The sequence below is a fragment of the Ciconia boyciana genome, chromosome 2 (assembly GCF_034638445.1).
Source record: "Ciconia boyciana chromosome 2, ASM3463844v1, whole genome shotgun sequence".
Taxonomy (NCBI): domain Eukaryota; kingdom Metazoa; phylum Chordata; class Aves; order Ciconiiformes; family Ciconiidae; genus Ciconia; species Ciconia boyciana.
In genome coordinates, this window is record NC_132935.1 from 51,139,929 (window position 1) to 51,212,017 (window position 72,089).

The 72,089-nt window shown below is 42.3% G+C and overlaps 1 long non-coding RNA gene across 1 annotated transcript; it reads left to right on the forward strand.

Moving 5' to 3' along the window:
- Positions 1-22,984: 22,984 nt before the first annotated feature.
- Positions 22,985-35,743, forward strand: LOC140646932 (uncharacterized). Its single transcript, XR_012040597.1, has 6 exons — positions 22,985-23,049; positions 23,949-24,058; positions 29,847-29,930; positions 32,009-32,093; positions 35,379-35,515; positions 35,700-35,743. It is a non-coding gene; the product is annotated as an uncharacterized lncRNA (long non-coding RNA).
- The last annotated feature ends 36,346 nt before the right edge of the window (positions 35,744-72,089 follow it).

Here is a 72,089-nt window from a genome sequence, read left to right on the forward strand (position 1 = left end):
TATGCAGAGTTCAGAAAACAGTTGTATAAAGAAAGACACAAATAAATGACTCAGATTGTAGCTGACCGCCTTTCTGATTTCTCAAGAGGTCTCCAGTGAATCAGGCTGAATGAGCTTTTTGTTGCCTTTACTGTTTACAGGAGTAGCTGAAGTCAGAGAGAGTTCTCCTGTCTTACTGCTGACAGCTACAGTATGGCAGGGCTGTGGTGCCTTAGCATATAATGATCAATCTCATTTCAGTTCATTTTGCTAGAATTTAATTTTCACATGGCCCAGTGTGACCACATCCCACTAATTTCCCACTTGGATATTTTCTTAAAACAGAGAGACCAGTTGAAGATTCTGCAACTCCTGTTGGTGAAATAATAATAATAATTTACATTTATTAAGTGCTGTTCTTCCCAAAGGACTGCCCAAATGCTTTCCAAAATTTGTGTATGCAGGAATCCCTTCACCAAGGAAAAAAAAATGCAGCTGCTTCATTGGCACACAGCAGCACTAGCACAACAGCTTAGGATAGGGAATGAATCAAATGTTTAATGTTATTATGTCTTTGTGGTTCTGTTACAGTAATGCCCAGAAGTCCCAAGAGGGACCAAGGCCCCTCTTGGGCTGGGTGAAATAAGTAGTAAGGTTATTGAAAGAGAACCAGGGAACAGAAAATGGTAAAAAGCACGCTAAAGGAAGAGTAGGAAGAAAAAGAGAGTGGTAGATAAATGCATACATGATTGCATAGATTTGAAAGACATGATAAAGTCATAGGATTGGAAGGGACCTGTGATGTTATCCCATACACTCTTCTGTCCTAAGGCAGGTTCATTTCTAACTATTTAATCACTAACAGACATTTCTGTAACTTGTTCCTAATGATTTCCACTGATGGAGATTTTAAGCCTTCTGAGGCAGCTTCTTCTTAGCCTGTACTCTTCCCTTACCATTAACATGAATGTGAATGTTTCTTGCTATAACATAAACCTCTTACTTCTCGTCTTATGCACAACAAAATCTTTGCAGGCTGTCATTTCTTTTTGAAAAAAAGGATGCACGTCCGTTAGTCAGTAGACTTCCTCCAGAGGTGTTAAGGTGAGGTGGTTTAACACCGGTGTTGTAACAGACATGTGTCATAAGATGGGATCTAGAGGAGGACATGGCATGGGGCTTTCTACCTCCATGGTGGACTGTGTGGAAAAGGTTCTTGTAGAATGAATGGGCAGAGGGATGAAGGCTGCCAGATTGGGATTTGAAGTCCTGTGGGAAAAGTGAGATGTGTGGAAGAGATGATGGGCCTTGGTGTTAAGACCAGAAATGTTCATCTCCACATTTGTAGATCATTCAGGAAATGTATTTTAATAGTCCATAAGGAAACCAAAGCCAGCAGGTAAAGTGACTGAAGCACGGAGCTGGAGCGGACAGTTGTGGCAGCAGCACTGGGGAGGACTGACAGGAGAGTGGCTGCAGCAGTGGAGGACAGAGGGGGAGAGGTTGTGATGGTCAACAGCATGGGCTTAGCTAAGCGGGGTACCTAGGAAATGCCATGCAGGCGCAAGCAACAGTTTCTGGAGGAGAAAATAAAAATGGCCACTACAACATGGGTCTAAACAACTGAAAGGTTAATGACATTATCATCAGGCAGAGGAAGAAGCAGAGGGGTCTGGGAAAGGAAAATTAGTAGCTCTGTGCTAATGAGCTGGTGCCAGCAGGACCTCTGTGAGGAGAGTTTGCTGATGCAGGTGGAGAAACAGGGCTGGAAGGAATAAAGGTATCCTGCAGATACCAATTTGTGAGCATTCAGAAAGAATATGTGTATTGATCTGGAGCTCCAGTTCACAAATGTGAACAGACACAGAAAGCTAAAAATCATTTCTTCTCTCTTATTTTCTCCTGCAAGAAAAGCAGTTTTAGGTGTTAATGTCCTCTCTACCGAGTCTCCTGCACCCCCATCTTCTTTGACTTGATTTGGAATACTGCTTGTTTGCCAGGCAGGAGGAGTCTTTCTAGTTCTTCATCCACAAAACACTCTAACCTTACAGTGTGCAACTAGTAGTGTACAACAGAATGGGATCTTTGGAGTATTTGTCCTGAAATGAGATTTGTTAGAGGGACTAAGTAGATGCCACTGGAAAATTTCACAAGTTTTAAAATTTCCCTTCCCTTCCCTTCCCTTCCCTTCCCTTCCCTTCCCTTCCCTTCCCTCCCCTTCCCTTCCTTTCCCTTTCCAGGGAATGGAGGATGCTTTGCACTTCACAGGCAGTGCTCAGGGGACCCCAGCTGAAGGGCAAAGTGCATCCCAACACCCAGACCTCCTCCTCCTCAGAGACTACCCAGGTACATATTAAAACTGAGCTTTGAACTGACCCATGTCCCATCAATGTCTTTTGCACTTCTTTAATGACAGAACTTAGCAAGGCAGATTTGAGCTTCACCTCCACAGACCCAGATCCACTTGTTTAAGTAGAATATTTTTTTGTTTATGCTGCAGGCTAAACAACTAGGTTTACCTAGGGTCTCTTGTTAAAATGAGCCATCTGTGGCAGCTGTGGTAATTATACCCAGACTACTGTACCTTTCATGCAGAGCTCTTAGATTTGTGTTGAGACTTTGAAAACAAGAGGAACAATGGCACAAGGGGAAAGAAAATATCTCCTAACTACCACGAGGTCCTCCCTTCTTTCATTTTCAAGTCTTCCCTGAATTAACCACAATCCTCAAGTTGCTTGACAGTTGTTCCCTGTGACAAAGGACTACAAAACTATCTGAGGGCAAAGACCATATGCCAGTTCGAGGCAGGTTTTGCACGTCCTCCTCATCAGTAAATGCTTGCCCACACTTTGCTTTGGTGAGCCGAGTAAATCCAGTATTTGTGCTGCTCTGAACTCTGGGCTACATAAGCACAGTGCCGCAAGCCTACCATAGGGGTTAGTCTCTTGCCCAGTTTTGATTCCCTTCGCCCACTCTGAACGCCTCTCCGCTAGCACAACTTCTGCAGTAGCTGCAGGGGGATTTGCTCCCCCGGTCCCCAAAGCCATCAGTGCTGCTGTGAATATGAAGCAGCAGGAATTACTCCAGAGCAATGCCAGGTATTTCCTCCTCTCCAGAGGGGGCTGAGCACACTGCCCTGGGGAGGGTCAGACCTTTGAAATCAGTTGACTTTCCAGTGCTGCCAGAGAGACGGTAAGGCTTAGCAGCAGACAAACTTCTGCATGACATATGCTAATTCTCCCTACTTTCCTCTCTTTAAAAGTTCTCCAATTAAACCACACATTGTTTTCCTGCAGTAGTTACTGAATAGTGAAGTATTTGAAAACCCATGATACTGGATGATGCTTTGAAGGAAATACAGAGACCTTTAAACTTCCAAGTTGTTGTAAATGCTACCAAACATGATTTTTATCTCTAATCTTCTCCTTGCTAAAACATGCATTTGAAAATACAAATGAAACATACAAATGAAAATAAGAAACAAAAGACTGTGGGGCTAAGCATTGATGTTATCAACTGGAACTGACAACAGCAAAAGCAGCCATTGGTTCTTTGAGCTTTCACGTAGTATAGAGTATTTTCACATACTATATTTCTCTTATTTTATATTTTTCACTGTGGGTTTTCATACGCTGTAGGAACAGTTCAGTCATAAGAGTAAGTCAAGTTAGCATGGCCAGGAAAGAACAATAGGTTTGATTCACGTCTGCTGTTTGTGGCACTACCGCGGCAGAAAGTCTGCCTGAGCCCGGGGGAGGTCAGAGCGGTGCAAGGTTCACAGCCCTTGCTGACTCCCTAAATGAGTACAGCTGATCTGGAAAAATGCTGTCACCAGAGCAGAGAAGGGTGTTCTCATTCTCCTTAGCCCCTGAGCAGTTTCCAAATCACTAACAAGGCGTTTGCAGTACCAGGATGTGATTTAAAGCTCCCATCCACAGGGCCAGTCATCTAATGAGCGTCTGCCCCATTTGGTTCAAGAGCGAATCAAGTCCATCACATCTGTTGTCTAAAAAGTCATGGATAAATAGTCCAATAACAAACAGTATGAAGTAATTTCCTGCACAAACTTCCTGCACCCTGGTCCTTACCACAAGCTCAAATTTCTTGTGTGGGCTCAGATTTTAGCAAAGAATTACGGTATATTGCTTTCCATGAGAAGAATTTCCCACTTAACAGATCTCAGGACTCTATTAGACCCTTGGCTAATGGAAAACCATAAACCATCCCAGAGCTTTCTAGAAGTCCATGGAGAGCTGAAAGTGCAGATATTTAGCCTCTTCAAGGCCAGGGACTGACAAAGGACTCCTTAAAGGAATGCCAAGCTAATAGAAGTTCCAAACAATTTTGTTTCAAACAATTTCCAAAGGAAGAGATGACTATATTAACATGAATGTGATTTAATGGCAGCATTAACTCTTCTTCAGTGGTGTTCCCTCCTGTTTCTCTGCTTGATCCTATCTGCCACCAAACTCAGGCTTGTGGGCTGGGTTTTTTTTCCTGGGCATGGGGTTTTTTATGCTCCCTCTTTATGGCGAGGTCTGTTTGGCTGCTGTCATCAACCAGGGCAGTTGCAAAGCTGTGCACCTTGTTGCACATGGTCCCAAAGGTGTGCAAAGCAGCTGGACTCAGATGTGCTCTGGCCACCCCCGTTCTTGTCCCGCTCTCTACACTATAAACAGTCAAGAGTTGGCTCAGACCTATCAGACCGTTTCTCTGCCACTTGGGAACTCTCCAGTCGCTGGCTCCACACACTTCTGCAGTGGTGCTGTGTCAGGGCAAACTCGTATCATCTGTTAACATATCTGCACCTTGTCCGCAAGTCAAAGTATAGTGGAGAAATGGGTCCTACTACCACTACAACGTCTCAGCAGGCATATCCCATGTATTTCAATTCACTGTAGGCACTGCAAACTTATGCATCATTTTTCACTTTAGCATATATATGCCACTTAATGTTGGAGGGGCCCTGTCTATTGGTAGCTGGTGCTTTTTTGAATGGCTGCTCGTGAGTCTTTTTTATTTTAATATTTCTTAACTCATCCCCTCCTAAAACAAACTCAGATTCATTCATTAAAATTAAGGCACTAAGATTCCATAGAGACAAACCCCGGAGAGGGCTGATAAATTACACAAATAAGCTGTATTTATAATACCTCTGATGCCTCCAAATAAGCATTTTATAGAAGAGAAGCTCCAGCAAACTGATAAATCTATTCTCTGATACTGCAGCTAAGCTGCATTTCAATACCTGAAACCATCTGTTTGATACAAGCATACACTTAGCATAATATGAATACCTGAGCACACAGGTACCTTAGCATAGCACATCCCTTCATTTTCTCATAACCAGCAATTATAGCCCAGGCAGAGAGGAGCGTGTGGTGGGCTGAGAAGGAGGGAGGAGGAGACACATATAAAGAAGATGGATTTTTTTTCCTTAATCTGTGTGAGTCTGACAGAGCATATGAAGATCTGTAAGCCACAGAGTGCCAGTGAGACAGAGACAGAGAGACAGACAAAATTATTTCCTTTGCTGGGTCTTGCAGTTTGGAGTAGTGGCTGCCTTATTCGCAGGACTTTTTTTCCCCAGAGGCCCACCCAAGAACCATTCAGCTACATTTATTATTCTGTCAAATACAATGTGCAATAAAGAGCCAGTCTCCCCAATGATGGGTACCTGTGTTCATAGCTCCACAGTGAAACACATAAATCACACGTGAAGGGCAATGCACATGTGCTTTTTGTTTCTTGTATCACCTTTTATTATCTTAGGACTGAAAAGTTAATAACCCAGTGGGTAATCACGCCATTATCAGTTTACATTGTAGTAAAGCCCATTCAAATGATGATTACATATGTTAATGAGTGTCGTTATAATGCACTACACAGTACATTACCTTCAATAAATATAATTGTTTATGCACTTTAATGAGGGGATATAATGCCCCCAAAACTAATGGCATGGACTGAATTGTGATTTATTGCTGGAAAACTTTGCTATTAAGAAAGGAAATCTCACAAACCCTTTCATGTTTATCTAACTTTTTTCCTTCTTTAAAAGCTGCCATTCATCTCTCCCTCCTTCTGCTTGCAAGGGGAAAATAGCTGTAAGACACTTCAGCAGTTTTCCTTGTCAATGCCTTCCTCCACCTGAAGAAGCAGGAGGTGGGTTCATTTAGAAGGTTTAATGAAGATCATTATGTTTACCCCTTAGTACGGCTTAATGCGTTATCTGGCAACAAAATTGATAACACGTCAGACTTTTGGCTGCAAATCAAGCAACGGGAAGTAAAAATGTTCATTGTTAAACTACAGACTAGGAATAGAAAATAAGGTTAAAGATGACATTTTGGCCAATGGTCCTTCATCTAGCTATAGAATAGTCAGAGAATAGTTGGCTGCGTGGAGCATTCAAAGCTCTCCAGCTGGGAATGAAGAAAACTAGAGGTGAAATGCCACCTGATCTCTTCAATCTCTAGGTGCTTTATTTTCCAGAGGACTGAGATAAAACCTTTCTTTGTGGACTCAATAAGAAATGACAAAGAGGCAGAGAATGCTAAACCAGGCAGCACTGTGTAACCGGCTGAGGGTGCAGTAGGCTGAGCGAGATGAGCTATCAGCAACTAAACTGCACAAGACTGGAGTTTCCTCTTTAATTTCCCTCCACTTGGTTTCCTTCCTGAATGGCACCGCTGTGACATTTCCATTACCGGTGAAAAGTAGTGTGCTTTGTACAGTAGTCTCTTCCCCAATTGAAGTCTGTGGCAAGCACTCCCATTGATTTCAACAGCAGAAGCAGTGATCTAGCTGCGGGGGCACGGTTGCTTCTGCAGAGAATTTGCATGCAGTATGTCCTAATTTTGCTCTCTCATCAGTGTCGGAAATTTTTAAAAAAAAGTTTCCTCAAGTCTTAAAGAATAAATAAAATGCCAAAATTTAGAACAAATAATAACAGGAATTCCTCTAAATGCTATTAAAATTCAGGTGTAACGGCAGGGAACATGAGAAAGCTATATGTGAAGGACCGGTAGGAACTAAAGTAGTTTCTTAAGGTATATTCCCAGATATGTGTACACACGGTAATTACTTAAGAAACTTTCCAAGGATCACAGTCATGTTCCAACTAGTTTGAAAGTCAGTAGTGTAAAAAAACTTTGACATTGAGATGCAATTTGTGGTAAGATCTAATTAATTTTTTTGCTCCTAAGAATAATTTATTATTTACACTTCTTATTATATATGTATTTTAGCTTCATTAGTCTGCAATGCTGGAAAAAATTATACCTTCAAGTCCTATTTATCAAATTAATGGTGCAATTTCATAGTGACACATTCCACATTCATTAAACCAAGTACAGTAAAAATGCATTTAAATTAGATTAGTGTGATGTAATAACGATTCCAGTGTACGAGGTGATATTCTAGCAGTAAAGAAACACCCGGATTGAGTTGAAAGCAACTTTGAGATAATTTTTCAAAATTGATTTTGGCACTGGTTTAAGTGAAAGAATAAGGACTAACGTCTCTCCCACCATAGCTCGCTCCATGTGGGAGTGCAGGGCCCTGGGTGGAATCACAGGAAATGAGTGGAAGCCACGCGTGCTCTGCAGAAGGCAGCTTTGTCAGCCCCATGGAACGCTGCCGAGGGACACCCACCTGAATTCGCCTTTTACCAGAGCTGACCTCACACGCTGCTGCAGAAGTTGCTGCCAGCCTCTCGAAACCCTGACTCTCCCGGCTGTTTTATTTCCCACAGAGGCGGACAAAGGCTCACACATCTTTACATGCATCCAAGATGCACATACAGGCGCGGGACCATGCACATATGGATGCGGGACCTCTCGGAGGTGCCACCCGTGCCCTTTTGCCTCCCGGATTACTGCTCTCTGGCAGCGTGTGAGCACACTCCGGGACAGAGGGGCTGGGTGAATATCGGTCCATTTCCATCAACTTCATCCCAGGGATCCCGACTGCAGAGCAAAACAGAAACTCTAGGTGGGTGCCAAATTCACTGCCCACGAGGGGCCTATAAAATCTTAAGCCCTTCTGCGCACCCGTACCACATACACCGCCTGCTTCAACAACCCTGCTGTGAAATGGCCAGAAATTTCTGTCACCTCGCCATCATGTCCTTTAACACCAAGTTTTAGTTTAGTGCATTCCCTGAAGCTTAACTTTCCTGGCTCGGGCTGATGAGTGAGAGTCCCTGGTAAGCAGCAGGCTGATGGAGGTTGTTGGTCAAGGAGTAAATCACCAGGAATCCACATCCTGAAACTCTGATCGAGTCGACTGGGGCTGCACATCCCCTCTCTCCATGCTGATACTCCTCTTGCAAGTCTTTGCAGGCCAGCAGAGGAGTGTTTTCAGCTGGCTGACACTCAACCCCACACTGCTCCAATATCACATTAAAGAAGCAAATTAAATCAGAATAGCTCCTTAATAAAAAAAAATCTTTCTTCCAAGTATCCATAGGGAGTTGTGTACTGTGTATATCTGTCTTTCAGACTGTAAGCCTTCAGGGCAGTGACTATCTTTATTTCTGAAACACAAAGAGTATTAAAACACCATTGGCACTTAATAAATCAGCAAAACTACAATCGTTACACAGGCCTCTCGGTGAGCCATCAGCTACCTTAACACATTAACAAAAGCGTGTCCTTTGCATTTTGGTGTGTGGCTTGTGTGGGGTGTGTGGTGTGATGGCAGACTGAGCACCCTGGATTTTGGAGGATGCTATTTGCTCACCAAGGAAGCCCTGGACCATTGCAGGCATCACTGTGGAGACCTCCTCAGACACTTCTGTCCTGACCCAGAGGTACGGTCCCACTGTGGGGTATAAATTCATTCTCCATCTGGTATCTCTTGAGCTGAAGTGCAAAGAAAGGTGGGAAAGATTGATGTAAGACTACTAGGACTGCTAGTTTAGGGGATTTCATGTTAGCAGGAGTTATCAAATACTTGTACTGTGGTGGCACAGGGTTGTGCCAGCCAGGGCTGGTACAATCCTGACATAAAGGGCAGTGCCCCGTGGTCCCTTCTGAGAGGACTGAACTTGTAGGGGCTATAGAAAAGAGCTGGAGCTGAGCTACACTGGTTTTAAATCAATGAACAGGGGAAGAGCAATAGGGTAGGAAATTAAGACTCTCCTGGGTTGAGCTGGATGTGCATTAATAGCAAGGTAACTGCTGCATTTTCGAAGGACTACATCAGCCCTTTATAAACCCAAATGTCATTTACAGACTTAGGGCTACAGATACCCTTGCCAAAAAAAAAAAAAAAAAGTTTAAAAAAATTTCCTTTAAAGATCTGCTAAAAAAGTGAGTTGAATCACTGTGCACAAATTCATCCATTAATATAAACAATTAAGCTTGATTAAAAAGAAATCAGTTTTGCCGCTGGCCTGACTGACCTCAAATTTCTAAGGGCTGCTTTTCCAGTCCTAAGGGCCTGCGCTATGTGTCCTTTTGACTTCAGCTTCTCAGCCTGTCATCCCCAGGCATATCCTCTCTTCCACGCTTCCCCATCCCCTTCTTCCAGTGGATATAGGCTTATTTAAACAATTAAAGCTGTATGCCCCTACAGCCTTCTCCAGAAAGCAAGGGGCAAGATACAACCAAGTCAGCCTGAGCACTCAGAGACAAGGAGACCAAATCAAATAAAATGATTGCTAAAAAAATAATTAAAAAACCAAGTCAAACCTAAGCTGGAATTTGCATTTGCTCATCTATCTCAATTGAAGGTTTCTGCTACCATGCACCATATGGTGCTGTGTGAGGCTATAAATACGCTGCTCTCCCAGACCCGTTTCTAATGGCATTTCCCATCAGTAAACAGGTGCTCCTGGCTTCTCCTGTGCGTCTGAGCTCAGAAAACTTGAGCAGGTACCTTTGTGCACCTACAGGAAGCAAATGCAACTTGTCAATGAGCGTATTTCCCTTGCATCAGAGAGAGGCTATATATCCATGATGTGTGCAGGACGGTGGAGCACACCCACATTACAATGAGCATCTGTGGCAGCTTTCGTCCTCCATACTTTTCCCTAACATCTTCGTGCCCATCAGCAGGGCTGTTCCAGTACCCAGAGGCTCCTTCTCTGTGGATCCTTTGCTGTGGCTTTGCAGTGTTGAGTGCTGTGGGACCTCCCTGGCAGTACTGAGTAGGTGCTCGCTCCTGCCTGCTCTTCTGCTATTCTCTGTAAGGCTAAGGAAAGGGGAGCAGCCAATGCATCCCCGCAGGGCAAGGGTTTTGCCTTGGGGAAAAGCTGAGAAATCAGTCAAGAAGCATGAATGCCACCTGGAAAACCTCGAAAGGTCTTGCAAAGGTCTTGCTTAACAAGGTCTCTGGGCTTTACCCATTTCAGTGGCAATTTCTGTGTCGTTCTCCTGTAGGAACCTGAGGATGGTGATGGAACGCTACACCAGACTGCAGTCTGGTGCAGCCTGGGGCCTTCATGCCCTCTCTGCATTTACTTAATGGGCTGGAGTTTGGTTAATGTTCCCCGCACACTGAGAAGGAGAAAAGGGAAGCGCTGTCAGTAGTACCAGGGTGTACGTTATGAGGCTAATCTGAATATTGCCTCACAATGGTACCATCAGCCCATTGCCTTAGACTGGGGACGAGAGCTCAGGCTATTCACATCAGGTGACCACATTTTCAAATCCATTGCAATGGTACAAAAATATCCAAAAGGTCAATATATTGTTTATACCACATCAGTGATGCTAGGGGGAATAACAACCTTCAGTAAATCCTATTATTTTCACAACTATACTAATAACATGAGAAACTATAGATATAATAAAAGTTTATATCTATAGTTGCTCTGCAGACACCTCCTCTGGTATGGTATAAATATAATATATGAGACTTGGCGGTGTAATACAGTTTTTATTTCAATTTTTTAGGGATGGCCATGCACATCCATAACTCATGAAAATAAAAAGTGTATTACACTGCCAACTGTTACATATTCCCTAGTAAAGCAAAAATGGCAAGATAAATTTTATTTTTCTCTTCTCCCCACCAACAAATTGTCTAGCTGATATGGTGATGATGAAGTGTTAGGATAAATATTATTTATCCAAACACTTTCTATGCCATAACCATGTCTGTCCTGTCTATTTGTCAGTCCTGTCTATCTGTCAAATGCTGGATACTTTCTCTTTTACCTGCATGTTGGCTTTGGTTTTAATTTTATGCTGCTGTACTTGCTGCTATTCTCCTTAGGAGTGAAGGGAAGAGAGATTGCTTCTTCCCGTGTCCTGCTCTTGAATTTTCTCAGGCACATTCTCTTTGGGTCTTAAGAGCTCTAACATCTGTGTGGGACGTGTGTTGGCTTGGTAGCATAGGCAGCATTTCTTAAAGATGTGCAAAATAGTGTAAATGAAGAAGTATCCCAGCTGCGTGTTGTGCGTAAGTGGAGCAAGAGGTGAAAAACCCTATGATTCATAGGTAGGGATGGGGAAAGAATTAGAAACTTGAGTGCAGCAGGCTAAGACTCCTATACCTAAGAGAAATGGAACAAATATGTCACTCCCATACTATAAAAAGGGAAAAAGCGATAAAATCCTGTTTTATAAAGATGGTATTATATTACAGTCAGCTCTTGAGTATTCACATAGCAATGAATTAGGTGGCAGATTAACTGTGCTGGGCTTGTAGGGACACCCAGTGTGGTGCGGTGTGGAGTAAGAGCAGACCTGGGACCATTGGGGACTGGGTTTGGGAGACCTCCGCATGCGGCAGCAGGGACAGGCAGGGTCCAGCCAAGTCGAGAGCTGTCTGCGTGCCGTGCTGCTGCCATGAAAGTCAAGCTGTCTCCTGCAAGGTTTGCTCGGGTGGCTCTGCCCTCTCCGCTCCGGGAACTTCAGTTTGGGGTGAAGGAGGCTTATTCAGTTTTTGACAAGCCAGCCCTGCATTAGAGAGCATGTAATGTCTGACCAGCTGCTCCTCTGTCCACGGGGCAGTCACGAACCTCTCCTCAAGGCTAGAACAAGAGCAAGAAACCTTAGTCCCTGGGAAAGTCCCCTCTGTGACACTGGTGCCAACCACTATTTTCTCTCAGCATGTCTAATTGATTAACATAATTAAATTAAACTCAGACAAATGTTCTCAACATGTATTTAGTTTCAAGTTTGCTGCTTCTGTGTTGGATGCGAAGTAACCTGTCACTTGTAGGCTTTTCCTAAGCGTGTCAGTTGGTATTAAAAAATTATTACTTCCTCTTAAAAATGTCACATCTTTGATTCCCTCTTCTTCCATTTTTCTTTTTCTTTTTCTTTTTCCTTTTCTCTTTTCTTTTCCTTTCTTTTCTTTTCTTTTCTTTTCTTTTCTTTTCTTTTCTTTTCTTTTCTTTTCTTTTCTTTTCTTTTCTTTTCTTTTCTTTTCTTTTCTTTTCTTTTCTTTTCTTTTCTTTTCTTTTCTCTTTTCTATTTCTTTCTTTCTTTTCTTTTCTCTTTCCTTTCCTCTTCCTTCCTTCTTTCTTTCTTTCTTTCTTTCCTTCCTCTCTCAGCCCCCCCCCGCCCCCCCAATCTCTCTGTCTCTATCCCTTCCCCTACCTCTCCACCCCCCCTGCCCCCAATCCATGTCTGTGTAAAGGGATATCGGGAGACCTTGGGTCAAAGATCAAGGGATGCTGTGTCAACTGCCACATGAAAGAAACAGAAATTTGAGCTTCCCTTCTCTGCGAACAGCCCAAGTTCTCAGCCTGTATGGAAATCTGCCTGGAGCGTCAGTGTCTTGTGTCTCTCTCCTGCACAACACGCATCCACTACCTCCTCACCTGGAATCCTAACCTAGAGTTGGGATGGAAAAAAGGAGTTCATACTGCACAAATGCAGAAAAAAGAACTTCCTAGCTCTGTAGAGATACTACACACAGACAATGATCAATAGCCACCATCTGATTCCCTTCAAAACACATGTATAAGCTACAAATGCACAGACCAATGCTCAGGCAAGGAGAAAAGCATGCACAAGACGAGGAAAATGTAGGGTTTGACACAGCCCAGCTGATGATACGGTTTTCATTACAGCCCCAGCATACTAATACCAGACCACTGCACAGGTGGGAGGGAGGTGCTTGAGGGCCAGTGAACACAGAATTTTATCAATGTGTCACAATTACAGAAACACCTGGGCTTAATAACTTTGAGCGTTGATCCACTGTGAAAAGTCAGTGCTCAGTAGCCCTCAAAATTTCTCATTTCTTACCTGCAGTGGGGTGGTCTTGTAGTTGAGCAGTGGCTATACAGAACTTCCTAAATGTTTTTCTTTCTTCTCCTTTAGGATGCCTGTCACACAGATGCACAGTCCCTAAATTACCACCTTCCTGTCTCTGCATTTTTCTTTTCATTTCTCTTCTTCTTGTGCAATGAACGACATTAGGGATGGAGTGATAAAAACACATGATAAAACAGCATCACTGGGGAGATCTGCGCCTTGGAAATACAGGGACAGTCTGCACTCAAGCAAACTTTCCATTGATGATGGTGGGTTACGCCTCATGACAAAAAGCAAAGGAGTCCTTAAAACTGTACTTGCCTAATTAAGATCCTGGTTCAGCTAGAGTGCCTAATTTAAAACAGATGACTCAGTGTTGATGGTGCTGCACTTTAAGTTGGGTACCTGCCTAAGTACTTGGCTGAACAGAGGACCAAGCAACGTATTTTTAAATGAAAAAGCAGTGGAATACAACGGCCATTCTAACCACTATATATAATTGACCAAAAAATCAAATCACTGAAAAAGGTGCTGCACTTACAGTGAAAAATAATAAATAAATGACTTACAGATTACCAACATGACAGTCTGCAGCAGAGCAGGACTCAGAGAATTCAGCTCCCATTTGAATTCATGGGAAAGCAGGGACTTTTGAAACTGCTAAGTTAACCAAAAATATATATTGTTAAAGCCAACAAATTTATTTTTCTGTTTGAAAGTCCCTGTTTTGCTATACAGAGGAATAGGATCTGAATTCTCTGACTCTTCAGCATCATAAAATCTGGAGTGCCTGCTTGGGGAGGTGTCAGGAAAATATTGGTTCCCATTCTAGGCTTACATTATGTTTACACTGTGGCTCACTGAAATACTAAAGCAGTAAGAGATATTATAATTAACCTCTTCGATTTTCCTCTTAAGAAGTATCTGGTTCAATGAACTGTCAATCAGCTCTCCCACTTCCTATTAGCGCGGGGTCTAGTAATGAGTCCAGTGAAAGAGGAGAGGCAACACAGGACTATGAATAGCATAGGATGGTAAATATTAAGTATGTTTTATGTTATGACAAATTTTCAAATGCTCTGTGTCTGCTTTTCAGCTACATCAGTCCTCCCTTTCTGTGTCCCTATTTCTAAGGGCACACCCAATTATTGGTACAATTGTATGCCCACTCCTGCTTCGTGGGAGCAGTTTAGGTCACTGGAATTGATTTGCAGACATGTAAACCTGACACTCAAAGGTATGCAGGCATGTAACTGTCCTTGCTGTCATTGGGTGTTAGGCTCTAAAAAACAAAAATGGGTGACCAAATATCTTTACTAAGTGAAAAAATACTCTGAATTGTGCAATAATACAAAGTGTCACAGCTCAGCATTTGAAACATTATCCTTTTATCTTAGAGTTACAACTTTTATAAATGTAGGTCTATCCACAGTCCCCAGTGTGCAACTGACTGCATTATTTATTATTTATCATTATTAATTATCACAATGTATTATTTATGCTATGCAATAGGTATGCACAGTATTTTGCCAAGAAACATCCCTCACACTCACATTTATTAATTTCCAGAATATTGTTATGCTGTTTGATTTGGAAGTGAATCAAAACATACCTAGATATTAAAATAAGTGACTGTGAAAGGCTTCAAAAAGTCTCCTGTTTTCTGTTGTGAGAATCAGGCAGCAGTCTGCGGTCCTCTTCAAGGTCGCTCCTCTCCTTTCCAAACCTTGACACTCGTCCACCAGAAGGAGATGTTTAGCCTTTGGGCTCGGTCTCGTGCCCTAAGAGCACTTCCCTGATTCCTCTGAAGCCACAGCATAAAAACCAGTGTCTGGACTGCAGCTAAGGGCCACAAGTGGAACCAAATTATCTGATTGTGGGCATCCACTTACTGGTATCATGATTTCCCGTAGGTCTGTTGTTTGCTAAGTTGTGCCCAGTATTTCTCAACAAGAAGACGGCCCACTACTGTGTTGGTCTCTGTACACACATAGTAAGAATAATGTGCCCAGAAGGGTGTACAATGTTTGTAAAGATTAGTGTTGAAGGAAGTATAAACAAACAAAACAAACAAAAGCATCCAATAAGGCAGGATTTTCAAAACTGCCCTGGTTCTGAGATATGCCTACATTTCTAAAGCAACTTTGGTAGTCTTATATTACAACTCAAATAGCTGCTATCTATAAATTAATTTATGAGTAACAAGGCTTTGTCTTAGAGTTATGGCAATGGGTGAGGTCTCACACAATTTAACATCATGAGCTGAACACAGATTGAGAGGAAAGCCCTGGAGGTCGAAGGCCTCCAAAGCCTGCCCTTATTATTTGTTACTATATCACAGCTGCGCTACTTAATGACTCCTTTTTAAAATAAGTGAAGCACAGTTGAAAATACAAAGAGAGCTCCTGTTCCAGGAAGCTCACCACGCACAAAGATGTAGCAGGCTGGTGAAAGAAGTGAGAGGAGCAGGTTAAGCACACCTACAAAACTGCATTGCACTTTTTATACATGCACAAAAGCTATAATCAGCTATATCTTTATCACATCAGAAATCAACATCACTATCAGAAATAAACATACTGAAAAAGGGGGGAAGGTTTTTTAAATTTGCTTATATGTATATTCAATAAACAGAATTCAAATGGGCAGGATTTTTTTCTCCTATTAATGTTTAATAAAGGTTCATTGGCATAACCTTCCAGCAAAATCACCTTTTAATTATAATAATGACCATTTGTGAGCCAATGGGAGAGCCTCCAGGCGTTTGTGAACTCGTTCATCCAAACTCTTCTCCCAGACATGAGGCTAAGGATGAATTTTGAAATGACACACTTCAGGACTGCAGCTTCTGCAACCCACCAGCAGCACTGTACACCGAGCGAGAAGGCTGCACCACTCGTTGGGGCTCTGAAGGTCAGGAGACGGCAGTGTGAGCTGCTGCCTTAGTGCTGAGCAGCACATGTTGCCTCCTTTGCTAGGTGCCTGTATGGTCCAGCCCTGCACCTAGTCAGGAGCAAGGTAATTCCTCCTGGAGTGAGTGGAGAGGTACAAACTAGTGAGGACAGACAGAAGCATTTGATGTTTATAGCTGATGCCACAGGAAGGTTGTTGCCTCCTGTGCTACGACGGCTTTGTGCCACTGCCTTCTGAAAAATTAAAATCAGCACTGAAAGGTATGATTTGGTTTCAATTTCCATAAAAGCAGGGTGACAAAGGCCCCCTTCCTTTATCCTGGTGGAAATCAGGGGCGGTTGTGCTGAAATCAGCAGTGTTACAAAGATGTAGAACTGGTCAAAGTAAGGGCCCATCTCAGCGACAACGCAATCTCTCAGTGAGCTCAGCAGTTCATTCACTAGCTCCAATAATGTAAACACGGAGAGGTGCTAAAGCAGCAGGGGTCCTTAAACTTCTTTATCATCTCGGATCACATCTTAATAGAAGGACTGACTGATGAACACCTCCCTTCCCATTCTGCCATCTAAAAAGATCACCTCCTCTTCAACTTCCTATCATATATCCTCCCTGTGGCAAAGCAATAGCAATTACAGGAATATTAGGGAAGTAATTAATGTATTTTAACCTTATTTTAATGAAATTCAGCAGCTGAAAAAAAGGGAGAAGAGCCTATGAAGTGTAACCTGTTATCTCTACTGCATGCCACAGGTTGGAAACTTCTGTATCGGAAGGTAGAAAAATGTTTGCACCCATTTAACACTATTAGGTTAGCCTGTCCTGTGTATTGCCAGATGGGTAATACCACATAAAAGGTTCACATTTGTAAAATGAAGCTGGTTTTTGATTAAGAGATCTAATAAGAGAGATGGAGCAATTTCTGTTAACATTACAGTCCCATGGGCATATGTTGATTTTCTGGAGCCTCCTTCAAATTCTTCTCTCTTGCAGCTTCTTCTGTGTGGGTCCTATTGGAAGTGCTCTAAATTGGAAGTCTATTTACCTGCCTGCAGAGGTCTTGCCTTATAAGACCCTGCCAAAAAAGTGAACAAGACATGGTCAGATAGGTGAATGGCTAACCTCACTCTCCTCCCTCAAGAGTCTGCCAGAGCAGGCTTGGTACTGCACCGATGGTAACACTTTCACCTTTGATAACTCAGACATTATTCTCAGCAGATGGTAATGGAGAGGGACTTCATTCCAACGATTTCTTTCAGTTTGTCTCTAAGTGTCTGCATCGTCCCAGGGCTGCTGATCTGTGCTCTACTAATCTTAGTGTCTGTACAGAAGCATCTTTGTGGTGTTGCTGCTTCCTTCTGCAGAAGCTCAACCAGAGTCAATGGGATCCTGTGTTTTCATGTTTTCCAAGGGCTTCACTTGGTGATCTAAATTCATGTTGCCCTCAAGCTGCCAACGTCTGAGAAATATGTCCCTATCAGCTGCTAGAATGCTGGCTTGGGCCATGCCTCCTCTCTAAAGTGCATTTTGGTGTTGTGCTGTGATTAAACCTATGCACTGCTCTACCAGTGATCCAGCAGTAGGTGACCTCCTTCCCCTTTCCCCCAGCATATCGTCTAAAAAAGTCAAGTGATAAAGGCTCATGTTTATTGGTTTCTCTTCGGCAACATACATTTCCCACTGGTGTCAAAATGGTTTAGACTGTATGTTGCCAGCACTTGGTCATACTTCTTCTGCCTAATATCATGACTTATCAGTGTTGTTGGAAATATCTTGCAGCTGTTATACAATCCAGCTGGGATCTAATTGGTCATCAGTCTAATAGCATAGCTGCAAATGGCTAGTTTCTTTCTTCTGCTATGCATGGTAATTGAATCTCCAAATCTGTCAACAGCCTGTTGGTAGACAGTCTTCTCTCCACTGGGCAGCTCCATGCCCTTAGACTCTGCAAGCATTGCTATTGTTTTCCCCTTCTGGGAGTTGACACATTCAGACATTACATGATTATTTATCCCTTTCCTGCTGTTCATAGGCTGAGGTTTTTGCCTGGTGTGAGCACTGCCTGTCACAATGTTTATGTTGGACCATGAAGGCAATATTTGGTTGGTATCTGTCCTGTCTTCCAGGAGCTAGGAACATCAGGAGCTAGGAACATCTAAGGAATCACCAGTATCGTTCTGTCCAGCCTTTTCCAAGAGCAGGTACCCACCCCTGCAATTGACAGCTCACCCAGAAGGATCAACAGAACATCTGCTTCACTCAGGCTGAAAGAGTTTTTCACCTTGCAGCATATTATAGATACAATAGCAGAAGACCAACAACTATAACATGCCATGGAGAGAGGGAGAGTACAAGCAATCACGGATGTCATCAAGGTCTGTGAAATATCAGGGGGGTCATTAGAACAATGCCAAGATAATTCTAGAGAATGGATTGTGCAGCTCTTTTCCTCCTCTTCCAGGTTATTGTGTTTAGCAGTTAATCACATTTCCTCGTGTCCTGTGGATCTCACTGGCATCATGTTCATGTACCATATGGATTCCATGTCCGTAGGAATAAACCTTCTCTTTATTAACAGTATCACTTATTGCAGAGCCACATCTGTAGCATCCTCACAGCGGACATATAGATTGATATAATGGTTTCTTTTCCAAAGTCTTCCCTCCGTCAGTCCACATGTGTTTTTCCAAATTATACAGGGGCTGGTACATACATTGCTGAACTGAGACTTCTCTGTTCAGCTTTAGGTATTCCCAGTCTCAACATCTAGATCTGAACTAGATGTCTAGACCCACTTTGTGAGAAGAAAAAAAATTCCAAATTGCAGTTCCTAAGGTAGATGTCAAAAACAAGGGCAATGAGCCATGCTGTTGAAATGCCTATTTCCTTCCTTTAACTCCAAACGGTGCCTACATAGCCAGAGGTGCGTGTCTACAACATAAGTGCTGAGAGTCAGGTGGGATGAATCCCACTTTTCCTGGAATATCTGAGGGAATAAAGACTCCCTCAGACCTTCTCTGCCAAGATAGAGTTTATCTTTACAGCCTCTCATCTTTAAGTTTGCACTGTGTCACACTGACGCCTGCTCACATTGCAGCATCTGTACTGAAACAGACTAAAAAATTGAAGGAAGAATATTGAATTTGCTTTGATCTAGCAAATTCCCATGTGATGCTAACTAGACCAAAAGTTGTGTGAACATAGCTTTCTCTTTTTCATTCCTAGCTGTGTGTAGTAAAGAAAGTGTCTAAATTCCAGTGGAAAAAAAAAGGTTCTTTTTTACAAGGAAATGTCAACACAGATTAGCAGATGGGACTTGCTCCAAAGATACCTACGGTCAAAATAGACAAGACAAACATAGGTGGGAGAAAAAAAAAGGAAAATGTGGTTTAGCAATGGTATTTTCCCCTACAACTAAGTAAGAGTAAGTTTTAAGTATTTCATGCATTTTCTTCATCTGTCTCAATAGCCCTAAATAAAAACAGTCCAGCGCACAAAGTAAGACATGGGAGTGTTTGAAGAGATAGTGTTTTAAGTGCCACTGTTGGCATTAGTCCATCAGACTGTTGCTAGATAAGAGTGATGCAGCTCACCATGCACCAGTATCCTCGCTGGGAGGGACAGATTTCCCTTGGCCTGCTGTCCTGCTCCAGGCTCCCTCCAGGTGCATTACTGTGCAGTTCTCAGTGTCTTTGCTCCGAGAGATCGGGTCTTCTTTCCAAAGGAAAGGTTCCTCCTTTAGAGTCTAACCTTTACGGCTATCCAGCACTCTGAAAGTGATAAACAGAAATTTCTAGGTGAATGTTCTTCTCTTTATATTAGTTTTCTGCAGTTTGCCTGCCCAGCCCTCTCTGAAACCACCCTCCAAGACTAGCATGCTATGTGAGTGCTTTTAATACAAACCTCGTAATACAGAGCTCACATCCAGCTGCTACAGGCAAGAACAAATTTTCACCTGTGCTCCAGTGTGAGAGCAGATTGCCTTATCTGCATGGGAGCTCAGAAAGGAGCTCCAGAAAGAAACGATGCATCCCAGTTCTCCTGTTCATGGAGTTGAATTAAGCTTTTTAACAAGTCAGTGATTATTTTTCCAGCCTTAAATCTTCGCATAGTTGCAATCTGTGCACAGACTGTGCATAGTTTAACCTTCTTAGCTTGATGTCCAAATACAAACTAAGGCAATACTGAAGTTATAAGGTTTCTCCTAAGGATCTCCATGAAGGCAGACATTTTCAGCGAGCAGCTCCCAAAAAGCAGTACAGGTATTTTTAAGCTGTTGAAAGGCTGTTATCAGAGACTCTCATCACATTGTAGACAATTAGCATAGAGCTGAATTGGGAATGAAAGTGTTATAATTTGTTGTTATTCAAAGTTATCCTTTATGTCTTTTAATATAGAAGACCACCAATGGCCGAAAACTCTGTATGCAAGGCCACGCCTGTAAACGTCAATAACTCTTCTTGAAAGAGCACTTATGGTAGCAACAAAACCTGAAGTATCTATGATAACAAGTGCATTAATACCCAGCACACACAGCTATCATTGCAGCCATATCAATCCCAACATCTCCCTCCTAAAACTTCAAGCAGCTCTCAGGGACTGGGAGAGAGAATACGAAAGGCGTTGTGAACGCTGGTCTAGTCCAAGGACAGACACGGCAATCCTGCCCTGCTTCCCTCCTGCCTCTCATGCTCACTGTCCCCGCTGCTCGGGTTGGGGCTGCAGCCCACACGCTGGTACCATAGAGAATATGGAGGCAGCACTCATATTTTACCATCACAATTTGCTGACTACAAGGACTGACTGCTTTAAATGTATAACAATGCTGTTCTTGTTGTAAATCATACTTTCTCGGTGAGCTACAAGGAAGACAAAATCCTCACGCCTCTGATGTACACTTTTTTCATACTGGATCACCGAGATATTTATAGGGACAAGCGGTGTACTGGGTTATAAAACAAGAGACCCAGTTCATGAAAGGGACATTGAATGTGAAGTCAATACCATTTCCCTATTTCTTATTTATTTTGCAGTTTTAAAGAGCGGTCATAATGCTACCTTACCATGCTTGGGATGCAGTCAGACCAGCTGGGGCTGCTGTACTCATCCCACTCTACCTGAAGAACCATATGTCTTCTGGGGAACTGGTCAGTGATTCAGAATAAGAGCAGTAGGTTGACTTAAAAACTGATAACTCTCTAGAAAAAGGTCCCGGGGAAGGCATGTCTTCTTGGGAGCAAAGCCAAATATCCAGCAGGACCAACTCTTCCACCCACAAACAGCTTGAGGTCAGAGATGTACCCTAGAAAGTCCGTCTCTGGGGGAAGAAAGAGCATCAGGGGCTCTCCATAACCAGCTGCTATCCACAGAAAGAGATAAAGTACCGAGATGACAGAAGCAGAGTCTGTCAGCAGCAGCAGAGCACAGAGGCAGGAGCTGCCTGAGGGACAGCCATGAAGCCAGGCAGAGAGGTGGGAAGGAGAGGCTGGTGGAGTGGGGTGACTGATCACTTCTGAGGAAGCACCCAGCAGAGACCTGGCCGTTAAAGCTCCAGAGCTCCAGCAAGGGCATGAAGAAGCCACCCCAGTGCTACAGGAGGAAGAAAAGGAGCTAAAAATAGAGGGACCCATCCTCTTCTCCAGGCATAGATAAATACCAGGCAGAGGTTAGCAAGCAGGGAGAGCCCCCTCTCAGGGACCCAGCTCTTCCATTTGGGGGACTGTGAGGTCTAGAGCCCAGTCCCACCTTGAGCCATCTCTGAAAAGCTGCTACGCTGTGCAAGTACTTTGCTTCTAATACAGTCCTCACACCCAGCTGTTACAAAACAGCAGAAAACCCTTAGTCACTGAGCTAGATACTAACATGCAGAAGGAAGACAATTTAGGCAGATGAGTAATGCATGAAAGTCTGGGAGATGAGTATACAGCATATTATTTCTCAGGAGCATGTGCAAGGAGTTTTGTAATAGGCCCAGTTATATATATTGAATATTCCCTTTTCCTACCTATTTCCCCAACTTGCTATTGCTTAACTTTTGTAAAAGCAAAGTGGAGATTTGTCTTAAGGAGAGGCTTGAAGGAGAGGGTAGAACCTTTGTCACTCAGAAAGATGTCCTGAGTTTAAGAGACGGTATGAAAGAGAAGCTAATAAATGTTGGTTCCATCCAGCACTGCAGATTCAACATGAAACTCAGCAAAGTTTGTCTGTGTAAAAGTTCTTGATGTGCACTCGTTCAGACCTGGAGCTGATTTGAATCAAAAGTTAAAAGTGCAATTCCAAACCTTTTCAAACATCAGCCCTGAAGTCTGATTCAGATAGGATTCTGATCAAAACTCCTCTTAAATAGAAAGTGCCATGTCACTCCAGCCCCAAATGCCTCTTCAAATTCCTTTGGACATTTTCCTATTACTTTATCTCATGCTCATCCCTTTGTCAAACCAAGCCTTGCTACGCATCTGCTAGCAATAAGATAGAAATGTCAACAATTGGTTCCCAGCGTCTTGACTTCCAAGTAGTTTCAGAAAGGACCCTTCACGTCCCATGATTCTCTTTCTGAAGTTTTGGCTGCTCTGCTTATCTCTTTCCCAACAAACAGCCTCACATAAGAACAGCAAACTCTTTTACTTTAGAGATCTAGCTGCTTTCCTAGGTACACTCATTTCCTCTGCAGATACCACGTGAGAGCTAATATGGAGTTGGCCAAAACGATAAGCAGATGCTGCTCAGCCCTGGTGTCTGGGTCTGCGTCGCTCTTGCAGGGGTGGAGAGGAAGGATTCCTTCCTTATCTGATGGCCCCTGCTTTCTTCCGATAGCCTAAGTATAAAGCAGTGGCATCATTCTTTTCCTGTGGGGAAGTGCTCCCATCCTCCAAAGACAGAAGATGCCTTTTGCTCCCTTCATGGACAGTGTTTTGTACTAACCTTGGAGTCAAAGGACCAGGTCTGTAAGACTTTCCCTCTTGCCTCATTTCTGGGGAATGGATAAAAAGACCTTGCAATAGAAAGGATGCTAGATATAGATTAGAAACTTTGTTACTGTCTACATAAACATCTTTCTGATTGTCTGTGGTAAAGCTTGTGTCTAGTATTTCTCGGTTTTGATGGGCAACTTCCTTCTGCCCCATAGTACTTCAGTGGTGAGAGACCTGGTTCCTCTGTATATAGTACAGGAACTAGAAAGGCTATTAGCACTATTCTGGGTAATACAGAAAGCATACTTACTATTTCCATTTAGGGCTAGTCTGCAATCTGCTGGTTATAGCAGACACTTGCCCTAGGGGCAGCGTTCACGTGTGGGGTGGCTTTCAGGAGCATGTGTTCATCACTGGAAGCACGGTCTGTCCATGCTAGCCCGCGCATCCCTCTTTTTGGGGACGCTCTTGCAAAACATGCTTTCCCATAAAAGACTTGACCCTGAGAATTTTTCATCTCTGGTATTTAACCTCCAGTTTCCTTTGCTGAAGGGTCAGTCTCATCAGTGTGGGTCTCTGCAATGCAGCGTGCCAGTCGGGGAGGAGATGGGCCCCTCTCCTGCGCTGGTCCCTCCTGGGCACAGCTATTCTCCTGAAGTGACACCACTTCAGAGTCTCAGGGAAAAAAAGACAGCACAGCACTTTTAACCTGTCATGAGGGAAGAAAGGCTCCTTTCATTTTATGTTTTGTTATATAGCAGAAAAAAATCTGTCACTTTACAGGATGCTTGCAACAAACAGCTTTAAAAACTGATTAAGTGGTTCAGCTTTACTTAGCTTTTAATCACTCAGCAGCTGTTTACTCCACAATTCACAGGTATATTTATGTTCCCCTTTAGTTGATGTTGTCAGTTATCTTCCTTTCTAGCCCCTAATCCCCAGCTGAGTGGAAGGGTATGTCCCTTTGTGGATCGGACCCAGGCGTGGAAATCGGATCGGTTACAAATGCAGCACACCTATTCCCAGACAGCAATCGGGGTAAGTACTCCAGAAATAGCAACAGATTACTGCGTCTTCGGTTCAATGGCTAACCCTTTCCGATGTGAAAAGTGGGCATGGTCAGGTAGGAATGTGGAGATACCTTTTTTAATCTGACAGCGATGGTCATCCTGTAGTGCCTCAGTTTAGCTCAAGAGTAAGTTGCTATTTCACTGCTGGGCGAAAATATGGGGCTTGTAAGGATTGAGGGTTTGCAGGAACTGCAAGGTGCAATGAATCTCTGCAGAGCTAGAAGAAGGTTTCTTCTCGTACCAAGGCTGGCTTTCATGCCAGCCTGAGGCTCCTGGGGGTGCACACTGTCATCTGTAAATGGGTCTCTAAAAACAAGATTCACAAATGTGTTCCAGTAACAGGTAATGTGACTTTATCAATGGTCTGTGTCCTATTTTGTCATGTGGGAGAACAACCCAATGAACCACCATAGTTAAAGGTGTTTCTACCTCTCTACCATATTCTGAGGAATGACTTGGCCTTAAAAATACACCAGAACCCCCAAAGGGAAGGAAATCCCAAGAGCTGATCATTTTGGAGAATGAAAAGAGTCCAAATGGGTACTAATATTTCACAAGGGAAGATTTCAAATGAATGAAATACATCTTGGATATTAATAATGAAGTCTATGATTATTACTCTGAAGATCTGCTTTGCCAATACTTCAAATGGAGAATTAAAGCATGTGCAGATTTTAGGAAATTTTTTCCCTTTTTATTGAAAAAACACACTGCACATGCAAATTAAAACTGCATTCGGCATACAAGACTATAACATTTTTGGCACATGTACTCAGCATGCATAAATGTTGGCTGTATTTAAGTTCTCCTAGACATATATAATTAATGAAATACATTTGTGTATAGCCTCATTTTGTGAGCAGCCTAAATTTAGACTGCCTATCCGTTTGCAATGTAAATCTTCATTTTGGTTGGTATATTAAATGTTAATGCTTGTGCTAATTTTTAGTCTCTAACCTTAAGGCAGGTCACACATTGCTTTATTAAAATAAAAGAAAGAAAGAAGATTAATTTAGTCACTGGAGTCAACAATTAAAAGTACATGGGAGTTTGGACAAAATAGTAAGGAAATGATAACTTAATGGCAAAAGGCATGTCCTCCAACAGCTAGGCACCATGGTGTGATCCTTATTTACTTTTATAGTGCACCCCATTGTGCCTATGTGTTGGAAGACATATGTCATGTTTCATCCTCAAGGGCCTAAGTGTGAATTTCCTGTTATTTTTTTCACAACTTTAAAAGTTGTTTCAATGAAGTTTTTGTTGGAAGAACTTTAGTGAAATGTGTTTTATATACTGTCTGTGGCTAACCGGGAAAAATTGCAGCCCCAGAGGAAAATAACGAAGGAAGGCTACAGCCCGAAGGAAAGGAAGGAGAGAGCTGGGAGTGGAATGGAGCTGTTAGCTGGGCTGGGAGCGGGGACGGTCGTCCTTGCCCTCCGACAGCTCCACGCGTGGGCTTGGCGGCTGGCAGGGACCTGCAGCCCCCACCGGCCCCGTGGAGCTCTGCATCCTTTTCCACTGTCCCAAAAGGAGGGATGCTTTGAATATCCATGGTCACGCTCACATGTGGCTGGTTTTGTTGCCCTTCTTGCCTGCGAGCTCTCCGGAGTGGATGTGCACACAGTGGCTGTGGGCACATGGGCTTCCCCAGAGAAGGCTGCGGGAAGCCCCTCACGGGCAGACTCCTCCGATCGCCGTGGAGCAGCAGCCCACCTGGAAACATCTAGGTCTATCCAAGTAGGAAACAGGGAGACTCTGTAAAATGCCACTTTTTTTTGCCACACTGAGAGCTAATTAGTGCCCTGATTTAGTGTAAAAGCAAATGTGAATAACCATTTTAAGCTACCAGATGCTTTTTTTTATATATGGTTTTCACTGGAAATTTCTTAATTTTCAGCAAATACTTTCCATACTGTTTCTAAGGCCTTTGAAATCCCCGTCTGGTGCCTTAAAACAGAATCTCTGATATACAATTTTTCCTCCAGTTATGCCAAATATAGCAAGGAAATGCATGGAAGCGGAGCATACTGAAATTTAAGGCCTCTGCTTTGCAAAAATTACCTAGCTAACTTCAGCGAACAAAACTTCACCAACAAAGCTTTTCAGCACCAAAATTCTGTACAAATACCTTTTAAATGTTTCAAATTTTCTAGAATTAGGCTGTCACTTTTGCAAATGTTCTGTGAAATTTTAGCAGCAATTACTACTAAGCAAAACATTTCAAAGAAAGGAATTCTAAAAAAGGAACAAAGATAAAAAGAAATAATCTTGCAACACTAGCTTAGGAGTCAAAACTCTCTTGAAGTGGAAATTAAGCCCGATCCTGCGTACAAAAGGCCGCGTGGTACAGCGGGGCGGACGCAGGAGCGCTGAGTCTCCCCGTGGGGTCTGACCTGTGTGACCCTGCAAAGCCCATTGACTTCACTGCTTCCTGAGCCTCTTCCCATCCTTTACATAGGGGACCAGCCACGGCTGGATGGGCTGCTTGCTGGGTCAAAACTCTCTCTGTCCACATTTTTATACGTTCTTTTTCACGGTGTGATATCTTTCATTTGGTTTTCTGGGCATTACTATATTTATAGGAATGAATGAATAAGAACATACTCTATGGTGAAAGTAAAAATGGGGTATCCAGTAAATTTGATGTGAAACCTGCATGTCCCCCATCTTAAAACACAAACCACTGGTCAGCACTGATTTTGCCTCCTCCATTTTAGGGTTCATTCTTCCAAGATAGATCATGCCCCAGGAGCATGCACTAGTTCCTAAGTAACTTACACAAGCAAAACGTTCAGGCTTAACACAAATACGAGTGGAGAATACCTGCCTCTGCATCAAACCCACTCATCCCATGGCTAACTGAAAGCTTTCTAAACAAACGTTTCATTCTGCTGGCTCCAAAATCATGGTGGCACTTATGGCTTTGACTTGGTGGCATAAATTATAAACAGTAGCAGCAGACACCAGGAAAATAAAAATTATATATGAAAAACACAGAAGAAAGAGTCCAACGTTTTCCTTGTGAAATGCCAGCTCCAATCTGTATAGAGCCAGTGGTAAATTACCCACCTGTTTTCACTTACTTAACATTAAAAAACACTTACATATGATTACACTTTTGTATCATATTAGTGAAAATGAATGCTAGAGCAATATGAGGTAAACATTGCTAATGTGGGAGAAGGTTGTTTATATCTTCTAATGATAGGATTAACTATGGCAGTGATAGATACACTGTGCTCCTTTGAACCCCAGCTCACCACCAAAAAAGCCACATGGCAGTGCAAAGAGACCTGCTAGGCCAAACCAGCCTTTTCTCCTGCTTTTTGAGACCATTGCAACAAAACAGGTTCTCTGACTTAAAATGGCCTGTCACCCTGAGTGGCGTCCTGGGGATCCGGAGAGTTGCGTGCATTTGATCGACTTTAATATTGTTTTCTGTCCCCTATAAGTCTTTTTCTCTTTAATGCAGTTTGAAAGTAAGATAAGGAAGTGGCTCATTTAATAAATACGTTGTTAGTGCATTTCTTAAAGCAGTTCATAGGCACTCAGTTAAGTTTTCCAGCACTTCCACCTCTGAAGTTTGAAAATGTCAGCGTCTGACTTAGAGCAAACCACAGGGGGCCTGATCCAAAGCCCACCGGTGTCAGCAGAAAGGCTCCTGCTGAATACGTGAGGTGTTTTATTGGCCCCACCTGCCCATAAAACACAGAGCAGCGGAGAGAGCAGCCATGAAATGGATGGCATCTGGGACACGGTGCCTCTGGGAATTGCTGCGCCTGAACCCCGAACTTGGGGATAACATTGCACAAGTCTTTCTGACGACGCAGCCCACACCATCCTTAGCAGCTGTGCGTGCTTGCTTTCCACCCGCGCTGCTTTTTGGGGTGGACCCTTTAGCACGCTGTATGGTGCTTGGAAGGACTGATATTCCTGTTCTGAAGGCAGGATTGCTTTCAATTTATTCCCACCCAAGGTATGTAAATAAAATGGCACCAGTACCATGCATTTAATATTCCACTAAACCACGTGTGCTCAGCGCTGGCTTTCCATGGGTGAGCATTGCAGAACGGCTCTTCTCAGGTGCCTGCCTCCTCGTCCTGTAAAAAGCAGGGCAGGATGGCGGCAGAGTCAGAACACCCATTTCTTCTCATTAAACCCAGGCAAATTCCTCTTCTGTAGATGGCTCACGAAGCTCCTCCACCTCCACATCCTCGTAGCGATCCCCATCCCTGCCTGGCAGGTCTCTGGAGATGTCCGAGGGGCCAGAAGTGACGTGAAAGCCGACCGCAGGCTGACGCTGCTCCCCCCTACAAGAGGCAGCACACCTCCGCGGGGCACCGCGGGACACCTCACCACAAGGGCTCTGGAAGGTTCAGGCTAATCTTCAAGGGAAAAAAAACCCTATCTGAAAAACGGAGAAGAGATAATAACACTTGTGGCTGTACAAGCGAAGATAACGGCAAAAATAATCAAATCTCATGCTCCTGGGAGGAAACTAATTGCACACAGGGGTCAGGAAGATATTTTCATCCACTGTAGAGCATTGCACAGTTGGCTGCTGAGTTGTTATTATGAAAGAGGGAAGTGGAAGGAGGAAGGGGGAGTTTGCTTGGGTTTTTTTTTTCCTGAAGAGATGGAGGGAAAGGCAAGAGTCGCTCTTGTTTGCCCTTAAGCATCAAGTGCTGGCTGGCGTCAGAGGTGTAATACTGGGCTGGATGGATACAGTATGGCAGCACTGATGTGTCCAATGGATTGGGAAAGTGAGATGCATCTCTCCATGCGCACACATCTGCTATCCCTCACTTGTGAATGTTACTCCAGATGGTAATCAAGAAGGTGGTTTTATAACCCACATTAAGAGGACTGTCTGCTGACAAGTTATGTGTTTTCTTCCCTTGAGTACATGCTGTTAAGATGGATAAGTGCAAATGGTTGAAATTTGGTTGTTAACTCTGAATAATAATAATACTTTGCATTTCTATTGCATCTTCCATCCTTGGATCTCAAAGCACTTTGAAAACACTAATTAACTGAATCTACCGCACTGCTGTGAAGCAGGTAATTATTATTACCATTTTTTACAGAAAAAGAAGCTTTGTCATAGTGAAAGAGACTTTCCCTGGGTCACCAAAGAACCAAAAATAGTCCAGAAATGCTGATGACTTCTCAAAGTAAATTAGAAATATTGCATTAATTTCCTGGAAATTAATTTGGTTTTGTTTTTTTCCCAATGAATACATTAAGCCAAGCTTCACACATTTTCAACTTTTGAAAACCTCTTTTTTGGGACTAAAACACTAAAAAGAAACTACAGACCTTGCACTTTTCACTTTCTTGCTGAACAACCAGAAAAATATCAATCAAGACTGAAAATGGGCTATGGAAAGCTGAGTTAGTTGAAGAAATAGTTTGATGATTGCAATTAATTAATAAATATGGTGCAAACCCATGTCAGCTTCAGTGCCAATTCCCATTCCTTTTGGCCTCATCAGATAGTTCATTACTCTCTTTCCTCCCTCCCTGGAAAAAAATGCAAACTGTTTGTGAGGACTACAAGGCTTTTTTTAATCCTGCTTTTCTATTTTTTTCTTCCTGTCATCTGTTTAAAAACACCCTCTAAATGTGCTGCTGAAGGCTAAGACTTCATAGACAATAGGCTCATAAGCTTGCGTAAATGAGAAAAAGAGAGCAAGACCAAGTTTCAGTGTTGATTTTTGCCCGTTGCATAACATTAGTTATTTGATTTCCAGACCCAGAATCCATCCTTAAATTAGAAGAAGATGTTGTGGTCCCGTCAAAGAATTGAAGACAAATTCTGCTAATCCTTCTGAGAGGTGAGACAACGGTAATGGGGGGTAAGGAATGATGTCTGGGTGGGCAATATTGCCTGTTCATTTCCTCGGCTTAGCTACTGATTGTCACTCTTGTGCCTTTGAGATGCCCATAAGCTTCCAGGGAGACTACATGAAGGTAGAGCAGCTTAATTATGTAGGCTGCTATTTACTAGGTTTCAGCTGAATCCATCAAACTAACTTTGCTTTAACCTGAGCCAGATTTGATTATGAAGCCAATTTATTGACTGGTTTCTCCTTTGGCAGTACATCCTTTGATTTAGATACAGATACTTACCTACTTGAAAAGTAGTGGTGTTATGACACAATTTATATTTTAAAAAGCAATATTACATGGAACATAATTTTAAAAAACCAACAAACAAACAACAACAACAAAAAGCCCTTTGAATCTAGAATAATGGCTACCTGTAAGGCAGTAGCGCACTTGAGAGATTTTGCTCAAGTAACTTATAACTATCAGCAGAACCCCCTAGGGAATTACCGCTGTTTTTGCAGAAGCTGTTTGCAGTGGAATAAACAGACAAGTGCTCTATATATCATTTTAAGTAAGACAAATAAAGTTCTGCTTCCTCCTTACAACGATGTCATTGTCACTTATATAAGAATAATTCTGTGTGACTTTTTATGAATCTTTCCCCTGTGCAGAAGTACAATGGCCTAATTTCCTACGCTGCGTATTATAAATAAACGTCCTTCTTCAGCAATCTATAGCCAAGCTGAAATGATCTCACCACGAACAGAGCAGTCTAGAAATGCTAAGGTGCATTTGAGCATCAGCGATGGGTAGAGGGAAACCCCTCCACCCCAGAAGAGGGTATGTCCATACCTGCTCCTTCCCTGGAAGGATTTCTTATGGCCCTCCCACTGCGCTCTCGCCCTGAGATCAGCTGACAGGAAGGCCTGGGAAAGCCACTCCTTTTGTCACAGATTCCCCTCACAACTCATGGCATAGCTGGGAGATGGTTTAATACATTTTGAATTCTCAAAGAGGCAACATCAAATGCGTGATACTTGCGAGCACGGAGGAGAAAAGAGCACAACCCCCTGTTTCCCATATGACCGCCCACTACTGTTGCTACGAAGAAACTCTCAGATGGTAAAAACATGTTAAAAAATTAATAAAAAAGCTAGAAAGTGTTATTCAAAATGTAATTCTAACGCATTGTGAAGGGCTTTTAAGGGGAAACCTGTGTGGGGAGGGCTTTTCTCTCTCTAAGGCTTCAGCTAATGTAGCTGGCTGCCCAGGGGAATGCCGGAGGGAGAGAAAATGGGAGAAATGATATTAAAATGGTGGGAACGCTATTTTATAACTTTAAAAAAAATATTTGTTTTCCCCAGAGTCTTTCAGGTTGGTTTGCTCTTCTGGCTGCGTTTGATCTGCCAATAGCAAAGCCCATCTCTGCAGTGATTGTGTAGTTCTGTCTGATATTCCCTGCGTGCCGTGAGCATGGGGATTTCATTTCATACATCATTTCCAGTGAATACCCTCAGTACAAAGCACAGAAGAAATTTCTCTCATACACACATGCACACGCTCACGTCTGTGTGTGCACACGTACATGTGTATGTGTCCGCATGAATCAAATCACACTTGGCAGAGAGATGCCCTCTAGCTCTGGTTAAATTCATGTGATAAATTGTATTTATCCTGTGTCTTTCAGTGCCTCACCTGCACTATCCTGCCTGCTAATCTCTCTGCCTGGATGTGTTCTAATGTTCTGAACCTCTGAGAGTAGCTTCAAAAAGGTTGCCATTAAAACAACAACAACAACAACAAAAAAGGCAACTAGCAGAGTAACATTTCTTTTTCTCCTTCTTAAGTGGAAGCTGCCTTGTTCCTCTTCACCTCCTCCAAAAAAATACAGCCAACTCAAGTCCCAGGACTAACAGCATACACAGAATTACCCATTTAAGGTCCAGTATTTTACAACCCAGCAGGGTTAGAAAGGGCTGCTGAAAGGTGTAACTGGAAATGGAAGATTTCTAATGGGGCACAGTCGAGCTTTTACGTCTGAGGTATCAGATCTTAATACGATACTGTTTTGTACTTTCTACAGGTTTCTACAACAGCAGAAGTTTTGTTTCTTCAGCCTTCGAGTTCTGTTTAACTAAACTTGTGAAAACTAAAGGGAGAGTCTCTTGGTAAGTTAATAGACATTAATATAAGGACACAAAAAATCTACAAAAGCCCTTCAGAATTTGTGTGTAGGGAACCGAAAATGGTGCACAGCAGCATGAAAAATCTGCATCTCTTCTTGAGATTATTTACATGTTCTTTCACCACTTGGAACTAGTCTGACAATCCTAAACTCACAATGAAGATGCCCTCAAACCTAGTCTATCAAGACATTCCTATACTATTTTAAGGTACTTTGAAATTCCTACATGAGAAATTTTTAATATAGGTGCCACACTCAAGTCTTCCTTTTGCTGGGGTTTTTTTATCCATTCCTCTTGGTCTTTCATTGCTTTATTGCATCACAGAGTGAATTAATAGTAATATAATCTTAGCCTTTATATACTAAGTAAGATATGTAACTCATAGACCATTGGGAACCAAGGACAAAGGGCTGGAAGAAAACTCCTGAGTCATCTAAACCCTCAGAAACGTGTGGCTCTGCCTCACCTGACCAGTATAGAGGCTGTAGGGTCTGCTGGTGAGCCAGTGTCACCCCTCTCCTGAGAGCAGCTGCCAGAGTTTGCTCACGCTATGGGTGGCCGAGGGGCACAGCATGTGTGCCGCTGCTCTCCACTACTTTCAGAGGGGCTTATGGGTTTAGGAGAGTTGGCAGGGCCCAAGCTGATACCTCCACCTTGCGTGGCTGTGCCATCCCCTCTCATGTGAAGTTTTATCTACTCTCGCTCATATCCTAAGAAGATAACCTGCCTCTGGGCAGCCTTATTTTAATATCCCGCTTGTCTGTTTTAAGGAAAAAATCATGGTATCTAACCTAAACTTTTTCTTCCTTTGTTTGAGGCTGCTGCTTCTTGTTCTACCTTCTTGTACTAATGTGAAGAATTCCCTTACTTGATTAAACACACTTCTACATAACGGTAATGTCCCTAGTGAGTGATCTCTGTATAAATTCAGTTCCTCTGATATTTTCCCATGTTTTATACTCTGATCTCTGTATCACTTTGGTGGTTAGTCTCTGTATGTTCTCCAGTGCAGTACCTACACGCTAGGAGGACCATAAAGTGTTTTGCGTGGCATCATCCTAGATTTACACAGTTGCCATGCCACTCTTCTACTTTTATATGAGACTTCTTTTTAATTGCATACAAGAATACCGCTGCTGTAATTTACTTGGGTTACAGCACAAATGTTAAGTTTCATAGAGTAGCTAGAATAATAGTCTCAAGCTCTGTCACTTACTGGTTTCTAGATAGCTCCTCTTCGGCTATATCTCTATCTTTTATTGACATTCCCAGAGTATTATATTTGTTGAAATCCCCATTCAAAGTGCCTATGGACATAATCTTGCTGTATTTTCTGAGTTATCTCTTTTTTGGTCACTGGACTTGTACATGCAGCATTTCTGAGATGTTGTGAAATATAAACCTGCAAAACAAGAGCACGGTTATAAGACAAGTGACCCTGATTGAAAGGGTGGCTGTGAAAACTGATTACACAGCAAATTGCCCATCTGCACAGACTCAGAATAAGAACATTTCAAAGCTCATTTGTGGACTGATGTTGCCGTTTAATGCAGTTTCCAACAAATCATTCATAAAATTAATGGCCACAACTATTGCTTGTTTCTCTGAAGCTCTTCTGTGAAAAATAGTTCTTCCATTGATTCAGGAAGATATGTAAAGGAATGGGTGTTATCTGAAGAAAACTGAATGAAGTAATCTTCACACAACTGCAGATACTTGGGCTACTGGTAACATACTGGGTTACTGTATAATTTTGCTCTTCACAAGCCACCCGTTAGTTTTTCCATTATTAATGTAGCTTTGTTCTGTAGCTTTCAAAAATGTTCCTAAAGGAACCTGTCGCTTGTCTCTCTGCTAAATGTCCCTGACACTGACTTGTTGGCCCTGTGGATGGTGGTTTGAGGAGGGATAGCTTTGGCTCTTTCTTCAACTTCTCTGCTGCCCATCGTGGGCCCAGAATATCTTTTTATATCCTCTCAAAAAATAGGACTTCACAGTTCATGTGGCCTATGTCCCAGGAGCAGAAGTGCCACTTTTAATTTCCCATACCCCAAATACCTCCTTTTCCAGAATTCCAGTTCTGTGAGGACTCTGGATTTGAAATTAACCTCTTCAGTTGATAGTAGAATTGCACAGAGACTTTGCAAAAGGTTTCACAAACCAATTACTATTTACTCTGACTAACATGAGAAGTGTTCAATTCTAATGAAACAAATAGCATCTACTCTTTGTCTCCTGATTCCTCCAGGTATCTTTCCAGCTTAGGCTAGATGTAATTTAAGACTAATTTCTTCCTTTTTCTTTTGGATGGGTACCCTTCCAAGCCATAGAAACATATCTCCTTCCTTAGCAGATAGTTTACTTCTCCCTGAGACAGTTTTGGAGCTTAAAACTTCTCTCCTCTGAAAGCATGTCCCTCTGGCACTTTTTCTGCCCAAGGGTCCTGTGTCTCTGCAACCTCTCCCTGAGACTCTCGGGCTGTGATATCACAGTGTAAAGTGTTGGTCACTGGTATTAGCTTAACCCACACCCTTTGCCTCCAACCACCATTTCTTACTCCCTCTGCAAATGATACCATTTTTCAGATGTCCTGGCACAATTGCTTGTGGGATGGAGCTGTGAACTGTACCAGGAAACTCACCCACCTCTTAAATCATGCAGCTGCCTCCCCCTTCCCCTCCTACATAATAATACTAAAACATAGCCGCAGGATCTATGGATTGTAAAATCAAATGTTAACATTTTATATACTGTGTAGGATGGCTGCAGTACACAAGGATTCACACAGTATATAAACCAACCTGAATTTCAGAAAAAAATTATAGAAAGGGAGATATGTGCTAACATGGAGAAACAGTTTTTTCAGAAAAGTACTTTCTTGTTATGGAGATTTCAGTACTGATTTGGAATGTAACTTGATTAAAGTCTCCCTGCATGATTATGATCCCAGACTAATTTTACACTGGCGTAATTCCATGAACTTCCATGCAGTTGTTATGAGTGTAACTCAAAGAAGAGTCAGATCTTGGGCACTCTGGATCACTGGATCATTGCACAGCTACCTATATGCATTGTGTTGTGTACTATCCTTATATTAAACCATCAGCGATCTCCTGTAGAAAATGGGTTACACAGGGATCCTCGTTCTAGAGTAATATGCTCAGCTGCATAATAAACTCCTAAGAATCACATGCAATGAATCTATCTCTCTATTTTTTCTTACCTTTTTTCATGACGCAGCTGTTCACTCCAAAATCTCTTCCATAGGTAAAAGGAAAACGTCTTTCGGGACTCCAGATAACCCTGAAACATGAACTGTCTTCCTGAGTCAGCAGAGAGCCTGAGACAGTGGTCCTGAGTACGTGGACTCCCTCAAACTACCTCCAGTCCATTACTGAAGCCTCGTAAGTTTCCCATCAGCATCATTATCTATTGTACTACTGTCCACATGAGAAGGAAGAGCATGGACACAGTCAGGGGAACCTGCACATGCAGTCACAGCTTTGATTTCATGAGTGGATGCGCTTAGCATACCAGCAGATCTGATGGGAATATCTTGATTTGCTTTTCCTGTGATTTCACCTACAGAGCCAGCAAGCAAAGGGAAGGCACAGAGTCCAGTTGAGCACACAACAAAAGGAGCCAAAATTTCAGAGACATGTGCCAAGGTAAGCCCAACAAATCAAGTCCAGTTAGCATACACATTTTGGCGAAGCCCTGTGTTGTCCAGTTAGTACAGCAAAATACTGAGATAATTCCACATCCTCTCAGGGAAAATCCCAGGCGAGGAAGTTGGTGGCTCCGCTGGGGAGTAACTCTGAGCAGCTTGGGAGTGTTTCCAAAGTGCGCACTCAAGCAGAGAAGAAAACCAGATCTGGTCATTTTTAGGAGACTGTATATGCAAAACATGCATGCTTGCTACAAGGAGGCTGTTGCCATGGCGTTATATTCTTGTGTCTCAAAGTGATTTGAAGACACCCTGGTTTTCCTCAGTTCTCCCCTTGCTACTTCAATTCCTCCCCAGCCAAGGCTGAGTTCAAAGATCACCCAATTAGTAAAAGGAAATAGAAGAAACATATTTCCATCCTATTCCCTTACCTGATCAAGACAGTTTAATATAAGACAAACTTTCAAAAGGCTTTACTGCACGAGGAAGGTCTTTAGGCTCACTACCAGGAAAGAACCATTCAAGATGAATGCAAGTAGATAGTTTTGAACATCACGGTACGGACAACAGTTTAAAGCTGGGCCAAGCTGCCTGTGAAAAGACAAGACTCCCCAAGCAACAATACCTTTGTTCTTTCCCAGCATACTGCCCCAGTGGCTGCAAAAAGCACGATCCTGGTTTTCTTTATGGTGAATATTCTACTAAGACGCTTCTCCCTTCTTACTGTCTCCCCCAGCACTTTTCTGCCAGCTCTGATAAATTAACATCCAGCTGGCCAGGTTGCTACTTTTGGGTGGGAAGGCCAATATTGCCTTGTCGGTGCTGCTCCCTAAGTGTCAGCCAATCTTTGGTTTATCGCACCACCGTTCAAACAGTGACTCTATAACAACGCACAGCACATATTTTGCAATTTACTTCCCCACTAGTTCAATTTATATCCTTTTCTTTTGTGTTTGGAAAAGGCACTCTTCACATAATCTCCACCCTGACCTGACAGGGAACTGTAACTGAAGTCCTCTGCAGTTCTCTTTCAATGAAGCAAACAGGAGGTCACAGAATTATCATTGCACATCATTAGTATGTTTTATACTTACTTATTTATACTATACTTATTTATGTTGCTTGATAGTGTCATCCCTTATATCATGAAAAATTCTCATCTAATCCCAGGAGGCAAACAGGTTCCCGTAATGTTAGTTCACACTGTGATTTCTTCATGAGTGCAAAATTGTGGTTTTATACAGAGGCTTCTTGGTTCAGGAAAAAACAGCTCTGGGTAACAGGAGGGCCAAGCTTCCTGATTATCCATACGCTTATTGACCATACAGCATGAAACAACATAGTCTGAGCGGAAGTGCAGGTTGGATATTTTTCAGCGCAGTGCAGCAGTTATTTTGTGCAAACACAGCAAGCTTCTGGTTTACCACTCTCTGATGGAAGTATTCAGAGTGGCGGTACACTAGAGAGAGAGGAAATTAATTTAGATTTTGAATAGAAGTGGATATCAATTATATGTGCTTTTAAAAAAGATTGTTCGAACCTCATGCTTGGAAGGGAAAGTGTAACAAGTCCTTACTGGGTTTTTTTACACTTTTTTTTGCAAGCTAGCATTGTATGTGACACTTAAGGGTTTAAAGATTTAAATTCAGCTGACCCATCTCTACATAAACAAAGGGGCTATAAACAGGGCTATAAAAATAACTTCTTAAATTTAGTTTTGCCAGATTTTCTTAGGTATATTGGGGATGTTTGATTGTATTGGACTAGTTTCAGTTTTTAAGGGAGACTGGGTGCAATCATGCATTCACTGAGGATGCATGGTTACTACTGATAGCGCAACTTAATTCCCAGGGCAGATTCCTCCTTGGAGTTCACATAGGTTCGAATATTGCTCATGGTGTCTATGTGCCATGTCCCTGTTGTTAGTGTATACAGTAGAGCCCTCTAAATTGGTACTGTATGGTGGGAAGAGAAATGGGCCAATTAGACAATCTCCCCACCTCACAGTGATATAAGCTATGGGTAGATAATCACTTTTACATCAGGCATTGTAAATATAGACCCAGCAGAACATTTTAGATATGCTTTTTAGAACCATGTGCGGCATAATAATACTAGAAACTGCCATGAGGATAAAAGAAAGATTTTTGGACCGAGAGCTTTCTATGCACCCCTGCCCACACAAGTGCTTGCAATTATATCAGGTGTAACACTGAACTGAACTGCACATGCCATGGTGGTTTTTTAGCCATGGGTACAGTAAGAGTTACTGTAGTATGTAAAAATGCCTATTTTTGCCATCACTTATTATTTGTACAATGACCAAAATGTACTGTGATAGACCTCGGCACAGTGACAGGCTCATTACAAAAACATATAAAAGCACAGGGAGACATATTCCAATGTCACATCATGGAGCCTAAGACAGTCTTAGGTGCTTACTATATTGCGTAAGTTCAAGGGAGTGTTGACCACTTCGGGCCAACCAAACCTTGTCTGGTTCTCTTTAGGGAGAGTAAACAGATGGTCCCAGTTTTCTTTTGCTTTTTTAAATTTAGGGACCACAGCAGAGAGCCTGAATATGGCCCACTGCCTCTTCTCCAAGAAATGTGCAAACTAATCAATCAGTAACGATACAGTAGCAAACAGCACTAAGGAGTAGATGGGTGACAAAACAGAGGAAACCTTTTTACTCCCAGCCCCAGCAATGCTCTTTCCAGAAGAGCAAGGCTTGCTTGTACAGGATTCAAGGAGGCAGAGTCCAGTCAGGGCTACAAGCTAGGAACCATCTCCATTTTCAGGGATCCTAGAGTCGATGAGAAAAGCTATTCTGTAATGGTTTCTGGCAAACCTGTTTCAATCAAAACACAACTTGACATGATCAAAATTTCACCAGCATTTGCATCTATGTTGGGGCAGGAGACAATTGAGACTTCTAGCAACAAAACGAATGTTTGGTTCAATCTTTCTCAAAGAGACATTTTTAATGAAAAAATGTATTGTGTTACCCATCTGCAATTATTATTACAATAACTTCTGTTTTGAGTTGTCTTTTTGAAAGCAAACCATCTTCAGTTGAAAGCAATTTTGAAACTGGAAGGCTGTTCTGAGGTGTAGCAAAATCAAATATCAACAATTTACAATCTTCAGGAAAAAGAAATTTCTACTCTTTTCACAGTCCTTTCCTTTTTTCTTCCAATATAACACACATGCTTGCCCTTTATAACATAAAAACATTAAACAAGATGAATCTTTCTTAAAAAAAACCCAAACAAAGTAACAATCTCTGTTAAAACAAAACTCCTCATTTATGGTTCTGTTCTTTTGGAGAAGTGGAGAGAGACTGACTCATGTTTGACAGATATTGCTCACTTTGTTTACTGCACTACTGGGAGGTGCTACGTTGACATACTCAGGTGATGAGGGCAGAACAAGAAAGTTAGTAAAGAAAGCATCAGGGAAAGGAGGAAAACGTAAGAACAAGCAGCAAGAGCTGGCTCTGAGACCAGAGGGATGCTAACAGAAGGACAACATACCTTGAATTATGGCCAAAGAGATTTTAGTATTAGTACCAGGGAAATATTAGAGAAAACCTTTGTGGATATCCAGATTACCAAACCTAAGGAGGTGCAAATAGTCATAGTATGAGATGCTTAAACCATGTGCAAGCAATACAGCTTCCCTGATGTCGTGCTGAGAACAGCATTTGGCAGAATTTATATGTCTAGGTATAAGAGCTCTGCAAACCGCTTTGCTCACTGCCTGCCAGGACCATAGTGGCAGCAGAAGCTCTTTGGGGCCTTGCAGCTCCTCTGCCAGCTAAGGATGAGCCCCAGCCCCTGCCCCACAACAGTTCTGAAATGGGACAGGACAACCTACATGAAGCCCCAAGCCCTGCCCTTCATCAGATCAGAGCCCATTTGTTGCACAGCGAAGAGATTGACATTTTGCTGGCAGTGTAACTGCAGTGTAGGTGTACCTGTGGTATACTTGGGCAAGCTTCAGAGGACAATTTTTCTGATGTGTGCAGAGAAATGTTCAGGTGTAGAGTACTGTCCCTTCACCTTGTTTTAATTTTCACAGCCACCTAAAGAGTCAGTCCCATTTGCACAGCAACTTTCATGAAATTACAAGGGCAAAGACCTTCCCAAATAAAATAAGTCCCCTGTTAGCTGTTCTGGTTCAGTACAGAAAACCAAAAACACTCATACTCGCAGTCCTAAGTGTAAAAAATCAGAGGAATATTGGAACGAAGGTATACAGTGTAGACCACGCACACATTTTCTCATGCCTGCTTTATGTTGTCCACAGGGCAAGACCATTTGTTCCACATTATAGAGGCAGTAACTGTGCTTTTGAAAAAACACATCATCCCATATCCCATATCCAATTAAAAATATGTGCTGTATGTGCCTATTTGCCATTGACAACTTCTTCTAACAGCTGTCTGAGATAGATAGAGTTAGTGTCTTGATATGAAGAGCTGAAGAGGAGGATAGAAGTTTCTATCTGATTTGAGAGCATCTGAAAGTGAAAAAATATAAGCCTTTAACAGACTTGCTGGCCAGGCTACGTGATCAGTGTCTGACCACCACAACCTTGTTTGGGTATTTTGTGCTGAGACTTGTTAGACAACTAGCTACAGTGTGCAAGACAGAGTAAAAGAACTAAATAAGTGTTGGGGAGGAAAGGTTGAAGCTGGGAAGAGAAGGGAAAGCAAAAAAAGAAGGATTTTCTTCTTAACAAACTGGAGAGCTGCAAGGATGAAAGACTGACCTGGCAACGGCTGTAAAGTTGAGGAGTTCCTGTTTCAGGGACATGATGTTGTCGTGCCCAGCCTTTTACTCTGCATGTTTGCTGTAGCTTAGGGGCATGTCACACACTTGTGAGAACTTTACCAGAGTGTTGGTGTAATATTGTGTCAGTAACCAAGTGATTTGTTTTTCCTCTGGACATTGATTGAAGAAATTCTTATTACATTTTATAGCTTGCTTGGCCTTGGTATGAGAGTCAAGACATAAATTGGACCATAAATTGGCCTATGTCAGAATCTGCATTGAAATGACATCAAATACATGCCATCATGCTGGTGTTTCAGCTAACAGCAGGAACCTGACACTCCCTGTCAATTTGATCAAATGCTAGACCCCCTCACATCTTTGCCATGTGGCACACTTTAACAGTTATAGTGAAGGCTGTGGAGGTATCTCCTGCGATGATACTGGAGAATGCTGCAGTAGGAAAATAAATTGTGTTTGTAGACCAAATTGATTTGCTTCGACTTATTGCAAAGTAACAATCTCCACTGTGAGCATTGCAGGTATATGCATATAAATAAAAATTGACACCAAGAAATATATAGATACACTGAGAGGAAAAGAGAGCATACATAACTGAGATCTATTTATCCCACAAGCAAAGTGAGACATGATAATTCATGAGTGGCAAAGATGCAGTTGAATTATGGAGATCTTTCCTCTGGAGTGAAATAAATATAGCGTCTCAATTCAGCCCATTATATAGCGTGATTAATAGAAATTAATGCTTTCAATAGGTTCATTTTACTTTGAAACATTTAGAGGCTATATTCTGTTCTTAATTTACAAACTACCAAAAACCCTCACGGCGATTTGGATTTAGAAAGCTACATTTTGGTAATAGCAATGGGGAGGGGAGGGCGGGCAAAGAGAAATCAAACTTCTTTTCGTTAGAAACTGGAGTTTACTTAGTTGTAAGTCAGTGGCTCAATCTTTGTGAGAAAGCTATAGCATAGCTTAGTGTAAAATAAAATCTACAGCACACTATGAGACACCTTCTGGGCTAGTGGATTTTTAGATGAGCAACTACATCGCATTCGGAGCCAGTCAACATGTGTCCATTACCTTCACCACCACTGTGAGGACTGGTCAATTCCCACCCACTTCACTCTGCATCTAGCAGTATCTTAAGACCTAGACTCATCACCCCCCTGTTGCTAAACACTATGAACGCTGCCGGGCAGGAATGCAGCATCACCACAGCTGGAGCATTTTGCAACATGCTGTTAACACAACCGGCTTCTCCCCAATGGTATTACACGGACTTTGTGTACTGTTGTCCACGGAGACAGACAGTGGCCAAATGCAGAGTACCAAGCCATGGAAGGTGGCCTGGAGTTATTTTATGACTCACTCTCTCTAAGTCAGTATCTTTTTCTAGCTTAGATTTCAGCTATTACATACCATGTAAATGTCAGCACTATTAGCTGCTTGCTTATAACTGTAATAGAGAACTCTTGGTAATGTGCCTGTTCAACAGTCCTAAATCATAAGACTTTCCTGTGGGCCAAAACCCAGCTACCTCACAAAACTGCCAAAACCTTAGTTTTTCCATTGCCAACACCAACAATGCCCTGAGGTTCTTTTAGTATAAAATTGGTAACATGTAGAAAACTGAAAATGTTGAGACAGCATTGAGGAGTAACTCTATTAGCTCAAGAGAGTTGTATGACTGTCAAAAAGAGAAAAGAGCCAGACCTACAGAAATCCATATGGAAATAAAAAACAGAGGGATAATAGCATGTACTGCAGAACTAGTTTCTATTCACTTAGTTCATTAGAAAAGCTCACTTTTAATTGAAGTCCATCAGAACATAGAAGAACATCCCAGAACTTTCCTCACCAGAGAACTGGACCTTATCTATAGGTGTGAGAAAGGTGCAGTGAATGATATGCCACATACATGGTTGAAATATGCCACACCATAAACTGCTGAAAGGGGAAATGCAACTGGATATTTATGCTCCTCGAAGTTGTACGTGACACCTCAGGAGTGAGGGACTTGTTTGTCATCTCTTTGACGAGTCAGAAGGAATTCCAGAGCAGAGAAGCACCTTGAATCCACTGTAAATCCTCTGCCTTGTTATCATTCAGCGATCTGCAGGCTTGCAACAGAAAAGATGCTATCTTTGTTTTACTGTTTGCACAGCTGTAGGAATTATGTCTGTGCCCACAAACCTAGCTCTATTTAAGGGTCTTCAGGGCTGCTATTCTAAAACCAAGCTCAGGGCAGGAACAATGAAACACAAAACACTTCCAGGAAAAAGGCTGAAGTGACTCCTGCAAACTGTTAACGAGAGATTCTTGTAGAAATCTGCTCCTTGTGCCTCAGCGATAACAGACCTAAAATCTTTGTTCTAAGATGGACATTTGGAAAAACAACCCCAGATTTTTGCGCCTGGCTCCCCTGCTGTGTTCCCCTCCTCTCCCTTCCTAAGCCTATTTTAAATTATTTTTGATATGCATGTTGCTCTACAGGACTGATCTTTCGCTGTTTGAACAGAAATAGGATCATGTAGATAGAACTATCCAGCTGTTCCACATCATCTCCTATTATTCTTTTGCACCTGTAACAGAGAAATATATTGAAAACCCATAATTCTGACAACTTTTCACTGAAAAATGGAAAAAGAGACAGACAAAATGTTGGCAGAATTTTTTTCAAACTTATAAAGGCCACTGTCTAAACCACCAAACAAAAACATGCCTCTACTTAATGTTTCTGTAAATTACCTATGGCTTAAAAATTAGTAACCCAGGACAGCATTTTGTCACAAGATTCACTGCAAGAATGCCTCTGATTTCTATTCAAGACACTGAGACTTACGTACTTGCAGAAAACTGAGTAAAGGCTTGAGTATGTTTCCTTTACTAAGGTTTTGAAACTTACTCTGTGTTCTTTTCTCTAATGAAAGTTTGTCCTAAGCCAGGAAGCCCAGACAAACAAACGAGTGAGCAGATTTTCTAGATCCGTGGTGTCCACAGCAAAGAGAAGTGTTGTCATCAAGCTGGCTCTGGCTCCCTGGTTCTGATCCACACTGCCTCAACCCACCTTAGAGCAGCTTATGCTGAATGGACATCACCATCTGCCCAAGTTACCCTTCCTCTGGAGCACTTCGTCGTGCCCCGTGTCTCCCACCACACCAGCTGATAGGCAATACTGCAAGCAGAAAGTTTGACTGACCTGGAGCAATTCTCCAAGGACCTTGGCTAATCTAGGTGATATCACCCAGTTAAAATCTGAGTAGGCTTTGCAGTATGATCTGACTCCCACCATCACAGCAAAATGCTTTTGTATCAAAAAGTTGGCATGAAGATCTACAAGGCATTGCAATGATTCTGATGATTTCTCTGCAGGAAACAAATTTCTATTAAGAACTATAAAAATTATAAGGCTGGTAAATGGCCAACACTTCACTTTGTAAAATTCCATGTTGAGTTCTTTGTAGATCTGTTCAGCTTTAACATTGTAGACCAAAATTTTCCATGATAGCTGCCTGCTTCAAATGAACTATTAGGAACAACTTTTCTAGAAGAAATTAGCCATTTTCTGAAATATGCTTATGCAAAGTATACACTTCAATTGACAGGAATTTCTTTTAGTTTGAATGTAGTGTTCCCATTTGCTGGGAGGGTTGTGTTAAGGGAAGGAGAGAGCTAGTGGAAAAAAATTTTGCCTGGCCAGGTAACTGAAAACTGTATCACGTGCAAGCACCCACTTGTGGTAGTGGAAAAAAGGTTGGGCAGGCTCCCATATCCTAATTTTTTACTGCATAGTTTTACAAATTTAATAACATACTTAAAATACAATTTTTGGCATAACATATATCTTTTCACTGACCTTGGTGGTTGCTCAAAGGGAGAGTCAGAGCTCAGAGAACTTCCCATTTCCCTTCCTTTACCAAATCCCATTGCATGGGTTTACCTCGTTGGAAAGCAGAGGTCATGCTGGGGGCATTCATATGCTTGAAGCCTGGATTAATGTGACATCATGACAAAGACATCATTTAGCAAGCTCGGTCGTGGTTTCCATTTGAGAACAGCTTTTCCCAGTCCGGACAGAGTGGGATCCTTCAGAAACTGAAATGCACAGAAAATTATTCCCAAGCTTTGCAGAATACAATAAGCTCAGTAGGATGTGCATTCTGGTAAATCTTATAACCATCCCAGGGAACAGCAACAAATTCTACCGGTTAGGCTTAAAATGCAGCAATGAGATCAGCATTCGCTGTTAAATCCCACCTGACTTTTTCAAGGACTTCGCCACCAGAACCGCTGTTCTGGCAGACTAGGGCCGGTGTCACAGCTGCTCCTTCTCCGTGTGTGCTCCCAGTGGCACTCGGCTACCTAGCCCTCTGCAGGGAGGAGGTCTGGAGCAAATGGCGTTGGGGCACTGATTTCCACAGCTCCTTTTCCAGAGCATTTGCTAATGTGGCCGTGATCTAACCTTCAGAGACTCAGGTGCATGGTCTCAAGGTACACCACAATTCCATTCATTCAGCACAACACAAATGAGTTAATGGTTCATATGATCACTTATCTCCAAATGAGACATGTTAGCCTTTTATTTTTTCTTTAATCGCCTATTAAAACCCTCACACATATACACACAGCATTCAGGTCTTACAAATGCAATGTCCTTGGCAATCCACGTTGGATGAACCAAAGAAGAGTTTGAGTGAAACTCACAGAAGCAGAGACATTTATTTGGACCAAAGGATGACATGAAATACATAACATCTAATTTTGCCCACAAGGACCTCAGAGCACCAGGCAGTCTCATTTACCATATACTCTGTAATTTTGGGACATAAAGCAGGGACTTAAGGATGGCATCTGGGCCTTTACTGTGAGTATCCTCACTTTTGTCAGTTTAAAGCTGGAACCAGTGCATTAGCTGAAGGGATTGTGTGTGTGTGTGGTTTAATACGCATTTAATATAGCTCCTGGGAAAGCTAATGGAGTTGCCTTGGGGAGTTGAGCAACCTCCCAGTGCGCTCTGCATAAATCTTCTTTAGCTGCAGGTGAACAAAAAGTTATGTTAAGTGCAAAAGTGAAGGTAACAGCTGCTGAATCCCTTTTGCTGGCCTATGGAGAATTGGTACTGCGTGTTACCAGCTGATTGGTGATTTCTTAACCTCTTCTAACCTGTAAAAATAAGAGGAAAAATCGAAGCTTTGGGGGAAGAATTTCTCTCCTAGTAGAATATTCTCTTATTCACCAAGGACAGTAGGTTAAAAAAATAATTTGGAAAGAAATTCAGCTAGAAAATGGCCAGGACACCACAAATGCAGTTTTATAAGACTCTTTCTTCTTACTTCCCTTTTATTTTTCCTTGAAGAAGATAACTTGGTTTTATACTTTACTGTCTTATTAACAGAATGCATTTTGGAAGTCTGCCACTGTTAACAGTATCAGAAGGATTTAGGGCTGCTGAAATACACTTGAAGATTTAATTCTGCTGACTTCAGCTCTGATCTGAAGTAAAAACTGTAACCATAGATTAAATGTTTAGCGCCAGATATTGCAATTGCTGCTTCTTGTCGTAAATCCTTGTGTCTATTGCTGTTTCAGACAGCTCTCCACGGGCCTTTGGCAGTGCATGCAGCACAACGCTCGTGTTGTATAAGGTTCTTCACCAGGGGCCAATTCTTGAAGTCCTCTCTCCATCCTTCCTCATAAAACTCCCAGTTGCCTGAGTGAGAACCTTGACATGCGGCAGCGCAAGGCTGCCCCATGGACATAATTCCCACGCAACGCTGTGAAAACCAGGATGGCTGCCTGCTTTTTGTAATGCCTGATCTTTGGTTTTCAAAAAGAGTATTCCAAGGGTGCGGGGGAAGAGCCTTTTCAGACTTTAATCTCTTAGGAGAGCCAACTAATAAAAGCAAATAATCAATACAAAATTAGATTGTCATGATGAAAATTAACTAATGTGGTCATTCATACACTAGAATATCTGGTTAAAAGTTTAAGGGCTACCTCCCTCTCTTAGTTATAATTTTATAGGTCTCAGTAGACTCCTTTTTCGGACTTCAGCAGCCATTGACATTTTAATCTTTTTAATGCGGTCATCTGATTTACACGTGGGGTTCGTTTTTTCATAGTGAGTAGTTCTCCACTCATTGCTTATTGCACTCAAATAAAGTTATAATAAGAATACATTTCAATAGTCCCTGGTCCAAAACTGGTACCTGTCTTCCCTGACCTTGGGTAGATTTATTGCATTGTAAATCTCAGAACACAAGCTTTAATTTTTTTTCCTACTAAAATTTTAATGTCAAGGGTATAACCCAAAATATTTTCAAGGCATCTCATAGCACCGATCATACTGACATGTGAGAAGATGCTGGCACCCTTATTCTTCTAATGAAAAAAAAAAGGAAAAAAAATAAAACCAAGGCTATGAAGATGGCACACACTAGAAGAAAAAAAAAAACCCTCTGGTGTTCCCACACCACCACCGAGGCCACATGTAGAGATTGGGATGAAAGGCATTGAGGTATAAGCTTTTGTCTGCACTCCTAGGTGGTGGCCTGGTGTTGAAATTTTTATGTCTCCAAGAAGAGGAAAAACAAAAATAGGAAGAAAAAATGTAGGTCAGAATGTTGAGTGGAAGGTCAGTAACACCACCCCAGCCTAGCTAACCCATAAATTAAGTAAAAATTATTCACTCAGCTAGCTGGATATTTATATTTCACTTACAGTCTCTGAGACTGGAATACCTGGCTTATGCCCTATCCTGGTAGTTGAGAAGGGGCAACCCAGAATCTGGCAAATTTGGTTTAAACAAATTTTAATTTTAATTTGAGTTCTTGGAGCTTTGGCCTGATAGTATATGGATAACCTGCTGCTGGATTGCCCATCCTTCTTGCAGACACGCGTGTTCCATTTTCCAAGCGGTTGCTTGTAGCCTTCTCATACTTCATCTGCTGGTTTTTTTAGTGTTATATAAGACCTGTATAGAACGAAAGTATCAAACTTGTTTCATATGGCTGTGCTAGTCCCAAAGCATGCAGACAGAAGAAACTGTGCAGCGATGCACTCAGCACAGCTCCAGTGCAGGAGGCAATTGTTTCCTTTGTTCCTTTCCCATGTGAGCAAACTAGTCTTTTATTAATTCTCTACCCTATCCCCATTTAGTCTTATAGCGAGTGCCAGGGAGAAGCTGGGAATATAATGCTTTCCTCCCTTTTTGCTACAGGTCATATAAAATGGATATTGCATTCAGTGCAGATGGGGCGACATTGTCATTCATCAGTTCCCCAAATTGGCTGCTTGGCAGACAGAATTATTTAAGTAAAACTGAAGTAATTTTCAAAATTGAAACTTAAGCTGTTTAGTGACATAAGCCAAGAGCAGTTTTTCTTGGACCCCCAACACTTCCTTGGCTCACATTCGCAGTTCAGCTATTTTCATTCCCGTCAATTAGTTCAATCTCCATGGATGTGAGGAAGGGCTAGAGCAGCGCGGTTTCTTTGATGCAATTTCATGTATACATATGGAGCATCTGTTACTCCAGGAGTCTTGCCGTCACTTCCATTATATGGAGAGTATTGATAGTGATAGGAATTCAGGACCTGATGGGCCATTTTCTTCTGAGCTTCACACAGAAGTGCCTTGGCAGAAAGCCGTGTGTGAGGGAATACCCCTCCAAACAAAGGAAACATGCTGTGGCAAAGCCCTGCAAAAGGGCCCAGGGAAAATAAAATGTGTAGGAGTGTGCGCCCTTCCTCCCCTGCTCCACTCCTCCCGAGCATCTGGGTATTTGACACCTTCAATGTGAATGCATGTAACACTGGCACAGGGTTTCTTGACACCATGCATCGGGTGCTCAGGCTGGTCCACTCAAAAATAAATGGCTCGAGGATGGTGTTTCACCTTTAACAGCCTCTTGCTATCAGGCCACTCTTTTTTGGGGGTAGGGGGAGCTATAAAAGGTTTTTCTTCAATATTTCTTTCGAGACAGCATGTATTCCACTTGTATTGATGCGCCAGAGGCTATCATTACCAACAACTCAGGTAAACACCTCCAGCCAATTATTAACCTGTGATAGAAAGATAACATTTTCTCCCCTTCTTGGTACCTTTTATTTATCCTTAATACTTTCCAGGGAAATATCTGAGAGCTCTTGTTTTTCATCTTATAATTTGGTCAGGAGGATAGGTTAAGAGTCTAAGATTGCTGCCCCAAATCCCAGCACTTGGTTAAGTGTGATTTAAGTGGCAATTAAAATGTTATTCTAGGCTTCAGTATAGGATGAGCTTCTGTCTCTCATTTAGCACACCCACCCATTGCGTAATTTCAGAAAGGGCCTGATGGATGGTTTCAAGGACCATTCAAGAAATATTTGACAGGTACCTGCTCTCTATCATAGATTGCCACTGGTTTAATAACCACTACGTTTCCAGCTTGTTTGGGTACTTTAGTCTCTAAGCAACCTTCTTTGTAGAGAAACGCAGACCGTACTCACAGGCAGACAAGCTATCCACAGTCTTCAGGAACTCTTGGGTGGTCAGAAAATGCCGCCGGTGCAAGCAGAAACCCCACGCTCGCTGCCAGGGCACCTTGGGAACCAGGGCTTGTCGTCTTAAGGGAGAAATTGTTGTTTCTGCTCTGGCACACAATGAAAATGAAAAGACCTAATGTTTCCTATACAACAATGCTTCACAAATTGACTGAACTGAGATGCACCATTTCTGATTTGAGCTATTTTGTTAGAGAAAATTTTCAAACGGAGGAAAAAGTGCCTTGACAAAAAAAAAAAAGTAACATACCATTCCAAAAAAGTTTAATGGAGTATTTCAGTTATTCTTTCCAAACAACATTTCACTGAAATCAACACACTGCTACAAAAGTGTTTGCTTTTTATCAACTGACATTTTTCCTTCTAAAAATTTCCAGCCAAAAGTTTTCTACTCATGTATCAGTATTGCAGTAGGCATATTTGTAACTGTGGTTTGAATTTATGTGAGATGCTTTTAGTCTGACTCTTCAACCTACTTAGATTGAGGCAGACTCTTGTATAATTTGAAACATTCCGCAGTGTTTATCTCTGGGTTGGTGAAATGCATTAGAAGGACAGTTTTAAATTATTGCTTCGTGAGTTACATTGCTCCTATAAATTCCTGCATTTTCTCAAAACAGGTTAATTGTTTCTTGTCAACTCACAGATAATATTAAATTATGTGAAGCTAGTTATGTACGAAAAATGCGGGGTTTGCTTTTTCCTCGGGCTTTTAAAGAAGTTCGTATAGTGAAGTGCAGAAAATACAGAAGAGTTGTAGCCTTTACCAATATAAGTTTTCTTAGCAGACTCCCTAACCTTGGACTCTGCATATGGAGTCACTACAGCAAAACTAGCACGCTAGCTTTGCTATATTGAATACATATATATGAATATATACTGAATGCTAACCGAATATGCAGAGAGAATCTAGAGGCAAACAGTGCCTGGCATTGATGGTGTATGACTATGAGACCTGCTTTTTCATAAAAGAAGAGTATGTTTTCTATTCCTGTATGCCAGTTATAATTTAGTGGATTAAGTGACTTGGAACCTGCTGTGCTCTTTGGAGACTGTGGGTCCAAAGACGTGTCTAACCCATCATTACAGCACCTTTGAACCACCAGAGTAGGGCTAGTATCTGCCCCAGTATGTTTAGGCATGAGCTTTATGTAAAGCAGCCAGATATAATCATTCATCCAGCTTCTTCTTTCCATGGACCAACACATGGAAACAGTCTTGTAGCAGCCTTTACTCCTCTTTAATTATAAGCGTCTGTTCCTGATCAGTTTTGAGAAGTACTTATAATTTTTAATCATTATCTGAGACTGATAATAACAGAAGATTTGTTGGTAATTGCATTCTGTTCTTTGGTTTCACTGTTATTTTTCATTGTTTCTTTTGTGTGTGTGTGTGTCCCTGGGATTGTCCACGAGCAAAATTAGCTGGGAAACAACCTCATCGTTTGGTTATGAAGCACCAATAAACATCAACAGCATTTTTTTTTGTCTGCGCTGAATAGCCTTTGCTATGTATTAGTCCAGTGCCATTACAAATTCAAACCCTATATATATATTGTTCATGGCCCTTTGTGTCATCAGGAAATTAAAGTTTGCAGCTGGCCTCTTCATCTTAGTTAATCATGCGAACATGAAATCCTTAAAGGTCCACGCAATGGTCCCTGCGGGGGCCCCACTCAACACTTCTCTGCAGCGTGACATTGTTTTTCAGCTGTGTTTTTATCTTCTCCCCTCTTCTGTTCTGAGCTCCTGCTGCTTTTAGCTTCAGTAGCAGACTGTCATGTGGCACTTTATCATGGGCTGTCCGGAGCGCCGCAGTAGCCATGCCCCTTCACCACGCACCGCAACCTGCTTGAAAGTTTAGGAGGTTAGAGACGAAGTCTCTCCTGCTCTCACTACCCTCTTTTCTTGCCTTCAGCCTTGCCTTGGCGGCGAATGGGAAAAACCTCTGAGTATACCTTGTACTGTGTCTTACACAAGGTTGCAGGGTGATGGTTTGAGGGCTTAGTTTCTCCCGCCTGTATTTTATGCTGTGGTTGCTTGTTTTCTAAGAACTCACTTAAATTATGACAATAAATCAAAGATTTCCTTCCAGATGTCTTTTAGCATCTAGCATCATTTCCTCCAGGTCCTGGATATGTCCTAGATTTTAGTTTCCTTAGGTAATTTCCTCCACTGGCCTTCGTGACCCTGACACAGTCTGACCTGTAGTTAACTTTGTCTCCCTTTTTAAGATTCGGTTTGAAGAAGTCAGTCAATACCTCATTTAAAAAGGGTGGGGGGAGGTGGGAGCGAAAGAAAGCCTTCACTAGCTTCTTCGTTTTCATTTCCTGTGCCATTGTATTCTAACTTTCTCCCTGACTGATTTCCACTCTCTTGCAGGTGACGAGAAAAATATCTTTGTATTTGTTTTCTTTCCTTTTTTTTATATGCTGTAGCTCCTTTAAAATTTTTTATTAGCTTTTCCTTACCTCTTGATACATAACATACATGTGAAAGACTTAAAGGGCTTTTTTTTTTTTACTATCAGATTTCTCCAGAGTTGTTAATATTTTTCTCTTTACCATTGAGAAAGCCATTTTGTCATTTTAAAGATCACAGCTACTTTTATAGAGCTTTAATCTTTTGGGCCCTAATCCAACAAATCTTTTAAGCATGTGCTTAACTTCAGACATGTGAGCAGTTGTATTGAACTCAATGGAGCTAGTCAGGTGCTTAAAGTTAAGCAGATGATTAAGTGCTTTGTTTGGCTGGCCTTGCAGAGCACCGTCCCCCAGGAGCCCCTTCGCCAACAGCCTGCGCGGAGCTACCGGGGCGGGTGTTCTTGCTGCGCTCGGGAGGCAGGCATCGTAGCAGGGAGGGGAGGATCCTGCAGCACACGATCCTCCCAAAAGTTTTAGGAGAATATCTTTATTTTCAGTCACTGATTTTAATGTAATGCATGCCTTTGCGCATGGTACCTTCTGACCTCGAGGTGTCTGCGATTTAAGTGATACGGACACGGGCCAAGGAGGAGAGGAACCAAAACAGATGAAACAAGGCAGATGATACAAAGAAAGACAGCCATGCGGGTCTGATTTCACAAGGACGTGCAGCTTCTTGCACTGTCTTCCCCCACAGATTTCAGAGAGACCCTTGTGTGCTCAGTCCTTACCTGGAAGTAGTCAGCATCTTGCAGGATCAGAACCTGGTCTTATTTATGTATTTATTTATTTAGCCTACCTCTTTCAGCTGCCCATATTCTTTGCATTGCTGCTCAGAGGTGGGAAGATGACCCACCCTCACCATGAGCTCAGTGTATCATTGCCTGTCCCAGTTTCTACCCACTACATCCAGAGTAAAAAGGCACTCTTCCAAGGGGACAAAACAGGAGCCAAGTCCCCTTTGCCCCGAGGCAGAGGGAGGACACTGGTATGGCAGCAGTACCCCATCGCAGATTTCTCCTGGCTGCTTCCACCTGCCTGAGAACCGAGCTGTTGCTGCAGCTGCTTTGCGGCACTAAAGGACATGCACTCACCAGGGAAGTTAGGCTGTCAGTAGCAGTTTGGGTGCTCAGAAGTTAACCTGAACAAGGGACTGCATTCAAGCACCTGGGAAAGGCTTCTCTGGATAGGTATGAACCTCTTAAAATGATGCTTTGTAAAATTGCACATGGTAAACTCCTGTATCAGCTAAACTATCTGGCTCTAGTCGTGCTGGTTTGGATGTTGCGAACAAATTGGCTGGCGGTTCTGCGTGCTCTGTCAAGCCAGTTAATCCTTAGGACACTGCTTTCTCCAAGGCCTGGCCAGATGAAGAAACCTTCATCACTAAATAAATGGGATAGGCCTGAAAGAAACTATCATATGTTCCCCTGGACAAGCCATTTTGGTGTTCCTCACAGATACGGGCTTGAAAGTTCTTTACATAAAGGCTGTTTCATGTCAGTCTCATTCCTACCTCTCTAGAGGCTTCTCTATTTGTCAGAGACTGTACACAGAAAATGTGTCCTTTTAAGTTAAGGGAGGAATTCCTTCAGCTGGCAGCAGTCCTGGGGTAGCAGCCAGGAGGCTCCATCTGAGACCAAGACCCAGTTGTACTGGTGCTGTACCAACATTTCCCTTCAGTCATTAAAGGAAAAGCTGTTAACAGTTTCTATCCTCTTCTGGAGGCTGGCTGCTAGGAATGGGGAAAGGCTCGGGTAATACCCCTTTAAAATCATTTCTCCTGACCTTGGACTTCAGAAGCCACTAAAGCAGGAATGGGAACAGGATGGGGCCCATGGTGGCAGCAGCAATTTCAGCATTATTTCGGGAAAGATAATGTGTCACTCTTCTGCATTGGTAGGCTGGCATCTCTTCTTGTCATATGACCATAATTAATTTATGTAGTATGCATCATGGGGGAAGACAAGATCCAGACTGAAGCCTTTGTAATGGGATTTTACCCTGTGCCAGACAGAAGTAATTAACTATATCTATCTTTTTCAGTTTCAGTTGCTTTTCCCTTAAAGATTTATATTAGGAAGGTGAAATCATATACAGTCACACCTTGTCCGTACAAGCTTTTCTTATCTCCTGTGACAGAATTAAATGCTATACTTTGTCTCTAGCAAATGGTAATACCCCTATGACTAGCACCAAACTGAAAGTCACTCTGAGCACACTTGTTCTTTATGACATTATCACTGCTCTGATTGCTAGATAGCCTCTGCCATCCCGAATTTGCTTGCGTTTCCTCTATCCATGTTTACTTTGATTTCTACAGGAATATCCTATTGAGTGTATGGCGGGTGGGGAGGGTATTTATGCATAGGATAGTTTACAGACAGCACCAAGCTCATCAGAAAAAAGCAGGGGAGGAGAGGGCGAACACAGGTGCCCTTCTAAACTAATGAAAGGAGAAGACATCTTCACACAAACCACAGCAGAGCTGTGAAAAATCCTTGATGTTAAAGGTCTACAAGGATTAAAACCAAAATAAATAAAAAGGATTGCATTTTTAGCTCCTGAGTTTGTCCTTTGAGGGTTAGGAAACAGAGAGACTTCCTCTGCCCATGGAAGACTCCGGACTGTGGCTGGTGGTGTCAGGAGAGAGTTCAGGGGCAATTTCTTTCTTCTGTCCTGGTCTCAGCTGTGCTGGCCAAAGAGGATATCATCCAGGACCTTGTCACCATCTCTCTGGGGACAGCTTCTGTCCCCCTCCCCTCCAGGTCCCCCAGCTCAACGTGATCCTTCCCTAGCTCATCTTCATGTAGCCATCAAGACCAGTAACAAGCTGCTGTTGAAGCTCACGTGCTTGGAGACTGGATGGAGAGCAGTTGCATGAAGAGTTTAGCTGGCCGGGCTGGGGCAGGAGTCAGCAGGCAGCTGGGGGTGGGCTGGGGGCAGCAAGCGCTGCAGTCAGCATGGCTCTTTGCAGAGGGGGTGCTGGGTGTGCTCCCGGAGGAGGTGGTGGTCCAGCAGCAGCGTCGCCTGGAGTAATGGGTGCTGCGGGGGGCACGGTGGGGCAGAGCTGCATCACCCAGCAGCCTCCCCCTCCCGGGGGCTGCATCCAGCCCTGCTGCAGGCGCTGCTCCTGTTACAGCCCTGTGAGCTGTGCCTGCCATTCCCTAAGTGCAAAATGTGCAGGAAATTTATCCTATTATACCAAAATTGTGGTCATTCTCCATACCCCTGGCACCTGTATTTTGTTTCTAATGACTAGTTTGTCCTCTCTCTAGCTGGGATAAACTACATAAAACCTCTCTCACAGGCACCACTTCTCTCTATTCTGCCTGACTTCTGGCTGTCTCAAGTGGTCCTGCACCAGAAATAAAGCCTACGCTACTAATTTTAGACCACCTCGTAATCCCTAATATATTGTACCTCTTTAAAACCTATAGCTGCTCATTTCCCTTACACATCCATGATAGGATCTTACTGTAGCATTCCAGGCTACCCCTATCTCACTTAAGCCTTATATGTCTTAACTTTTGTCCTTGGCATCCAGACAATTCTTCTATTCTCAGGATGCTTTCTGCTGAACTTCCTGTCTATAAAAATGCGCTCAGGGAGTCTATCACTCTTCCAGCCTATTCCTTCCCCTTCCCAGAGCTTCCCCTTCTCTTACCATACCAAGCAATTATTCTTATTAATTATTCCAGCTAACAGTAATTATCAGCAGCATGCACCCCCAGCCACATTAATAACAGCGATCACTAGGGCACTGAGGAATTGGCTGAAAAGATTCACTTTGCTACTTGGATTGCATAGGAAGACAAATTCCTTTTCTTCCCTGCATGCCTATTTTGAGGGGGGGGTCTTACCACTTTCTTGTTTTAAGATGGGCAAAAAGAGGGCAGATGAAGAAGCGAGGACTTACTGTACAGGCATTGCCTAAGATGAGTCAAAGAATAGAGATCCAAGGTTTAGTCTGTGGATTTTGTACACGGTTTCTAAGCAGTGGCATTAATTGATTTTTTTTTTTTAGCTTCTGATATTTATGGGCCAAATACTGAAATTTCTGCTTGGGCTCCAATAATCTGGGGTCTGCCTCAGGGTTAGAACTTTGAATTGTTTTCATCCATTCCACAGGCACAACTACCATTCAGCAGCAAATGGAATAAAATTTGGCCATGTTTCATCATCTGTAATTTGTCAATATTTTTCATCTCACTGCTGAAAAGCACTGAAGTTTTTAAAAGTGATGTTTCTTTAGTGCAAAAGAAGAACAAAGAAAAAAGGCAAAAATATTTTAAAAAGAAAGAAATGAAAAAAGAAAAAACTTCTGCAAAATGAGAGAGTTAAAAAAAATATTTTCCCTCAAAATTGCTTACCATTTGCCTAAGCTGCAAAGTTTTTAATGACATTCTAGTGAAAACAGAGCGCTCTGGCTAAATTCCTTCAAACCCAATAAAGCAGATGACTGGGAACCATAATGGAATTGATGCTGTCAAGTGCATTTGCTTTTTTAATGCTAACATGTTTTTGGTTATTAAGAAACAAAAAAACAAGTGGTATATGATCAACATAGCTTTTGACAGGGGCATTGGAACCCATCTGGCTTATGGATCCCCCACTTCTTTTTATTAGCCTGAGATTATAAAGTTCTAACACTGTAGTTTAGCTTCTGGCTTCTGCAACTGTAAATTGGCAAAGGGCTAACTATAAGGTGTGAGTTTCTGAAAACTAAAACACGATACTGACCCAGTGCATACCACACAGGCCTGCAGCAGATGTATTGGATGAAGGAAATACAGTAGCGCTGTTGAAATGTTACTGATTGGTTCCAACTGAGTAGCTCTAGATATAAACCAGCTTTCAAAAGCAACAGATGAGATAAAAATGTCAGAAACGATCATTAAAAGCTGATGCCATATATTACTTAATGAAGTCACACAAGGCAAAAATACTACCAAGCGTCCTCCAGCAGTAATGGGTGTACTCCATAAACGTTAGCTCCACAGTTGTCAATATCTGTGATGAAAAAAAAGCCTCTCAATCTTTACAGATTTCTTTAATTTAAATAAGCCTTTTAACATAGAGAGGATTTGTTCTCTCAGTGTGCTTCATTAGTGTAGCTTACCACCACAAAACCTGGTTGTATTGAGAAAGATTGCCCCATTATCAAATAATTAGGACTGCCTTAGCAGGTGCATACACTTACCTTTGTAATTAAATCCTTGTTAACACACCAAAATCCAGAGAATTTAAATGGTTACCTGATCCCAGAGGAGGTAGCCCAGAAAGTTATTCTATAAGGTAGACGTCATCTGGGAGCAACGATACTGAGCAGAGAATCTTTTCCTCATGGGATGTTGATGAAGCACATCTGCACACATCATGCGGTGCAATAAAAATTGCAATGACAATGCTAGACAAACACCTACTGTACAAGAAGCCAGAGAAACCAAGCATAAGCCTGCACAGAATCATATGCTATGTAATGGAGCTTTCACAGCTTCACTAGTTTTAGACTTACCAGCAAAATTAAAGATGATGATCCTCATTTGTAATAATTCTTTGAAATGTTTGCTTGATTTACTATATTCTACGATGAGTCCAGGAGGCTTATTCCTGAACTTAACTTCTGAAATCTTACCACAGTGGAACAACAGTGGTTACATGGCTACATGTACAGCTATTTTAGAAGAGCTCAGAATCCTAATAAAATCTGAAAGAAAATAATTAAAGTTGCAGTAATCTCACACAGTCATAAAAATCACATTTGTAATATGATATAGATACATTGCTATAATCCTGTGTTGTATGTTCTACACATTTACAGATCTGTGAATGTCTATATTAATAAAATATGCCAGCAAGTGGATTAGACAGTCTATTACAACAAATTATCTCTGTTCAGTTGGCACTCTCATTGTCCTCACCAGAACTGATCAACCAGATGTGACATAATTAGCTACTCGCCTAGAGGTGTAGCAGTGCTTTTACCATAAAGGATACTGAGCAAGCTCTCGTTCTGCTGGCTACTTGTATTCAGTCTCCAGGTTTGGATCAGAAACCCCAACCAAACTCTAGTTTCCAAAAGCCAGAGAGAAAACCATAAGATTGGAATACATTTGTTTTCTGCCTCTCAGAAGAACTCTGTCGACCAAAACAGTAGGGCCCAACATGAAAAATAATTTACAAGATCTGTGCATACTCATCGACTTTGATCTGTGTTCAAAGTTGTAGATTCAGTGCTGACAAAAGTACCCTCATATTTTAGATGTGAAATGTCTATAGAACAGCCAGTTTCTGGAATGATGTTCTTAGATAAATGGAGTTAGTCCTGGAAATCAATTTAGACAAAGCTGCAGCAGTGCTGGTATTGGAATTCACCAACTCGCTACATAATTTGAATAAATGGGAAAAGAGATGACTCCTGAGAGTAGCACTGGCAGCCAAAAGAATTACACTGATGGACTGGAAAAGCAAAGCCATGCCATGTATTGATTTATGGACTATTGCCCTTCTGGATATAGCTAAATGTGAAAGAACTCCCTTTATTCATACTAATAAAATGGACATCAATGCTCTCAGACAAAAACTGCTGTTGGAGTTGTATTGTGAATAGCTGGCATGTGGGATGGTCTTCTTTCACTTGCCCATCACACATGCTCTGTGGGCTGGTGAAGTTTGAGACACACACAAAAGAAGAGGGACTTTTTCTAGAGTTGCTTCATTTGTTTGTTTAGGGTTTTTTTTCCACTCAAAATTATTTCCTTTCTCTTTTTTTTTTTTTCTTTCTTCTAGAATCTCTTGGTGTAAATCAGAACTTAAGACAGTATATTATCACTTAATAGATGTGGTCCTATGACAGTCAATTTTCAGCATTTTGGACACAAGTGCCTTTTTTACTGACTTAAAAATTCTAGGCAATGTTAAAGCAGCATGAACACAGCACAACACTAATTCCACCCCCTCTGTGACACCATTATGGCTGTGATCTCCCTGTCCTACCCACCAAAGCTGGGTTAATGCACACCACCCTCGATATAAGACCCCTATGAACCAGTTGTCGGTCCCTCAGCCAAACCAGTGCTGTCCCTTAGGCCTTGTTTATCTTCAGAGGACCCTCTGAAGGTTTCCTGCTCTCCGCAAGTTTGTCTCCATCAATATAAGTAATATGGGGAGCCCTACTGTATCCTGGCTGCTGCCAGAATTTTTAATGCTATATTGATTAAACTGCTATGAGTGGGATGAAATTATGTGGTATTAGTTGTGCTGGCAACTGGTTTACCTCTGGGATCCTCATGTTGCTAGCGCTGGTGGAACTAAGCCAGAATAAGGAACACTGGGAAATTTAAAAAAAAAACCAAACCACTAAGTCCTTACGTAGACATGACCTTGGTTGCTCAAACTTAATGTCACAAAATGAATAGGCCTTTTGGAGTCTGGGATGCCGTGGCGCTCGGTGACATGCCCTGTCCATCTTCCCAGAAGAAAGGAGCGAGCCCTACCTAGGAAGCCCTGAGTCAGAGCCGGCACCACGCACAGCTGTGAGTCAGGAAGAAAACCTCGCTGTTCGCTTCAGCTTTTGAGGAGCTAATGAGAGATAAGGAGATAATGAGGTCAGTTCTGGGACATGCGGGTCAGTAGCGGTGTAGCCTTGTCCCATTGTTACGCCCTTTCCTAAAACATCCCCCCCCCTCGGCTGCTGTCAGAGACAATGGCCCTTGGTCCGCCCGTGGCCCCTGTGCAGCAGGACTGCTCCTGCACCCAGGGGACCGCCGGGAAGTGAGTCAACCCGCTCCTCTGGCTGCCTCTGGATGTGGCAACAGGACCGCTGAGCAGCTCTGTGCTGAGAAAGAAAACTCGGTCCCTGGAAAAAGACAGACGAACACACTGGTCTTGCCGTGGTGACTAGACCACCTGTGAAGTGCTTAAACATTGCTGAGGTGCTTGTAAAGCTGGGTGTAAAGTCCGCAAAAGATTGCCCGTTCACTTACTCCTGAAATGTTTTTGTGTTCGCTTTACATACAGACTTTATCACTGCTATCCAGGTGAACCTGAAAAAGAATTGCTACTGCCGTGGTGGTCTTGGTAGTGATACAAAACCTCGTGACCATCAAGGATTGCTGGGCAAGACGGCCTGCCACCCTCCTTGAGATATAACGGGTGCACAGTTTGCTTCAGACACTGACCCCAGCGCTGACGAGAGAAGCATGTTGTCTGAGTAAGGTTTCCCCAGGGCTCTCTGCAGAATGCAGGTGGCAATTATCATTGTATTCCAAACTAACTAATGTCACCCATGATATGACTTACGACCTGACTACTTCTGAGGCTACACTACTTGACCTGTGTGAAGACAGAAAGGTAAAGGACGTAATAAGTTTGTTAAAATTAAACTGAGCACAGATTAACAATGCAATTTGTAAATATTGAACAAAGTTTAAGCTTCAGTCAAGCTGAAGAGAGAAAGGCTTTGCACTGAGGCTTTTATGAGTGGAAAAGAAAATTGAGAGAATCGGGTGATACCAAATACTTCCTACATTATTGCTTATTCTCTTGCAACATAATTTTAAAAGTTCACGAAGAATGCACCAACTGTGCCTTACAGATCAAAGAGAAACAAAAAGTCCAACATTTTCAATTTCCTTGTTGACAAAACACACCTCCAAAATATCTGGGGCTAGATGGTTCCAGAGCTTAGCACGATATTACAAAACCTGTCACGTCCAAGTCATTGGCTGAAGTTGAGCCTGAATGGCTAATGAAATGACTGAAAATTATTGTCAGCTGAGAGGTCTTCAGTGGCCTGTGACAATTGCAGTCTGTGATGTAGAACGGTGGCTGCCATTTTAAGTATACAGACACTCTGCACTCAGGGTAGGACACCAAAAAAAAAGCATTAAAAATTCATTCAGGCTGTAGGAGGGATGGATTGGAGTAGATGAAAGATGGAGATGGGGTCAGAGCATTGGAGTTAACATCTTCCTTTCATCAGGCATGCCACAGCATTGTTACAAATGCCTCAAGAAATCGGAAGAAAAATATGCTTTAGCAGAACAGTTCACTAGTCATTGCGAGGAGTGTTTACCTTCTGAATCTTGTAATGTTTTGGGTCTTTCTTAGTTGTTTCCCATGTAAAGGCTGGCCCAGCCCAGTCCTGCTACTTTGCTTATAATGTGAACTGATACAGCTTCAGGGGGAATAGTTTCAGTGAAGGTGATTGCAGAATATTTCCATCTATCAGTCCTGAAGCTCAAGTAAGCAAAAGATATACTGTCGTTTCGCTTCCTGTTCACATATTGGAGGTAAACATAGGAACTTATCCTCAACATGTCTGAATATGTCTTATTTTCATGACACTGTGCCTATGTGGGACTTAACAATGATGGAGCAGAATCATTACGGTGTCATCGATTCCTTACAGTGTAAGAGCTTTTCGAAGTCAGATTATCTTCAGAGCTATAAACTCAGGGTAATCATCTCTGCCACTTCCTGCATCAGAGCAGCGTTGCAGGATGTTGTTTTAAAAATCGCTTCGCCTTCAAACCTTGTGCAAACAAAACCGTATTTTTCCCTCCTGTTTGGGGATGGTGGACAGGCTGACCCCACTACTGCCTTGTGCCAGTCACACAGCGAAAATACCGCTGAAGTGTGAAGCTGCAAACCCAGAGGGAATCCTCTTCCCTGGACTACTCATCTCCTTCAGTACAAGCTTTGCCGAGCTCTTATTCAGCAGATGGTGTAGGAGAGATAGCCTCCAAAACCACAGAGACAAATATTTGATTTGGATGAGTACATTAAAGATTACTCACTTCTCCTGTCAAATTATCTGTGTTTTGCAGAGAGTACAAAGGGCATGGTTTGGACCTACCCTTTCTAATAAAAGTGGTTTCCAGCCGTTGGCACTGAGTGCCTTCTGCAGGCCAAGCTCACTGGTATTTGATACTCCGTTCGTGGTTAGGTGAGGAAAGGACACTGGCCGTGACGCCTTCCTGGGGAGTCTCTGAAGCAAAATGAACTTTCATGAAAATCGCCCACATCCAACAGCTATCCCAAAGACAGGACCGTCAGGTTGGCACACGCTGAAACAGTAAGTTGTGCCCCAGTTTGTGGATTTGTGACTCAGGCAAAGCAGCAAACCTATTCTTCCGTCCTTAAAACACTGGTAAAGGTCGTGAAAGCAAAGATGAAATGCAAACAGTAGCCTGTCTGAAAAGGCACTGGTCTACATTTGCCCCTTCTCCTCTCTTCTCCTGTTTTGACTGAATCTTTTATGACTCCCTGATTTCCTTCTTATCTTTACCTGCATTAACTGCTGGGTTTTGAGGCTATGGTTTCAAGCCGGTGAGAGCCAAAACCCAGTGCCTCACAGAGAGGCAAGATGCATGTTATCAGTCAGTCAACTGTTGTTTGCAGGGACAGAGCAGAAATGAGAGCAGGCACGGTGAGTGGAGTTCATCAGCTCTACCTTGCCTCTCTGGGCAGCACCAGCTCTTGCTCAGTTCCTTCAAATAGTCACAGTGGATACTCAGGAGGGGTGGGGATGCGGGGCTGATCATTTGGGAAAAAGCCTCACAGAGGTCCATCACCTACTCCGGGCACTCTGTGCATGTACATACACATCTGCGTGACCTCAGACTGGCCTGTCTTTAAGATTTATCTCAGTGCTGACAGCTCACAAATCTACTTGTCCATTTTTCCCATGGGCCTCTGTACATGTCTTTCTGGTAGATTATTGTCATTAGATTAAACACATTGCTAAAAGCAAGTGTTTCTAAGTTTTCTTCCTGCCTCTGCCTTCCTCTCTTTCTGTTGACCTCTACCACTGTTCATGCCATAACAAGACCATTTCTGAAACTTCTCTTTTATTTCTCCCAGACTTCCAGCTTCTCAAAAACACTTTCTGCCACTGCCTCCAGAAATTAAGTTACTTTCTTTTGGTTTTGATAACCACATCCCTGCTACCTGTAACTCTTTCCTTTCTGCTCTCTCTGCAGCCTATATCCAGTTCACCCCATTCAAAACCTAGTTGCCAATATTACCTTGTTACGCCCTCTTTTAAACGATGTTACCTTCCTCCATAGTATCTTTGAGCACAGCAAATTCCAGTTTCTCATGCCTGCCTTCGTGAGCGCTCACAGCTCCATGCAGGTCTACACTCTGCATTTCCTTTCTTAATGCTTCCCTCGGTGTTGCTTGTAACCCTGCAATGTCGTTTCTGCATTCATACACATCTTCTCATGCTCTGGTCTATGCAGAGGATGCATGTTCCACGTGCAAACTAGGAACCTGTCTCCTTGTATCGGCTCTTCTTTTTTAAGGTCCACAGAAGCTCACTGATACTAATCCATGCTCTATTTCGACATCTTAAAAGAAGGAATGAAATAGAATGTTATAATAGTCTTTGTGCTCATGTGCTATTACTGGTCTTTCAAATTTCCTTGGGATAGAAGCTACCTTTATTTTTGCCATCTAGTGTTCCAAGAAAGCTGCCAGCACTTAAAGTAGGAGGATAAGTAATAGATGGAAAAAAGCATCATATTTATCTTTCCATTTTACTAACAATGCTCACACCATTTCTACATGCAGCATTGAGTGTGATAGGCAAGCGCTACTACTCTGACTGCATTTAACATAAGGAACGCTCTGCTCCCAAATATAGGACTCATGAACATTAAGCTGCGAGTGCAACTGCTAATAAACTGACTGTGAATATTAATCCAGTATTCCCTCTGTAATCAGAAGGTTTCATCACTGCCCCATTTGCTTTACAATCATGACAAGTAGTAAATGTATTCAAGGCAAAAAACAATGAAACAGCTTTTTTTTTACAGTCTAGCTTTATCACTACTTCATTGATTTTTCAGTATTTTAGCAGATACAGCATAACTGGAATAACCTAGATAAGGAACCTTTCACTCTTAGGTCATCCGTTCACATCTGAGACACATTGGTACTGACCGAAGCACTGACACTTTAGCATTATAATTTTAATAAAGACCAAGACAGAGACAGGCCTTCAACAGGCATAAAACAGTGTTTTAACTTTCTTAAGCTGCCCACAGCATACACAACTAGACCAACTTTGTTGCCTGCCAAAGTCAAACTGATAGAGAGTTAGATGGTCATCTAGTTGCCAGATGTCTGGCTGTGTAACTTTCTGGCACTAAGCATTATATAGAGACAGATCTATGGATTGGATCAATTAGCATTACACTTACCATCTGACAACTGTTTGGTCGCCTTCGCCCAGTTCCTAGAGGACAGGTGTTCACATCACAGAAATCACCATCACAATTGGTACGACTAATTGATACGGTTGTTGGCAGTCACAGCAGAGAGGACAAGGACTGAATTAGCACGGAGACCAAAGCACTGTTTCACCCCTAGAGATGGTCTCTTCAGCTCAGGATGTCCAGGGCGTTTGGAGGATGCCTTTCTGCCATTGCATGTGTTGCGCTGAGCAGAATCTGTTCTGTTTTCAGATGCAGTAAATTTATCCAGCTTTAAATTCAATGAGGTTTCCTGGGGTACAAAGGAAAGAAGGGGGGTGGTGAGTCTCCTTTCTTTAATTTTTGGTTAGATGCCTTAAGAAAGACCTTCTCTATGATTTTTTGCCATTTCCCTGGTATCTTCTGAGGTTTATTTTACATGGCGGGGGGGGGGAGGAGATAAAGTGAGTGCAGAGATCTTAACAGCATGAGTGTGTCATGCACCATTTCGAGGGAAAAAAGAAAAAGTACATTTGCAGAAATACTCAAGCATTTACAGTAACTCTAGTGCTCCCTCATTTCTTCTGTTTTACACTCCAGACAGTCATGTAAAGAGCTTCACGGGTATATTCTCTTGCGGAGCTTGTGGGTATACTTGGTGATTAGACAAATGGGGTTCTGCTTTGGCAAATGTCCATTGCTTTCCCCAGCTGACTTACAGAATATGCTATAAAATGCAAAGGAAGGCAATAAACCTCCCATCTGCAGCTGAGATTTCCACTTTGCCAAAGACCCTTTTGCTATCAGCACCTTTAACTATGACTTTCAAAGAAGAGAGAGGTGTAATTTTTTCTGTGGCAGATATTTTACTACATTCACTAGCAGTATCATCCAAACCTTATGTGAATTGATTTTGAATATTAATCTAAGAATGGAAAAGCCAATAATCATGTAAAATATAAATAGATCTTTGGACCATTATTCTATCCAGAAGAGAAGGCAAGAATTTCATCTGCTTTCCTATTCTCTTTGCACTCCAGAACAATACTACTTTTTTATGGTCTATACGTCAACTGCACATTATTGATTTTTAATACTTTTAGCAGATACAGCATAATTACAGCCAAGAATGCAAATACTGCAAGTGAGAAATGCAATTAGAAGACACCAAACACTTTACAAGCTGGGTCAGGAAAAAATAAAAGATGAAATATTTTGTTTCAGCACCGGGATTTCCTGGTCTTGGCTTTGTATTCTTCAGAGGTTAGTGAAAACAAGAGGAATTCTGCCCTCTACTAAATTCCTATTTCCAATACTAAAGGATTAAAGAGGAGCAGATATGAGTCAAAGGCATTTGCCCAAAAAAGCCCTTACATAGCAAACAGTTGCTACAACAGAGGATGTTCATTGACTGATGCCTTAATTTGAAAGGTATCATTATCATTAATTTTGACAAGTAACCTCTCCTTGGGGAATCCAAGCCTGAGCCAGTCAGGCTTTTCCTTCAGCTCAGGTAAGTAATCCCTGCCTATGTGAAGAGTTCAAATGCGTTTCCTTTCACCTAACAAGAAGATCAAAACAGCTGCTCATCAGGCTGATGACTGCCTACAGAAAACAACCAGGGAAGACCAAATAAAACATAAACCTTTGCAAAAACAAAGAAACAAAGTGCCTGGGGTGTTGCTGGCGAAATGACTCAGCCCACTGCTTCCCATCAGGGCACTCCCACCTCCCACCACGCAGCACCTATGGACCTGAACTGAGACGTTTCCTCTCCTGCTCTGTGGCTACACACGCATTACTCATAGGAAGGGTCCCAGGAGGCTTACTCGGGTACAAAAGCCAGATTCTGATCTTTCCTTCTCCTCCTGCCTGTCAAGGATCTTACCTTCTCATATCAAGGGACAAGTTAATTCAGGCTCAACAGTGCAATGTCTCTTGAATAGTTCCCTGCTGTAGACATTTTTAGTTCTGGCAGCACAGTGTCCTCTTCCCCTTGCAAGTTTAATCACTGGACTAATTATTCCAAGAAAAAGACCTTGATATTCCAGTTTATCTTAATCCAGTGGGTGAAACTAAATAAGATGTTCTCTTTCTGTAGTAGGGAGGTAATCACTAAGTTGCTCTGGCAAACGCCCAGGAAATTTCTTTTTGGACATTTTTTTTCTGAAGAAAAAATCCAGCTAAACTGTGAGCTGTGAGTCTACCTTTCCAAAATACAGTATTTGTGTTATAATGCACACTGTAGTTTATATCTTTTTTTCCCCAGATAAATTATTCAGGAGAGGGGAATTGCAGCAACCTGTGATTGCCATGTCCCACAGCTAAGCAAGTTTGCCCTCAAAGCTTTCCTTTCTATAAATTCAATACTAAGAATCTGTCCCAGCTGCCAGGTACTGCTCAGATGTGGATGCAAGATAGAAAGAAAGAGTTCAATTTCTGACTGCTGGTACTGGACCAGACCCAGCAAATGCCTGTCCCCGGGTCCCACTTTGAAAACTGAACTCCAGGGTGCTGATGGCCAAACATGTCCCAGGCAGCCGGGTCTGCCCCTGGAGCACTCTCGGTGAGGTCTGTGCTGCTGCCTGGGCTCTGCCCTTCCCTCAGCTGACTTCCATCCCTCAGCCCACAGCCAGCAAGGTGTGGGAGAAGCATCCAGCTACTCATCTGTCTTCTGAACTGCAAGGGGGTGGGTGGTGAAAGTGTTTCCTCCAGCTCCTCCTTGCTTTGGAGGATGGCATGCTGCCCCCATGGTGATTTCCTGGCTGACAATCCCAGAAGTGCTAGAAAGAATATAACCAGGGATCACAGAGCAAACAAAAGTACTCTTTTTCCTATAGACACCTATGGGGAGAAACTTCTTGCCCCTCAGGCAAAATACTGCTAAGTGCTCTCCCCCACCCTCTGCTGGGATCTCTCTCTTGTCCTTGTCCTTCCAGAGCAGTGCCTTCTTCCTTTCTAACATATAATGTATTTACAGAAAAAATACTTGTTCCTTGTCAGTATCTCCTCAAGCAATCAATTATTTATCCCCAAACTTTTTTTCCTATTCTCTGTTGCATTTTATATGATGATAAGATACCTGTGACAGCTTTTCACTGTGAGAAAAGAAAATGAAGTTGAATGAGGGACAAACTGGCCTCAAGAAAACAGAACTCTGCCTTTGGAGAGGAATAAAATACCTCAACCATTTGCACTATCCCTTTTCCTCTGGTGGTACAACCCTTCATCCACATGTTCTGGAGGGATCTCTAGCTTTACCATGACCACGGGACAAATCTTGTACTCCTTACTCAGGTGACCCCTGGCAATTAATATAAAAGAGGTCTATTCACTATTTCTATTGGCATTTCAAGCCACCGTGCTATCTTACTGTTGTGTTATTTTGTCTTGACTGACTTCTCCAGTGCCCTAGGTTTACAAAACACTGTGGAGCACTGTTTGTTCCTCTCCAGAGCCTCCTTCTTTTGAAAAACCCCTTCCCAGCGAAGTGAGACATAGAAAACCAAAGTTTAACTGGGTCAGCAACTTGCAAATGTATTCAGTGATGCTAACAAAGAGACAATGACAAACAACATGAGTACTTCTGAGTAATTTCCAATCAAATCAATGTTATTGAATATCTCAGAAGAACACAGTGTCATATACATCACTTTTTTTTTCTTTAAACTTTTGGAAAGCTGGTAAAGGTATCACGTGTTTAGGTCACATACTCCTCACAAACTGTGAGTGATTTTGTGTGTGAATCAGACTGTGACAGGAGGCTGCAGGGTCCTCTCCAGCCTGGTCCTGAGTCTGAAGGTGTCCACTTTGTGGAAAAAGGGTGGGTTGCATACTCAGGCCAGGAGGTTTGGTATGTCTTGTGCGATTCTCATCCAGAAATAATCAAGAATCTACCCAAAAGTAAATACACATTGTGTGAAGTCCTCTCCATGCCTTGGCTGTGTTCTGGAGCTGCACTGCCAGGACTAAGAAAGAACTGCAGGGAGTATGGGTAGCACAGAGACTCTGGGTTTCTAGGCAGAAATGCCTGACCTCTGGCAGATCCCTTGAGATATCCTGGTTCCCAGATCCGAACCGCTTTGCCTGTTCCAAGAGGAACAGGGGGAGGCAAGAAATAAATATACACTTAATGCCTTCCTGATGGAACCGTCTGTAGAAAATTCCTTGAGGGAGTTTCCTGTCCTTTTTTGCTAGTTGTTGTGAGTAGGGAATGAACTGACCCATTGGTAGAGTTATTAGAAACTTTCTGCAACCAGAAAGCTTAATGAACACTGTCAAGTTATTTACCGGCTGTCTCGCTGTCTTAAAATAATATTGCAGATAAAAGAGTTATTAAAATAACGATGAACCAGAAGGAGAATGAAATTGAACTAACAGCATTGTTTATGAACAGCAGCGTGTCTCAGACAAGGCTGAAACTTGCCTCTCAAGGTGCAGAAGATACAGAGTATTTTACTCCATTTATTGGAGTAAATACTCCAGAGTATTTATTCCATTTACTGCTTTTTCCAATACCAAGGGAAAAAATTCCCGAGCCTTCTCCTGACACATCTGAGTCCAGCATATGCCCCAATATAACTATTGGCCCACGCAGTGTTAGCCTGTAGGAGAGCTATAACTATTGTGTTCTTGTAACAGGAATTCTGCCTTGCTCCCCCACCACAGATGCAAACACATCAGATATTAAACCTGAGAGGATAACGCTGATGCCCTGCATTGCAGGCTTCCTTTGATGGCTCCAGGGGATATAAAGGTATTTTGCCGTTTCCTCTCCAGAGGCATCTGGTTTAGTCAGGTGGTTCACAGTGCACATGGTCACATTTATTGTTTGGTTCATTCTCCATTGTGCTTCTTCCCCCTCCCCAGTATTTTATCTGTCCTGGCCTTTCCCAAGGACTTTTATACAGAACTGAAATATTTGTTTACTTCTGGCATTTCCATCTGGTGTTAAGAGGATGAGAAACAGGCTCATGTCACTGACACTCCCTGACCGTCAGAAAGACTGTTACAACATCCCATAGATCTGGGGTTTTATGTCTCTCCCCACCTCTAGCGCCTTATCAAGCATAAGTGCTACAAGATCCTGTTTGAGTCCTGGTAAATATTCTCTTGCAAAGGCTTCACTTCTTTTATGAAGGCCCACCATTTTACAAATCACATACATCCATTATCACAACAGCCAGGCTCTGCAGACCCAAGAATGTTATAAACAAAAAACCAAAACAGGGCTAAAACCTAAAAGATGGTTAATGTCCTCAGCAAAGCCCTACTTCTCAACCGGCTGCGCAGAACAGAGCCACAGATAGGTTATACTTTTATGTTGCCTGACTGATGGGTTTTTTTTCCTCTATCTAATGGTCTTCCTGTCACCCACTTTAGATTAATCTCTATTTCATATCCTATTCAAAATAATCTTAAGTATTTCTACCATTGTATTTTTCACTTTCAGTAATGCCAGGTAATGGCTAAAAGACCTTCATAGTCCCCAGTTATAGATGACACTCAAACTTCATTCAAGCCTATGATTCCGATTAGATGTCATCTGTGCTGGCCCCAGGAAACTACATTCCCCAAAGACTATACTTACAGGAGTCTCTAACTGAGATGGCGGTTGCAGAGGTGTTGGCCAACTGTTTTCATTCCAACACAAATTCTTTCTTGCCCTACTTGTAAAACATCTTTTTATCAATAGATGATTCAGGGATGCACTGGAGATATGCTGGAGATCACTTCTGTGTTGCTGAGCGTTTGCTTCTTCAGCCTGCATGGAAGGCATCAACTTTTAATCCTCATGTGGGTCGGGCGTGGGTTACAAACAGCACTTAGGGGTCAGCACGTTCATAGCCTTCCTCTGTAGGACCACACCATGATTTTCAGGTATAAATCTTCTAGGGGTCCTCCAGATGTAAGCGCTTCCCATCCATACAGAGCTACAACTTGCAAAAGTTTGTGTCGTTTGTCAAGCCATCTCTGGCAGTTGGTCAGGATTTACTAGAAAATCTCTGAAAGGCCTCTGAAAAGACAGCGTAAGACACCTTCCTAAGTTTTCTAGCCAACATACAGCAAACAAAACCCTTTTTTCATGAAGATTTGAAGAGATTAGGATGTTTTAGAATTTTTCTTTGCCATCTCAGCATAAATAATAGGTACTTGTACAAAATAAATGAAATATATTGCCTGTCATTTTCTATAAACCAATAACTGAAGTCCAAGGAGAAAGAAAACACAAAATAAAACTAAGCACTTTTGGGAGAATCAAGGACACAGAGAGTGCCTTTGCTGTGCTACTTCAAAGGGTATTTTGTTAAATACATAGTGCCTAGGAAGACTATGTCTAGATGAATAGTCTCCGAATAGGTCTATGTACTCTCTGTGTTTCAACAGATACCCTCAGATCCTATAGAAGATGGCCTAGAAGGTCCAGCACACCCAGGAATGCTGAGATTGTTTAGAGTTAATACAGAAATGTAAAATGATCCTTTGTCTGAAGCCAGGCTGAGGAAGAGAATGTGAGTTGTTGATAAGCACGTAAGAATATCAGTCCTTGTGGCAAATCTCTTCTACCGGTGAGTCACCATGGCTGGGGCTTGTTCCTTCCTGGGGGCACGTCCTTTCTACCCTTTCTCAGCCAAATCTGAAGTGGGCTTAAGCTTTGCTCCTTACAGTATTTTCTTCCATTTGCTCAAAAGGTACTTTTTCCACAAACTTTCCTGGCAACAAAAGAATTCCTTAGAATAGCAGAGGGAAATGTAACAGAAAAATGGGCAGGCATACAGGCAAAGTTACATCAGCTCTTAAATTCTTCCAAAATTGAATTCACACAAACAATAGCGAGTCAGTTGCCAAGCCCAGGTTCAGAATGACTGTAAATAAAAGGGATTCTATGCTGAAAGGAGATACATTGGGGATACGTGGCAATTTTTGGTTGAAATAGTAGAGTACTGCACAGTAGTACTGTACAGTAATTACATTTACCCTTTATCTTTACATTTCCTTCTACTAACAGAATATAGCATATACAAATTTTTGTTGGAGAAAGTGTAAAGTGACATCTCCCTTTTGCTGAGAAAAGTCTCGGTTAAGTTAAACAGATCACAGTTTGATCACCAATTTAATCATTTCGCAGTAGACCTTTGTACGTGAAGATGATTGTATAGAAAATAAAGGTGTAATTGGCTTGAGGCTACTGAACAAGTAGAACCACTAGTTGCATTATTAAAAGAAGTTGTGTCTCTAATTTTTTCCTGCGGCAGGTAAAACCAAAAGATAACTCTCAAATGTCAAAATGCCAGTGTTACTGAATGTAGTGCAGGAGACAAAATTCCCAGTGCTGCTACAGGTAAAACAAATTTTAAGGAGGATTCTAGCACTTTTGTAATGATGGAATACAACCTTAGGCAATATAAATTCATAATCTCTCAGGACGAATGGCCTTTAAAAATGCAACAGATCACCCAATTCACCACTAAAATGGGATTTGCTCTGGCAGCCTTACAATGCCTATAATACATCCTACAGAACTTCCCATTAACATACTTGCATTATCTTTGAATTTTTCATCCAAACCTGATAGACTGTCAATAAAATCATGATAATCATAACACCTGCATTAGTCTGGGCATCTGAGTCCCCATCCTTCCTTCTGCCTCCTCTTTCCCTCAATGCCTCTCCACGTAGGGGGTTTGTGCAAGCCAGGCAGAGCAGAGCAGCCGGGGAGCTGCCTTGCTCAGGTGCACAGGAATTTCTCTGCTGTTACTGAGTTGCACAATGCGCAAAGCAGCGTTGCTGGCTCTGCACCTCATCCCTCTGGTGACTGTCCCCCCTCCTGAGGGGGCTGGTGATGATGGTATGGAAGTGAGGAGGAGGGCATAGCTGATGTATGGGTCAGAAGTCCCAGCAACTCGCAGAGCAGTGGTGGGAGGATGCGTTGGAGGATGCAGCTGTGGGATGGGGAAGGGTGTGGAGGAGGGAAAGAGGCTGGCGGGGGGGATGTTTCTGCAGTGGGTTTTCATGCTGCTCCTCAGCTGAGTTGGTCTTACCTCTCCACATTTCTTCACTCTGGCTTCAGCTGTAACAGGCTGATGTATCACGCAAAAATGAAATTAAATATTTCTCTTACTTACATTCATTTTAGCAAGCAAAGTTTGACTTTTTTTTTTTAATTTAAGTAAAACAAATGACAAAGCTTAAAGTAGCCTGCTTAACTGTGACTAAAAGGCATTGCCACTGGATGGGTGGCCAACAGCCTGTGTGAAATAGGTTTAATGGTTCTGCTTTGGTTATAAAAGACAAATGTTCACCTCACACCACCACTCAAGCACACAGCACAATTAGCATT